The 58,720-nt window shown below is 37.9% G+C and overlaps 2 protein-coding genes across 2 annotated transcripts; one reads left to right on the top strand and one right to left on the bottom strand.

Moving 5' to 3' along the window:
* Window positions 1-9,690: 9,690 nt before the first annotated feature.
* On the bottom strand, window positions 9,691-43,624 carry LOC138325048 (uncharacterized). Its single transcript, XM_069270407.1, has 5 exons — window positions 43,469-43,624; window positions 37,044-37,142; window positions 31,268-31,327; window positions 18,616-18,681; window positions 9,691-10,993 (listed from the first exon to the last, which is right to left on the bottom strand). Exons 1-5 carry the CDS (start codon window positions 43,493-43,495, stop codon window positions 10,931-10,933), a joined length of 315 nt encoding a protein of 104 aa, XP_069126508.1. The 5' UTR covers window positions 43,496-43,624; the 3' UTR covers window positions 9,691-10,930.
* Window positions 43,625-43,955: 331 nt separating this feature from the next.
* LOC138325047 (peroxiredoxin-like) lies at window positions 43,956-53,725 on the top strand. Its single transcript, XM_069270406.1, has 6 exons — window positions 43,956-44,113; window positions 48,963-49,108; window positions 50,098-50,214; window positions 51,283-51,405; window positions 52,067-52,197; window positions 52,871-53,725. The coding sequence occupies exons 2-6, from the start codon at window positions 48,975-48,977 to the stop codon at window positions 52,954-52,956; spliced, it is 591 nt and encodes a 196-aa protein (XP_069126507.1). The 5' UTR covers window positions 43,956-44,113; window positions 48,963-48,974; the 3' UTR covers window positions 52,957-53,725.
* Window positions 53,726-58,720: the final 4,995 nt, after the last annotated feature.

Genomic DNA, 58,720 nt, shown 5'->3' with positions numbered 1-58,720 from the left:
AAAAGTTGAATCAACTACATATTAAATCGCAAAACGTCTTATTAGTTTGACCTACGCACTTAATACATGTTAGACCGCCATATTGAATCGACCATTACAGATCAGGTATAAGATCGAGTTGTCTCTCACACCTTTATGTATACTTCTGGTTTATCCCATATAATATACGCATGTCGTCCGAGGTTGTATTACATGCAATATAACCTCGTGACGTCACGGCGTCAACAAAAAGTATGATGTATCGGTACAATTTGAATGTCAGTTTCAGAAGTCATACCGATATTATTACATAGGGGATGCAAACATAACATTTACGTTTAAAATGTCGTACATTTGTTATGTTCGGATAATTGGTTTGTAGTTGTAGTTTTCCTAGAACTTCTTACCGAAAAAAAATCAAGATGACGGAAAATCTGTAATATTTACATTTCCGTTTTCTCTTTGCTATATAACCTTACCAAACGTGAAATCGTTTACGCTTGCGTAAACGCAATGGTTGTCGCGCAAGAATACACACACCGGAACACTGACTTCCGCAAGTAGTGTGAATACGCATCCGATTAGGCCTTTTGTATCTGTATGACAAATCTTCAATATACTGCATCTATGAATGTAATGTTAATCTTTAATTATAAATCAGCAAATAAAATATTTAACAAATACTGTATAAATGGGATGAAAAAAGATAAAGTTAATGTGGAACTATATTTTGTGTACTCTCTGAATGTGACAACATTTCCCGCCAAATTGAAGCCAGCTGTTCCGGGATTCCATCAATTGACCGGCTATTCCAACAATCGTATATAACATTGAAAAACAGAGTTTAATTTTATTTGAACACTTAATTTTTAATGAAATGGTCGGTCGAAATGTAAATATAAGGAATGTTTTTTATTGTTTGTTGTTTACTGGTGTGTAAACTGTATTTTTTTTTGTACAGATATTTCGACATGACGTTAGCGCGTCATTTAAAATATCTACAAAAATGCAGTTTACACACCAGTAAACGAACGCGCGTGATTTAAAATATCCGTGCAAAAAATGCAGTTTACACATCAGTAAACAACAAACAATAAAAAGCATTCCTTAAATAAATACGTCAAGGTATGAGCGAAACGTGGATAGGAAGGATACGACCCGATATCCGATGATTTCGTCAGTGTAATATGTCTGCATATGTCACAAGTGTAGTGTAACTTTGATCGAATTTGTATTTGTCTCAAAGTATTTTTAATTTTTGCGAGCCTAAAAAATTGCTTCATAAAATCCCATATGACACTAAGAATTTAAGGAAATGCAATGTGCTGTTTATAGTGCATTTATTGTCTTAGTGGCATACGCATTGAGTTATTTAAACTTAAATAGTTCTCAAAATATATATCTGGCCTAGGTTTACCTTTATTTCGCCTTGTTTGTTTTTTGTGTAGTTTTAAAACTTTCAAGATATTTGAGGTGTTTCCTTTCTTTATGGACATATTTCATGGATCTACGCCCAACATTTTTGTTTCAATACTGCTTTGCAGGGGAGATTTATGTCTCCTGCTTGGGGGGTTCAAACTAAAGCATGACCTCCGAAAACCTAGTTTGACGTTGGTAGTAAGGTCAAATGGAACTCTGGTTATTTGCTTCCGAATATAGAAAGACATACTTGTACAAGTTTTAGCTTGTAGAACATACTTAACTCTCCAAACCGCTCTTCGTGCCTCGTTCTTTCTAAAATTAAAAACTTAAACGTTGGCCTACATTGAGTTTGGTGGGTTGGACACTTGATATTCTATTTGGGGAGATATAATTGATGGTAGTATTGACATGAAAAAGGATAGTACAATTGGTGACCAGTATCTCCTGTCAGGGCTTTGAATTTAACACGAACACACAATATTACACATAAATCGTACTGGTGTGGTAGGCGGGTATCATATACCCTACCGCTAACATTGTGTCAACACCGTGTCCACACAATAATGAGCAAATAATGATATATCTATATATATTATGGATCAGTATCGACAAGTGAATTCACGACATTCTAACACTTCCCAAAATTGCATTATAGGCTAGTTCATTTTTTTTTCATAAAAAGAAAACTTGGTATGTTCGAATTATGAAAACGACCAAATAGTGTTTAATAATTTTAAACTTTCAAACATTTCAACAAGGCCCTTTTGAATATATATATATAATATATATTAACACATATCAATAAAACATGTATAAGAAGCAGGCAAGGAAAAGTAATAGAAGTAAACTAGCTGGTATGGGATGTCTCATCGTTTTACGTTTCTGATACACATCACCTGTATCACGTCCTATCAACACCTGGATGTCACCCGACTCTATACAATAGCTTAGTTGATCTGAGGATATCCCTAGCTTTTTGAAGTTATATTTAAAAAATAAATTCATCAGAGGATATCCCTAGCTTTTTGAAGTATTATTAACAAATAAGTTCATCTCAGGATACCCCCACTTTTAGAATTAATATTTACAAATAAGTTCATCAGAGGACACCCCTCGCTTTTTGAAGTTATTTTAACAAATAAGTTCATCAGAGGATATCCCTAGCTTTTTGAAGTTATGTTTAACAAATAAGTTAATCTGAGGATATCTCTAGCTTTTTGAAGTTATATTTAACAAATAAGTTCATCTCAAGATACTCCCGCTTTTAGAATTTATATTTACAAATAAGTTCATCTCAGGATACCCCCGCTTTTTGAAGTTATTTTAACAAATAAGTTCATCTCAGGATACCCCCCGCTTTTTGAAGTATTATTAACAAAAAAGTTCATCTCAGGATACCCCCCGATTTTTGAAGTATTATTAACAAAAAAGTTCATCTGAGGATACCCCCCGATTTTTGAAGTATTATTAACAAAAAAGTTCATCTGAGGATACCCCTCGCTTTTTGAAGTATTATTAACAAAAAAAGTTCATCTGAGGACACCCCCCGCTTTTTGAAGTATTATTAACAAAAAAGTTCATCTGAGGATACCCCCCGCTTTTTGAAGTATTATTAACAAAAAAGTTCATCTGAGGACACCCCCCGCTTTTTGAAGTATTATTAACAAAAAAGTTCATCTGAGGATACCCCCCGATTTTTGAAGTATTATTAACAAAAAAGTTCATCTGAGGATACCCCCCGATTTTTGAAGTATTATTAACAAAAAAAAGTTCATCTGAGGATACCCCTCGCTTTTTGAAGTATTATTAACAAAAAAGTTCATCTGAGGACACCCCCCGCTTTTTGAAGTATTATTAACAAAAAAGTTCATCTGAGGATACCCCCCGATTTTTGAAGTATTATTAACAAAAAAGTTCATCTGAGGATACCCCCCGATTTTTGAAGTATTATTAACAAAAAAGTTCATCTGAGGATACCCCCCGATTTTTGAAGTATTATTAACAAAAAAGTTCATCTGAGGATACCCCCCGATTTTTGAAGTATTATTAACAAAAAAGTTCATCTGAGGATACCCCCCGATTTTTGAAGTATTAACAAAAAAGTTCATCTGAGGATACCCCCCGATTTTTGAAGTATTATTAACAAAAAAAGTTCATCTGAGGATACCCCCCGATTTTTGAAGTATTATTAAAAAAAAAGTTCATCTGAGGATACCCCCCGATTTTTGAAGTATTATTAACAAAAAAGTTCATCTGAGGATACCCCCCGATTTTTGAAGTATTATTAACAAAAAAGTTCATCTGAGGATACCCTCACTTTTGAAGTCATATTAACAAATAAGTTAACAAATATTTCAATTCTTACTGAAGTTTACGAAAGCCGATTGGGCTCATTTTGGTAGAAAAAAATCGCGTTATTACGCGAAACTTTTATGTCATTTCGCGAAACTTTGACGTTATAACGCGAAACCTTTGGCATTATTACGCGAAACGTTCGCGTTATTACGCGAAAATACTATACATGTATATACTTACATTGTTTGAGCCCTCGGAAGCCACATTCAATATGGACGAGCAAGAACTTTGTCATCTATACACATGAACTTGTCCGGAATGCTGAAGTTCACTCAAAACAAACGTTGAAACATCGTTTAAATCTGAAAACTGTTTACATCTTGTTAATTCCAATTGATTTAGATACCGCTTTATAGCTGATTTGCTTTTAATAACTTTCAGGCGTTAGGCTACAATATACTCCCGTACTCACGTGCATCCACATAATTTTCATGTTCATTTTAGAATCAGGTTCTGATTTCCATTTTAAACACCATTTATAAGAAGCAAATTTTCTCTTTGCTTCTATCACTAACAAGCACCTCAAATAATCATATTGACATTTTTCTGAGAAAATTCTTATCTAATACAAATTAGAGGCCTTTGATTCGCTAATGTGCATATAGGTGTTATACTGCCCCGGTAAAATATAAAATAAAGACTTCCGATTATGTAAATTGGGGAGGTATAACATCATAAAAAAAATCTTCTACCAAAATTAGCCCAATCGGCTTTCGTACAACACAACCAACAATTGAAGGGGAGTAACTCCAACAAAGATCTATTCTTGACAATGACCAGCCACAAAATTATGGATGGTTTGTTGTCGATGACGTTTTCTCCATATTGATGTATTGATATCATCTTTACCCAACTATTTAAACCTTTATTGGAGAGTCTTGACTGTCTTAGTATTTCCAGAATATCCTCGTCGCCTTGTCAACTAGAAACGAGGCAATGAGTCGAGGTACACTATTCAACCGACTAGGACAAGATACATGGTTTTGGAAAGGTTAGGGTGTACCCTACTCCCATAACATGAGAGTCGACTGGTCAGCCGTTTTTTTTATCGGACGTTATTTTGCTGACTGTCGAGACAAGACGCAATGTTCCAAAAGTGTCTCGTCGTGCTATACCTCTAACATTGTTGGAGTAGGGTGTACCCGACTAAAACTACACAATGGACAGGACGTATTATTGTCTTGTATTCTCTTGCTTTCGATGATATTGAAATAGGAAAAATTGCTGTTGAAGCTTACTGCAGATTAAGAGGCTTCCTGCCAGACAAATGTTTAGATGATAAAATTTACTTCTTTGAATATATGACAAAACTTTACAGTAAAAATTGTTTTACACTACCGCCCTTTTATTTTGTGTCTGTATATATAAAGTCATATAGTTTCTCTTTGAAAATTGCTCAGCAGCTTTTCCATTTGGTATGAAACAATTTGCTTGCATGTCATTAGAAGTTTTGACTTTAATTTACTCTACGAGTGTATTTTTTGTGTGTATAATTTTGAGTTTGGAAAGTAACCATGACTAATACGGCATCAGATCAATCTCTACGAGTGTATTTTTTGTGTGTATAATTTTGACTCAAGATGGTTTGGTAATATTCTATGATAGGAATTCTTATGTTGCCAATCTGCGAAATTTTTGTGAAGTTAAATAGAACTGACCTGACAAGTTGTATAAAACTGACCATATATGGAGTCCCTAACATCACTGACGAGTTGTATAAAACTGATCATGTATGGAGTCCCTAACATCACTGACGAGTTGTATAAAACTGATCATGTATGGAGTCCCTAACATCACTGACGAGTTGTATAAAACTGATCATGTATGGAGTCCCTAACATCACTGACGAGTTGTATAAAACTGATCATGTATGGAGTCCCTAACATCACTGACGAGTTGTATAAAACTGATCATGTATGGAGTTCCTAACATCACTGACGAGTTGTATAAAACTGATCATGTATGGAGACCCTAACGTCACTGACGAGTTGTATAAAACTGATCATGTATGGAGTCCCTAACGTCACTGACGAGTTGTATAAAACTGATCATGTATGGAGTCCCTAACGTCACTGACGAGTTGTATAAAACTGATCATGTATGGAGTCCCTAACATCACTGACGAGTTGTATAAAAACTGATCATGTATGGAGTCCCTAACATCACTGACGAGTTGTATAAAACTGATCATGTATGGAGTCCCTAACATCACTGACGAGTTGTATAAAACTGATCATGTATGGAGTCCCTAACGTCACTGACGAGTTGTATAAAACTGATCATGTATGGAGTCCCTAACATCACTGACGAGTTGTATAAAACTGATCATGTATGGAGTCCCTAACGTCACTGACGAGTTGTATAAAACTGATCATGTATGGAGTCCCTAACATCACTGACGAGTTGTATAAAACTGATCATGTATGGAGTCCCTAACGTCACTGACGAGTTGTATAAAACATCATGTATGGAGTCCCTAACATCACTGACGAGTTGTATAAAACTGATCATGTATGGAGTCCCTAACATCACTGACGAGTTGTATAAAACTGATCATGTATGGAGTCCCTAACATCACTGACGAGTTGTATAAAACTGATCATGTATGGAGTTCCTAACATCAATGACAAGTCTAAAAAAATAAAACGGCATTGTTGAAGTTAAAATCCTTCAGTGTTTTTTTTATAGTTGGCGTGTGTTTTGTTCGGTACCTTGAGATTTAGATTTAACTGTGCCAACACTACCATGGGTAAGTCTATTCATGTGTACATGTAATTGTTGCTTATTATCGAGTATTCCTTTCTGAGTAACTCAAAACGGTCCATTTGAGCTACATGTATATACCCAAACATTGCATGACACTCATACCTAGGACTCAGCGGTAACAAACTTCAACTATCAAAATCCAAGATGTCGGCCATCTTGGTCACCGTTCGGTCCCAAAATGCGATATGCAAAACTAGGGCCTTAGGGGAACCTACATATGAAATTCGAGACAGATCTCTTCAGAACTTTCTGAACAAGAGATCCCAGAGGGATCTTGGCGCCCACCAAAGAAAGATCTATGTCTGACAATGGAAAGAGGGGTCTTTTCCCTGCTTTTCAAACTTTTTCAAACACATGACATATAAAATTTGAGACAGATCGCTATAGTACTTTCTAAGAAATAGTGGTAACAAACTTCAACAATGAAATCTAAGATGGCAGCCGGTTGGCCATCTTGTTTACCGATCAGTCCCGAAAGGCATTATGCATCAGTCCTGAAAGGTACTATACACAACTAGGGTACAAGGGGAACCTACACATAAAATTTGAGAAAGATCCCTTCAGTACTTTCTGAGAAATAGCCGTAACAAACTTTAACAATCAAAATCCAATATGGCCGTCGGTCGGCCATCTTGTTTACCGATCGGTCCCAATTAACAATATGCACAACTAGGGTCCTTGGGGAACCTTCATATGAAATTTGTAAACGATACCTTCAGTACTTTTTGAGATATAGCGGTAGCAAACTTTAACTATCAAAATCCAAGCCATCTTGTTGACCGATCGGTTCCAAAATGCAATATGCACAACTAGGGCCCTAGGGAAACCTATATATGAAATTTGAGAAAGATCCCTTCAGTACTTTTTGAGTAATAGCGGTAACAAACTTTAACTGTCAAAATCCAAGATGGCCACCTGTCGGCCATCTTGTTCACCGATCGGTCCCAAAATGTAATATGCACAACTAGGGTCCTAGGGGAACCTGTATATGAAATTTGAGAAAGATCCCTTCAGCACTTTTTGAGAAATAGCGGTAACAAACTTTAACTATCAAAATCCAAGATGGCCACCTGTCGGCCATCTTGTTGACCGATCGGTCCCAAAATGCAATATGCACAACTAGAGTCCTAGGGAAACCTGTACATAAAATTTGAGAAAGATCCCTTCAGCACTTTTTGAGAAATAGCGGTAACAAACTTTAACTATCAAAATCCAAGATGGCCACCTGTCGGCCATCTTGTTGACCGATCGGTCCCAAAATGCAATATGCACAACAAGGGTCCTAGGGGAACCTACATATGAAATTTGAGAAAGATCCCTTCAGTACTTTCTGAGAAATAGCGGTAACAAACTTTAACTATCAAAATCCAAGATGGCCGCCTGTCGGCCATCTTGTTGACCGATCGGTCCCAAAATGCAATATGCACAACTAGGGCCCTAGGGGAACCTATATATGAAATTTGAGAAAGATCCCTGCAGTACTTTTTGAGAAATAGCGGTAACAAACTTTAACTATCAAAATCCAAGATGGCTGCCTGTCGGCCATCTTGTTGACCGATCAGTCCCAAAATGCAATATGCACAACTAGAGTCCTAGGGAAACCTGTACATAAAATTTGAGAAAGATCCCTTCAGCACTTTTTGAGAAATAGCGGTAACAAACTTTAACTATCAAAATCCAAGATGGCCGCCTGTCGGCCATCTTGTTGACCGATCGGTCCCAAAATGCAATATGCACAACTAGAGTCCTAGGGGAACCTACATATGAAATTTGAGAAAGATCCCTTCAGCACTTTCTGAGAATTAGCGGTAACAAGAATTGTTAACGGACGGACGGACGGACGACGGACCACGGACGAAAGGCGATTTGAATAGCCCACCATCTGATGATGGTGGGCTAAAAATATCGGTAACAAACTTCAACCACAGGCGTCTGCTTCTGGTTTGATAAAAAAATATAAAAATCTACCCCTACTATATGAATAAGGTGAGATACTTCAACTGTGGAACGGAATTGGAACTCTTCAAGCAAGTAGTTGCAAGAAGCATTTTGATTGGTCAATTAATTTGATAACCAATCAGATTGCAACTTGCAAAACTGCTTGCTTGAAAGATCAACTTCCGTTCCATAGTTGATGCATCGTCCGCTACTTGGATACTTTGTGTCCTGTTTCATATTAAAAAACCAGTAACTTCATATAGTAGGGTTAGGACATTGTATTTTTCCAAAACCAGATGCAGACGCCTGTGCTTCAACTACATATGTATCTATATCCAAGATGGCGGCCTGTTGGCCATCTTGTTGACCGATCAGTCCCGAAACGCAATATGCACATCTAGGGCACTAGTAGCACCTACATATGAAATTTGAGAATGATCTCTTCAGATTACTTTCTGAGAAATAGCGATAACAAGAATTGTTAATGGACGGATGAAAAGTGGGCTAAAAATTGAAATAGCAAATTTAATAGCCGTGAAATTTAGTTGTTTCCGAGTAATACTTAATGAATCATACTCAACCATGACAGAGAGTTTTTTTTCAAGCTGATCATTATGGCCGGTACGTAGTCATATGTAATTTGAATTTAAGACATTTTTCTACGAGATTAACAATAAAATATATATATTTTGATATAATCCAAATGCAATAGTTCAATTTACTTTTCATCAGATGCAGAGAAAACTTGGAAATACGCCACACATGTTATCAAAAATACGCGGGAAACAGTGCCGTCATCTTTGGCGTCAGGTTTTGTGACGTCACTGCTGACGGTGCCGTGCGCTTGAGAACATACAGAGTACCCTATTATTATATTTGACCAATCAATTGTTGCGTTGTTCTTGTATATGTGTAAGTTAAAGTAATTTTAAAGCGTATCCCGATGACACGTTTCGTCTAGTATAGAAAATCACAAATCTCGCCGTGCTGATAACGAGAATTAAAACATGGCTGCCTGCATGGAGGCGCGAGACTTTTCCCGCGGGACACGATTTCAAAGTCCAAGGGGTACTGGAATGTATTGGAATCTATATGCTCACACACGTGTTATGGTTAGTAGAGCTTCGCTCTACGCGGCCTTCGGCCGCGCAGAGAGCTGCGTAGTCATATGTATAATTTGTGAATTTCTTTAAAAAATTTTATTGCTGTGAAAAAGAAAGAGAAATCAAATCATTTTCAAAAGTAGATTTTATTAGTAAAGTTGTACGATACAAGATAAACTTAATGAATTCAAGTGTATAATTATGTGAAAAAATTGTATTTATTCATATTTATACCATAATGTGATGGAGTTAATCTTTGGATAATCAATTTGACTTCTGATAAAAAAACAGTATAGTTTTTTTAATTTTCTCATTGTTTGTAAAAAACTTATAGGGAAACCAAACAATCATACCAGTAATGAAGGATTAGATTTTTCTACTATGATTTTGCTTTACTACCGTTACGTTTGCTTCCCATTGCTTTAGCTATTAAGAAACAACAAGTATAAATCTTATAAAATCAAACAAAGTACAACCTAAACAAATGAAAATATTCTCAAAAACATTTTTGCTTCAGTATCTCTACACTGTATGTGCAAACAAACCATCATTTTCATTCACATAAATGTACAAAGAAAATAGAAATAGCCTTGATGTTTCAACCAATTTGAATTTGACAAATCCATATAAATACTAAAATGATACAACTCAAAGTTCTACTGAAAAGTATATTGCTAAATTATGTCGATTGTATGGAATCTGAGTAAAAGGAAATTGAGCTTTTATAGAGAGATCTTTCCAACCACAAACCCTTCACACCTTTCTATCATTCTAGGATAATTGATAAAAAAAAACCTTTCTTCCATCATTTTCAAAGAGTTTTCCCCTATATATATCGTTACAGTATACACAGCATGATCAAAACAAACCAACTTAGATGGAGAAAGTAGCTTTTGTTGTTAGTCCATTAGTATATGTGCTTCAATACTGAGTAAAAAATTTCGAAAATGTGGGCACAAATTTCAGTTCAATTTATCTGTTACTTTCGAGAAGACAAATTTACCCATTAGTGTTTTAAGGTTATTCGCAACTTGGAATTCCTTTGTAAAAATCCTTTTCATTAAGCACACATAAATTACAGGCCAGGATTTCTCTGATGTAGGAGAAAACGTGAGGAGCAAAAATGTCCATTCACAACAGATGATCTTGAAAGTTTTGATAAAACAATCCAACATTTTAAAATAAATTACAGGCCATGATCTCAAAAATGTACATTCATGATAGTTATAAATCTTACAAGTTTTTGATAGACCAATCCAATATTATAAATTAAGTCCTTGGACAAATTTTAGATATGTGAATTAAGTAAGAATATATATAGACATATAATGTGTTTGACAGTGGTAAAAATTGACGTTAGGGCAATTTTACTGTTTTGATACAATTAACTCCCTGATCTTCGCTTCACTGGCTCCAACAACTTCACCAACCTGAAAAAGATAACATGGTTCTATAGAGATAATACCATGTATATTGAATATTTACAGGGATATGATTGATCCTCTCCCGAAATATCTCAACTAATAAAAGGAAACACCCTACCTAGTGTTTAAAGGGAACCTAAATAAACCATGTAAATTTGAGTAAAATTACATCCTTCTTTATTTTGAACAGCCTGGTCAAGATTTGTTAACCCAGTGCGATAAAAATAGTAATAAAATCTTCAATAATCATCAGAAAATCATATCTAAGCATACAGAACAACTGAATTTGGGTTCATGTCCCTTTAAAAGTTTTTTTATAACATTTTCATGTTTTCAATTGTTACCCAATAGAAGAACTATTAACAAAATCTTGACAAAAAGCAAAAATACAATAATACATTTTTTTTTGATAACATTGACTTTTAAAATTCAATATGAGTGATACAATTATATAATATTGCATAAAATCAATTATTGGGACAATACTTATTGTATTTATCTTCATTGAAGGAGGATATCCCTACATATGTAGATCAATGATTTGTATTGATTTTCATTGAAGGAGGATATCCCTCCATATGTAGACCAATGATTTGTATTGATTTTCATTGAAGGTGGACATATCCCTCCATATGTAGACCAATGATTTGTATTGATTTTCATTGAAGGTGGACATATCCCTCCATATGTAGACCAATGATTTGTATTGATTTTCATTGAAGGTGGACATATCCCTCCATATGTAGACCAATGATTTGTATTGATTTTCATTGAAGGAGGATATCCCTCCATATGTAGACCAATGATTTGTATTGATTTTCATTGAAGGTGGACATATCCCTCCATATGTAGACCAATGATTTGTATTGATTTTCATTGAAGGAGGATATCCCTCCATATGTAGACCAATGATTTGTATTGATTTTCATTGAAGGAGGACATATCCCACCATATGTAGACCAATGATTTGTATTGATGTTCATTGAAGGTGGACATATCCCACCATATGTAGACTAATGATTTGTATTGATGTTCATTGAATAGGGACATATCCCACCATATGTAGACTAATGATTTGTATTGATTTTCATTGAAGGTGGACATCCCTCCATATGTAGACCAATGATTTGTATTGATGTTCATTGAATAGGGACATATCCCACCATATGTAGACCAATGATTTGTATTGATTTTCATTGAAGTGGACATCCCTCCATATGTAGACCAATGATTGACCAATGATTTGTATTGATGTTCATCGAATAGGGACATATCCCACCATATGGAGACCAATGATTTGTATTGATTTTCATTGAAGGTGGACATATCCCTCCATATGTAGACCAATGATTTGTATTGATTTTCATTGAAGGTGGACATATCCCACCATATGTAGACCAATGATTTGTATTGATTTTCATTGAAGGTGGACATATCCCACCATATGTAGACCAATGATTTGTATTGATTTTCATTGAAGGTGGACATATCCCTCCATATGTAGACCAATGATTTGTATTGATTTTCATTGAAGGTGGACATATCCCTCCATATGTAGACCAATGATTTGTATATGATTTTGGTTTGTATTGATTTTTCATTGAAGGTGGACATATCCTCCATATGTAGACCAATGATTTGTATTGATTTTCATTGAAGGTGGACATATCCCTCCATATGTAGACCAATGATTTGTATTGATTTTCATTGAAGGTGGACATATCCCTCCATATGTAGACCAATGATTTGTATTGATTTTCATTGAAGGTGGACATATCCCACCATATGTAGACCAATGATTTGTATTGATTTTCATTGAAGGTGGACATATCCCTCCATATGTAGACCAATGATTTGTATTGATTTTCATTGAAGGAGGACATATCCCTCCATATGTAGACCAATGATTTGTATTGATTTTCATTGAAGGTGGACATATCCCTCCATATGTAGACCAATGATTTGTATTGATTTTCATTGAAGGTGGACATATCCCTCCATATGTAGACCAATGATTTGTATTGATTTTCATTGAAGGTGGACATCCCTCCATATGTAGACCAATGATTTGTATTGATTTTCATTGAAGGTGGACATATCCCTCCATATGTAGACCAATGGTTTGTATTGATTTTCATTGAAGGTGGACATATCCCTCCATATGTAGACCAATGATTTGTATTGATTTTCATTGAAGGTGGACATATCCCTCCATGAAGTGGACATATCCCTCCATATGTAGACCAATGATTTGTATTGATTTTCATTGAAGGTGGACATATCCCTCCATATGTAGACCAATGATTTGTATTGATTTTCATTGAAGTGGACATCCCTCCATATGTAGACCAATGATTTGTATTGATTTTCATTGAAGGAGGACATATCCCACCATATGTAGACCAATGGTTTGTATTGATTTTCATTGAAGGAGGACATATCCCTCCATATGTAGACCAATGATTTGTATTGATTTTCATTGAAGGTGGATATCCCTCCATATGTAGACCAATGATTTGTATTGATTTTCATTGAAGGTGGATATCCCTCCATATGTAGACCAATGATTTGTATTGATTTTCATTGAAGGAGGACATATCCCTCCATATGTAGACCAATGATTTGTATTGATTTTCATTGAAGTGGACATCCCTCCATATGTAGACCAATGATTTGTATTGATTTTCATTGAAGGAGGACATATCCCTCCATATGTAGACCAATGATTTGTATTGATTTTCATTGAAGGTGGACATATCCCTCCATATATAGACCAATGATTTGTATTGATTTTCATTGAAGGAGGACATATCCCTCCATATGTAGACCAATGATTTGTATTGATTTTCATTGAAGGTGGACATATCCCTCCATATGTAGACCAATGATTTGTATTGATTTTCATTGAAGGTGGACATATCCCTCCATATGTAGACCAATGATTTGTATTGATTTTCATTGAAGGAGGACATATCCCTCCATATGTATAGACTAATGATTTGTATTGATTTTCATTGAAGGTGGACATATCCCACCATATGTAGACCAATGATTTGTATTGATTTTCATTGAAGGTGGACATCCCTCCATATGTATAGACCAATGATTTGTATTGATTTTCATTGAAGGAGGACATCCCTCCATATGTAGACCAATGATTTGTATTGATTTTCATTGAAGGTGGACATATCCCTCCATATGTAGACCAATGATTTGTATTGATTTTCATTGAAGGTGGACATATCCCTCCATATGTAGACCAATGATTTGTATTGATTTTCATTGAAGTGGACATCCCTCCATATGTAGACCAATGGTTTGTATTGATGTTCATTGAAGGAGGACATCCCTCCATATGTAGACCAATGGTTTGTATTGATTTTCATTGAAGGTGGACATATCCCTCCATATGTAGACCAATGATTTGTATTGATTTTCATTGAAGGTGGACATATCCCTCCATATGTAGACCAATGATTTGTATTGATTTTCATTGAAGGTGGACATATCCCTCCATATGTAGACCAATGATTTGTATTGATTTTCATTGAAGGAGGACATCCCACCATATGTAGACCAATGATTTGTATTGATGTTCATTGAAGGAGGACATCCCACCATATGTAGACCAATGATTTGTATTAATTTTCGTTGAAGGAGGACATATCCCTCCATATGTAGACCAATAATTTGTATTGATTTTCATTGAAGGAGGATATCCCTCTTTATGTAGAACAATGATTTGTATTAATGTTCCTTAAATTAGCTAATTTATACAAGAGATCCCAGAGGGATCTTGGCGCCCACCAAAGAATGATATATATCTGACAAAGGAAAGATGGATCTTTTCTCTACTTTTTAAACTTTTTCAAACATACTACATATAAAATTTGAGACAGATCGCTTCAGTACCTTTTGTGAAATAGCGGTAACAAACTTCAACTAAGCGGTAACAAACTTCAACTATCAAAATCCAAGATGACTCCTTGGCGGCCATCTTGTAGATCAATCGGTCCCAAATCAAAATATGCACAACTAGGGCCCTAGGGGAACCTACATGTGAAATTTGAGAAAGATCCATTCAATACTTTCTGAGAAATAGCGATAACAAACTTTGAATATAACAAGAGGCCCATGGGCCTTAACGGTCATCTGACTCATGGCACAAAACAACAAAGTCACAGTATAAAGTATTGGTTAACGATTAATATAAACAATACAAGGAACTCCTTAGTTGAATAAGTAAGTTTCTGAAATAGGTAAATGTCATTTGTTGAACAAACTTGGTAGCCCTTCATCCAAATATGGTCGAAACCCATTCAAGGATTAATATAAGGAGGAGTCAGATTTTAAAGCCAAATTTCAGCAAAGCTCCCATTTTGGACCTCGGTCATACTATCCCCATGGGTCTTACCTCGGTCCTTTATAAAATATGATTGTCCTTACTAAAAGTTCCCCCTTCTGAATCAATTAAAACCACTATAGACCAATTTTCATTGAGATCGGAGACTGAAACCTTAAAACAGGAAGTGGGCCAGCGGCCATCTTGGAATACCAAAATCTTTAAGAAAATGTTTGCATGTTGTTTGACATCAATTAAAACCCCTATAGACCAATTTTCATTGAGATCGGAGACTGAAACCTTAAAACAGGAAGTGGGCCAGCGGCCATCTTGGAATACCAAAATCTTTACGAAAATGTTTGCATGTTGTTCGGCATCAATTAAAACCCCTATAGACCAATTTTCATTGAGATCAGAGACTGAAACCTTAAAAACAGGAAGTGAGCCAGCTAAAATTAAGAAAATTTGCCCTTTTGGGGCCCCACCCCTCAGTTCCTAGGGTTCAAACCAGACTTATTTATATAAAATATAATTGTGTTTCCCCAATGATGTTTCACACCAAATATGGATAAAATTCATCCAAGGATGGAGGAGGAGTAGGATTTTTTAAAGCTAAAATTAAGAAAATTTCCCCATTTCGGGCCCCACCCCTCAGCCCCTAGGGGTCGGACCAGGCTCATTTATAATATGTTTGTCCTTCCCCAATGATGTTTCACAACAAATATGGATGAAATCCATCCAAGGATGAAGGAGGAGAAAGATTTTAAAGCTAAAATTAAGAAAATTTCCCCATTTGGGGCCCCACCTCTCAGCCCCTAGGGGTCGGACCAGGCTCATTTATATCAAATTTGATTGTCCGTCCCCAATGATGTATCACATCAAATATGGATGAAATCCATCCAAGGATGAAGGAGGAGTAGGATTTTAAAGCTAAAATTAAGAAAATTTGCCCATTTGGGGCTCCACCCCTCAGCCCCTAGGGGTTGGACCACGCTCATTTACATCAAATATGATAATCCTTCCCCAATAATGTTTTACACTAAATATAGATGAAATCCATCCAAGGATGAAGGAGGAGTAGGATTTTAAAGCTAAAATTAAGAAAATTTGCCCTTTGGGGGCCCCACCCCTCAGCCCCTAGGAGTTGGACCACGCTCATTTATATAAAATATGATTGTCCGTCCCAAATAATGTTTCACACCAAATATAGATGAAATCCATCCAAGATGAAGGAGAAGTAGGATTTTTAAACTAAAATTAAGAAAATTTGCCTTTTTGGGGCCCCACCCCTCAGCCCCTAGGGGTCGGACCAGGCTCATTTATACAAAATATGATTGTCCATCCCAAATGATGTTTCACACCAAATATGGATGAAATCCATCCAAGGATGAAGGAGGAGTAGGTTTTTAAAGCTAAAATTAAGAAAATTAACCCTTTGGGGGCCCCACCATTCAGCTCCTAGGGGTCGGACCAAGCTCATTTATATAAAATATGATTGTCCTTCATCAATAATGTTTCACATCAAATATGGATGAAATCCATCCAATGATGAAGGAGGAGTAGGATTTTAAAGCTTAAAATAAGAAAATTCGCCCTTTTGGGGCCCCACCCCTCAGCCCCTAGGGGTCAGACCTATCTCAAATATATAAAATATGATTGTCCTTCCCCAATGATGTTTCAAACCAAATATGGATGAAATCCATCCAAGGATGGAGGAGGAGTAGGTTTTTAAAGCTAAAATTAAGAAAATTTGCGCTTTTGGTGCCCCACCCCTCAGCCCCTAGGGGTCGGACCAGGCTCATTTATATAAAATATGATTGTCCTTCCCTAATGATGCTTCAAACCAAATATGGATGAAATCCATCCAAGGATGAAGGAGGAGTAGGCTTTTGTATAAATAGTCTTACGCACGACGCACGGCGGACGGCGCACAGCGCACGGCGACGGACGAAACACGATGACAATAGGTCATCCTGACCTTCGGTCAGATGACCTAAAAATCCAAGATGGCTGCCTGGCAGCAATTTTCTTGACCGATCGGTCCCAAATCACAATATGCACAACTAGGGCCCTAGGGGAACCTACATATAAATTTTGAGACAGATCCCTTCAGTACTTTCTGAGAAATAGCGATAACAAACTTTGAATAACAATATCCAAGATGGCTGCCTGGCGGCCATCTTGTTAACCGATCGGTCCCAAAATGCAATATGCACAACTAGGTCCCTAGGGGAACCTACATATGAAATTTGAGACAGATCCCTTCAGCACTTTTTGAGAAATGGGGATATCAAACCTTAACTATCAAAATCCAAGATGGCCGCCAGGCGGCCATCTTGTTTTTCCTATCAGCCTCAAAATCTGTATGGCACAACTAGGGACCAAGGGTAACCGTCATGTGAAGTTTGAACAAAATTCCTTCAAAAGTTCTCAAGAAATATCGATAACAAACTTCAACTGCCAAAATCAAAGATGGCTGCCTGGCGGCCATCTTGTTTTTTCCGATTAGCCTCAAAATCTGTATGGCACAACTAGGGACCAAGGGTAACCTCCATGTGAAGTTTGAACAAAAACCCTTCAGTAGTTCTCAAGAAATATCGATAACAAACTTCAACTGCCAAAATCAAAGATGGCTGCCTGGCGGCCATCTTGTTTTTCCGATCAGCCGCAAAATCTGTATGGCACAAATATGGACCAAGGGGACCCTCCATGTGAAGTTTGAACAAAATCCCTTCAGTAGTTCTCAAGAAATATCAATAACAAACTTCAACTGCCAAAATCAAAGATGGCTGCCTGGCGGCCATCTTGTTTTTCCGATCAGCCTCAAAATCTGTATGGCACAACAAGGGACCAAGGGTAACCTCCATGTGAAGTTTGAACAAAATCCCTTCAGTAGTTCTTAAGAAATATCGATAACAAACTTCAACTGCCAAAATCAAAGATGACTGCCTGGCGGCCATCTTGTTTTCCCCATCAGCCTCAAAATCTGTATGGCACAAATATGGACCAAGGGGACCCTCCATGTGAAGTTTAAACAAAATCCCTGCAGCAGTTTTTAAGAAATAGTGATAACAAGCATTGTTTACGGACGGATGACGGACGACGGACGCAGGGCGATTTGAATAGCCCACCATCTGATGATGGTGGGCTAAAAACTGGGTTCTGGTGTAAAATACAGAGACTAGCAACAATACGAATCCTGAAACAAAAAGTATCAGATTTTGCAATTGAATATTTGTTAAAACTGTTTATGCACATGTAGTGACATGTGGTATGCTGAACATACCTTTTCTCCTTTTCTAAAAAGTTGGAACGTTGGCATTGCAGATATTCCACACTTTGCAGCAACATCCTGAAAAACAGTAACAAAGGATAGGATAAGTGTTAGTGTAATAGTGAGGCAACTTATGCTTTACCTATCATTCATTCATTCAGTGAATTTTATCGGTCAAATGAAAGGTGCCCCTTATTTTGGTGAATATTTACTCAAGTTATAATGTACACAATGAAGATCCAATAATAATTAGAAGTGCAAAGGGTAATAACTCCGTAAGTTACGGGCCAAATCAAGCCGATCTTCAAACTTGTACCAGATCTTTCCAATGCTAGTATACATACAAAGTTTCATGAAGCTCGGTGCATAAATTATTGTGTTCACAAGGTCCAATAATAATTATTACTGTGAAGGGCAATAACTCCATCAGTAGCAGTCAAGTCAAGCCGATTTTCGAACTCGCCCAAGATCTTTCCGATGTTAGTCTTGTAACGTTTTTCCGTGTGTGCCTATTTTGTAAAACCTTATCTGATTATCTTTAATCAGAATAAGAAGCACAGAATGGTTTTAGAAGATTCGTCTAAGACTAAGCGTTTCTACCAATGGCAAAACCAGACTCAAGATGTTTCTGTTTAAAGATATTTTATAAATCTAAAGACGTTTATCCAAATGATGAATTCACCATATTCTACTTCATTAATCAAATTACTGCCAGGGAGAATTTGTCTCATCTTTCATTAGCATATTAGGACTTTTCCCGGAACTTTTCCTATTCTGGTAAATTAATAAATTTAGATACCACTTATTTTTGGTAAATATATATTAACAACAAGAGATCCCAGAGGGATCTTGGTGCCCACCAAAGAATGATCTATGTCTGACAGTGGAAAGAGGGATCTTTTCTCTGCTTTTTAAACTGTAACTACCAAAATGGCCCTGGCAGCCACGTTGATGACCGATCAGTCCCAAAATGCAATATACACATGTACAAGAAGGACCCTAGAGGAACCTACATATGAAATTTTGGACAGCTCCCTTCAGTACTTTCTGAGAAATAGCAATTACAAACTTCAACAAGAGGCCCAGAGGGCCTGTATCGCTCACCTGGTTTTTTGTTAGTAATTATCACAATACTCTGACAATTAGAAAAATAAGCAAAATTGACTCCCAAAGTTTAATTTTGAATCACAACCATACAATGATGCTATCCAATACATAGTTCAGAGACAAAGAAATTTATATGAAAATAGTAGCCTAATTGACCTTTTTGACCTCGCATCTATTGCCGTTTAAGGCCCCGGGGGTCAGCCCTATCATTTGTACAATTTCAAATCCCAACCCTATTAGGATGCTACCATTGCATTATAAGTGCTCTTCCATTCTTAGTTGCAGAGAAGAAGTCGTTTATATGGAAATAGCCAAATTGACCCCTTTTGACCCCACCCTTCAGGCCCCTGGGGGTCCCCATCATTTGCAAAATTTTGAATCCAAACCCTATAAGGATGTAACCATTGCATTATGAGCGCAATCCCATGTTAAGTTGCAGAGAAAAAGTCATTTATATGGAAATTGACCACTTTTGACCCCGCCCCTCAGGCCCCCAGGGGGTCAGCCCTATCATTTGCTCAATTTGGAATCCCCACCTACAAGGATGCTACCATTGCATTATGGGTGCTATACCATGCTTAGTTGCAGAGAAGAAGTCGTTTATACGGAAATAGCCAAATTGGCCCCTTTTGACCCCGCCCCTCAGGCCCCCCGGGGGTTAGCCCCATCATTTGTACAATTTTGAATCCCCACCCTATAACGATACTACAATTGCATTATGAGTGCTATCTCATGCTCAGTTTCAGAGAAGAAGTCGTTTATATGGAAATAGCCAAACTGACCCCATTTGACCCCGCCCCTCAGGCCCCCGGGGGGTCAGCCCCATCATTTGTACAATTTTCAGTTAGTAGCCCATAAGGATGCTACCAGTCAAATTTTGTTGAAATCTGACCAGCGGTTATGGAGAAGAAGTCGATTGTTGACGGACGCCGGACGCCGGACGCTGCGGTATCCCATAAGCTCACCTCGGTCCTTTGGACCAGGTGAGCTAACAATCAAAATCCAAGATGGCTGCCTGTCGGCCATCTTGTTGATTAATTGGTTCTAAAATGCAATATGCACAACTAAGGGTCTACGCAAATTTACATGTGAAATTGGAGACAGATCCCTTCAGTACTTCCTGAACAAGAAGCCCATAGGGCCTGTATCACTCACCTGGTTTGCAATGCCAAGTAATGTTCTGAATACAGGTTCATTGTTTCTTTTCCAAGGGAATTTGAATATTTACCTCTAATTCCCCTATTGGGCCCCATCCTTTCTGCTCCAGGGGGTCAAAGCCAAAATTGATAAATTTTTTGTTATCCTTCCCCTAAGGATATTTCTGGGCCAAATTTGGTTGTACAATCCATGCAGAACTCTAGGACTAGTAGTAATTTAAAGGATTTACCTATATATTTTATACCCTATTGAGCCACGACCCTCCTGCCTGGGGGATCAGAGCCAAAATTTATACAAACTCTGTTCCTTTTCCCCAAAGAATATTTTTGGGCCAAATTTGGTTTCAATCTATGCAGACGTCTAGGACTAGTAGTGATTTAAATGAAATGTTGACAGACAGAATATGGACGGATGGAAGGACAGACCATGGATAAAATGTGATTTTGTCATTTGGATAAAAACCATATATAACCAATATTTGTAAAATTTTAGTTATACCTGTTTTGGTTTTATTACCAGTACTGGTTCTGTAACCAATATCATTTTCAAGTCTTTTCAAGGAATTTTCACAAAGTAGATTTATTATATTAATTTCATTATATGGCAATGAAACAAATACTGGTTATCTGGTTAATACCAGTAATACCAGAGTTCTTGTGGAGAACTTAATTCTCCAAGACTGTTATTTGTCATATGTACCCGCCAAAATGTTACATCAGTCAAATATTTTGATTCATTCACAATTTGCCGACTTGGTCTTTTTATTATGGAAGTCTAATATTCGTAACAGTCTACATACAATGGAACTTTCCTAAACCAATCATGATCAGTGCATAGAATTTTGGATGGTTTAGAGAGGGTTCGATTTGGAGAAGTGAACTGAATATCGATCATCACGATCCGGACTGGATTTAATTGACAAGAACTTGTTTTCTACACTATATATATCATATAACCATTCAAGAGGCCCAGAGAGCCTGTATTGCTCACCTGGTTTGTAATGCCAAGTAATGTTCTGAATACAGGATCATTGTTTCTTTTCTGAAGGAATTTAAAGATTAACCTCTAAATTCCCTGTTGGGCCCTACTCTTTCTGCTCCAGGAGTCAGAGCCAAAATCTATACATATTCTGTTCCCCTTCCACAGGAGATGTAACGGACCAAATTGGGTTACAATCCATGCAGAACTCTATGACTATATAGTAGAGATTTAAAGGAGTTACCACTATTTCCCCCGTGGGGTCAGAGCCAAAATTTATAAAACTCTGTTCCCCTTCCACCAAGGATGTTTCTAGCCAAATTTGTTAACATTCCATGCAGAACTCTATGACAAGTAGCAATTTAAACAATTTACTTCTATTTCCCCTATTGGGCCCCGCCCATCTTACTACTGGTGGTCAGAGCCCAAACTCTGTTCCCTATGGTGGCCGGTTAGGAGGACCGTGCAATCTCTCAACCTCGACTTCCAAGTCGAGGTTGTGAGATCGCGAAGCGAGGCAGCGAGCTAGGTGGAGAGGCAAGATCAGGATCTAGATTGCCAACCTTGCTTTGCAATCTCGCTACCTCGCCTCGTGATCTCACAAATATCTACACACCTAACTTTTTTGGACCCATATTCTAAATTACAATAAATCATTTTCAGCTGTTTTGGGGGTCTAGAAAGTCCTGCATGTACTACGATCATTCCATAAAATAATTCAAACACCAGTGAAGCATCCACCAGTATTTGTTTTGGAACATGTACCATAATTATGCTCAAGTCTCATTTACTGTGATGTTGATATGGTATGGACAATAAGGACTATCAAAGAATGGCCTCATGGGTCAGTCGAGTGCCTTTTGGCCAAAATATTTAATTTCCATTCCATACTTAAATTTCCAAACACATTGGACTTTAAGTCTAATTTCTTACGAAAATTAAATACCTGCAAATAATGATAAACAAATGTGTTTTTCCTATATCATTTACAGCGCCGTTACAGCATGTGTTCCTGTTTACATTCATTCACTCGAGAGACACGTTGGCTGGTAGCTGATGTAGTAGGCTGGTAACTGAGGCAGTAGGTTAGTTTTTAGATGGCATGTTACGAAGGCACTGATTGGCTGAAGCATTGGCAGCCCGGCTGATTGCCCCCTGACTGACAAGATCGCCGACAACATTGAGAAGTAGGCGGAGCCAGCGGATCTTTGATGTTCAAACACGACTCTATGGTACAATATGTTTGATCATGTTGTGTACTATTTGATTTTTTACAATGTATACATTCAATCACTGTATTAAAAATTTGTTGTTGCTTTGTTTCACTTATTAAGCAAAAGTTTTGAGGATGTTTTGTTCATAAGTTATTGGCCATTTCTATCGACTTACGGGGAGTTCATACTGTACAGTAGCGTTATATGTATCTAACAACGTAATTTTTCGTCGTGTTTGTTCATGTGTTTGGGTTAAGATCTATGGTATCCATTGTAATGTACTGGTGTACATTTTGACCGACTTTTCCTGGGGTCATTCAGGACCTATATGGATATGGTGTTAAAATGCTAATTCAGGCTAATAATTCTAACCCAGTTTGACTCAGTTTCTATTACAAGAGGCCCAGAGGGCCTGTATCACTCACCTGGTTTGTAATGCCAAGTAATGTTCTGAATACAGGGTCATTGTTTCTTTTCTGAAGGAATTTTAATATTAACCTCTAAATCCCCTATTGGGCCCCACCCCTCCTGCCCCCAGGGGGTCAGAGCCAAAATTTATACAAGTTCTGTTCCCCTTCCCCCAAGGATGTTTGTGGCGAAATTTGGTTACATTCCATTCAGAACTCTATGACTAGTAGCCATTTAAAGGATTTACCTCTATTTCCCCTATTGGGCCCCGCCCCTCTTGTCCCCTGGGGGTCAGAGCCAAAATTTATACAAGTTTTGTTCCCCTTCCCCCAAGAATGTTTGTGGCTAAATTTGGTTACATTCCATTCTGAACTCTATGACTAGTAGCGATTTAAAGGATTTACCTCTAATTCCGCTATTGGGCCCTGCCCCTCCTGCCCCCAGGAGGCCAGAGCCAAAATTTATACAAGTTCTGTTCCCCTTCCCCCAAGGATGTTTGTGGCCAAATTTGGTAAGAATCCATGTAGAACTGTATGACTAGTAGCGATTTAAAGGATTTACCTCTATTTCCCTATTGGGCCCCGCCCCTCCTGCCCCTGGGGGATCAGAACCAAAATTTATACAAATTCTGTTACCCTTCCCCCAAGGATGTTTGTGGCTAAATTTGGTTACATTCCATTCAGAACTCTATGACTAGTAGCAATATAAAGGATTTACCTCTATTTCCCCTATTGGGCCCCGCCCCTCCTGCCCCTGGGGGATCAGAACCAAAATTTATACAAGTTCTGTTACCCTTCCCCCAAGGATGTTTGTGGCTAATTTTGAATACAATCCATGCAGAACTCTAAGACAAGTAGCGATTTATAGAATTTACCTCTATTTCCCCTATTGGGCCCGACCCCTACAGCCCCCGGGGGGCAAGAGCCAAAATTTATACAAGTTCTGTTCCCCTTCCCCTACGAATGTTTGTGGCCAAATTTGGTTACAATCCATGTAGAACTGTATGACTAGTAGCGATTTAAAGGATTTACCTCTATTTCCCCTAGTGGGCCCCCCCCCTCCTGCCCCCAGGGGACCAGAGCCAAAATTTATACAAGTTCTGTTCCCCTTCCCCAAAGGATGTTTGTGGCTAAATTTGGTTACATTCCATTCAGAACTCAATGACTAGTAGCGATTTAAAGGATTTACCTCTATTTCCCCTATTGGGTCCCGCCCTTCCTGCCCCCAGGGGACCAGAGCCAAAATCGATACAAGTTCTGTTCCCCTTCCCCAAAGAATGTTTGTGGCCAAATTTGGTTACAATCCATGCAGAACTCTAGGACAAGTAGCGATTTAAAGGATTTACCTCTATTTCCCATATTGGGCCCCGCTCCTCCTGCCCCCGGGGGGCCAGAGCCAAAATTTACACAAGTTCTGTTCCCCTTCCCCCAAGAATGTTTGTGGCTAAATTTGGTACATACATTCAGAACTCTATGACTAGTAGCGATTTAAAGGATTTACCTCTATTTCCCCTATTGGGCCCCGCCCCTCCTGCCCCGGGGGCCAGAGCCAAAATTTATACAAGTTCTGTTCCCCTTCCCCTAAGGATGTTTGTGGCCAAATTTGGTTACAATCCATGTAGTACTGTATGACTAGTAGCGATTTAAAGGATTTACCTCTATTTCCCCTATTGGGCCCCCGCCCCTCCTGCCCCCAGGGGGATCAGAGCCAAAATTTATACAAGTTCTGTAACCCTTCCCCCAAGGATGTTTGTGGCTAATTTTGAATACAATCCATGCAGAACTCTAAGACAAGTAGCGATTTATAGAATTTACCTCTATTTCCCCTATTGGGCCCCACCCCTCCAGCCCCCGGGGGGGCCAGAGCCAAAATTTATACAAGTTCTGTTTCCCTTCCCCTACGGATGTTTGTGGCCAAATTTGGTTACAATCAATGTAGAACTGTATGACTAGTAGCGATTTAAAGGATTTACCTCTATTTCCCCTATTGGGCCCCGCCCCTCCTGCCCCCGGGGGACCAGAGCCAAAATTTATACAAGTTCTGTTCCCCTTCCCCAAAGGATGTTTGTGGCCAAATTTGGTTACATTCCATTTAGAACTCAATGACAAGTAGCGATTTAAAGGATTTACCTCTATTTCCCCTATTGGGCCCCGCCCTTCCTGCCCCCGGGGGACCAGAGCCAAAATTTATACAAGTTTTGTTCCCCTTCCCCAAAGGATGTTTGTAGCCAAATTTGGTTAGAATCCATGCAGAACTCTATGACTAGTAGCGATTTAAAGGATTTACCTCCATTTCCAATATTGGGCCCCGCCCCTCCTGCCCCCGGGGGACCAGACCAAAATTTATACAAGTTCTGTTCCCCTTCCCCCAAGAATGTTTGTGGCCAAATTTGGTAAGAATCCATGTAGAACTGTATGACTAGTAGCGATTTAAAGGATTTACCTCTATTTCCCCTATTGGGCCCCGCCCCTCCTGCCCCCGGGGGGCCAGAGCCAAAATTTATACAAGTTCTGTTCCCCTTCCCCCAAGAATGTTTGTGGCCAAATTTGGTAAGAATCCATGTAGAACTGTATGACTAGTAGCGATTTAAAGGATTTACCTCTATTTCCCCTATTGGGCCCCGCCCCTCTTGCCCCCGGGGGGTCAGAGCCAAAATTTATACAAGTTTGTTTCCCCTTCCCCCAAGGATGTTTGTGGCCAAATTAGGTTACAATTCATGTAGAACTCTATGACTAGTAGAGATTTAAAGGATTTACCTCTATTTCCCCTATTGGGCCCCGCCCCTCCGGCCCTGGGGGACCAGAGGCAAAATTTATACAAGTTCTGTTCCCCTTCCAATAAGGATGTTTGTGGCTAATTTTGGTTACAATCCATGCAGAACTCTAGGACAAGTACCGATTTAAAGGATTTACCTCTATTTTCCCTATTGGGCCCCGCCCCTCCTGCCCCCGGGGGGTCAGAGCCAAAATTTATACAAGTTCTGTTCCCCCTCCCCCAAGGATGTTTGTGGCCAAATTTGGTTACAATCCATGCGCAGAACTCTTTGACTAGTAGCGATTTAAAGGAAATGTTGACGGACAGACGGACGACGACGACGGACAGACGCCGCGCCATGACATAAGCTCACCTGGCCCAAATGAGCTAAAAACTAAGCAAATAATGTTCATAAATGTGTTTTTTTTTCTATATAAACTATAGTAAATTTGACTACCTCCCGAGGGGAAAATCTAAGATCCCAGGGCCATGAAATTCACACATTTTGTAAAGGGCCTTAATACCTTCCAATTTATGAAGAGTATCTGGTTCCATCAAATCTGTGAATTCAGAAGAAGATTTTTGAAGTTTTGGCCTATTTGGCCCCGCCCCTAACACCCCTGAGAGTCCGCCAGGACCAATATGGATATGACGATAAAATGCTATCTCAGGCTAAAAATTCTAAACCAGTTTGACTAATTTCCTATGAAAAATAAGCAAATAACATTCATAAATGTGTTTTTCCTATATAAAACTATAGTAAACGTGACCCTCTCCCGGGGAAACATGAGACCCCGGGTCATATAATTCACATTTTGTAACAGACCTTAAGACCTCTCCATCTATGAAGAGTATTTGATTCTACCAGTTTCAGAATTTCAGAAAAGAAGATTTTTGAAGTTTTAGCCTATTTGACCCCTTTTGGTCCCGCCCCTAAGACTCCTGGGAGTCAGTCATGGAAAGTGTGTTAAAAGGATTCAATGGCCATCTCATAGGGATAATTCTGACAACATTTGACTAATTTTCTATTATAAATATACAAAATTACAAATAATGCTCCAAAATGTGTTTTCACTATATAAACTATAGTTAACTTAACCCCCTCCCCAGGGGGGAAACCTGAAACTCCAGGGTCATATAATTCATAAAAATAATTCATAAAACTATGAAGAGTATTTCATTTTACCACATCTGTGAGTGGAGAAGATTTTTGAAATTTAGTCAATTTTACCCCCTTTGGCCCCTCCCACAGCCCCCTGGGGGGGAAGGGGCTTATATGCCTTAGAAGGTTTGTGCAAAATTTCATTGAAATTGCTTCTGCAGTTTTTGAGAAAAAGTCGAAAATGTAAATTGTTTAAGAACGATTAGGCGATTAGAATAGAAGTCTCAAGTGACCTAAAAATGTAAAATGTATATAGCAAGCATTATTACCCCCTCCAAAAATGCACAGATTTTTATAAGGCCCAAGACTATTATTTTCAATGTCACACAAAGGTTTGTATCTAAGGCCCAACATTATACACATTAACTTTAGTTACAAACATTTGACGGACTCCAGAATCTTATTGAATGATAACGAAACTTTTGAAGCGATGCATGACTTCATACAATTGGAAAGGAAAATAAATAGAACTGCCTGGTTGTTTGTTTACATGACATTTTAATTATATCAAATTAATTAATTATGATACTAAAATGATGGAAAAAATATTGTAAAAAAAAAACCCTCTACAGTTTGACATTATCATATGGTACAACACTGATATACCGGTTAAGCGCGGTAGACCAAATGTACGTCCAAAACAAGAGGCCCAGAGGGCCTGTATCGCTCACCTGGTTTGTAATGCCAAATAATTTTCTGAATACAGGTTCATTGTTTCTTTTCTGAAGGAATTTTAATATTTACCTCTATTTCCCCTATTGGGCCCCACCTCTCCTACCCCCGGGGGATCAGAGCCAAAATTTATACAAGTTCTGTTCCCCTTCCCCCAAGGATATTTCTGGCCAAATTTGGTTACAATCCATGCAAAACTCTATGAGAAGAAGTGATTTAAAGGATTTACCTCTATTTCCCCTATTGGGCCCTACCCCTCCAGCCCCCGGGGGATCAGAGCCAAAATTTATACAAGTTCTGTTCTCCTACCCCCAAGGATGTTTGTGGCCAAATTTAGTTACAATCCATACAAAACTCTTGGACAATTAAGTAGCAATTTAAAGAATTTACCTATAATTCCCCTATTGGGCCCCGCCCCTCCTGCCCCGGGGACCAGAGCCAAAATTTATACAAACTCAGTTTTTATTCTCCCAAGGATATTTCTGGCCAAATTTGGTTACATTCCATGCAGAACTCTATGACTAGTAGCGAATTAAAGGATTTACCTCTATTTCCCCTATTGGGCCCCACCCCTCCTGCCCCCGGGGGGCCAGAGCCAAAATTTATACAAGTTCTGTTCCCCTTCCCCCACGGATGTTTGTGGCCAAATTTGGTTACAATCCATGTAGAACTCTATGACAAGTAGCGATTTAAAGGATTTACCTCTATTTCCCCTATTGGGCCCCGCCCCTCCTGCCCCCGGGGGGTCAGAGCCAAAATGTATACAAGTTCTGTTCCCCTTCCCCCAAGGATGTTTGTGGCAAAATTTAGTTACAATCGATGTAGAACTCTATGACTAATAGCGAATTAAAGGATTTACCTCTATTTCCCATATTGGGCCCCGCCCCTCCTGCCCCCGGGGGGTCAGAGCCAAAATTTATACAAGTTCTGTTCCCCTTCCCCCACGGATGTTTGTGGCCAAATTTGGTTACAATCCATGTAGAACTCTATGACAAGTAGCGATTTAAAGGATTTACCTCTATTTCCCATATTGGGCCCCGCCCCTCCTGCCCCCGGGGGGTCAGAGCCAAAATTTATACAAGTTCTGTTCCCCTTCCCCCAAGGATGTTTCTGGCCAAATTTGGTTACAATCCATGCAGAACTCTATGAGAAGAAGTGATTTAAAGGATTTACCTCTATTTCCCCTATTGGGCCCCGCCCCTCCTGCCCCCGGGGGGTCAGAGCCAAAATTTATACAAGTTCTGTTCCCCTACCCCCACGGATGTTTGTGGCCAAATTTGGTTACAATCCATGTAGAACTCTAGGACAAGTAGCGATTGATAGAATTTACCTCTATTTCCCCTATTGGGCCCTGCCCCTCCTGCCCCCTGGGGGTCAGAGCCAAAATTTATACAAGTTCTGTTCTCCTACCCCCAAGGATGTTTGTGGCCAAATTTGGTTACATTCCATTCAGAACTCTATGACAAGTAGCGATTTAAAGGATTTACCTCTATTTCCCCTATTGGGCCCCGCCCCTCCAGCCCCCGGGGGGTCAGAGCCAAAATTTATACAAGTTCTGTTCCCCTTCCCCCAAGGATGTTTCTGGCCAAATTTGGTTACAATCCATGTAGAACTCTATGACAAGTAGCGATTTAAAGGATTTACCTCTATTTCCCCTATTGGGCCCCGCCCCTCCTGCCCCCGGGGGGTCAGAGCCAAAATTTATACAAGTTCTGTTCCCCTTCCCCCAAGGATGTTTGTGGCCAAATTTGGTTACAATCCATGTAGAACTCTATGACTAGTAGCGATTTAAAGGATTTACCTCTATTTCCCCTATTGGGCCCCGCCCCTCCTTCCCCCGAGGGGTCAGAGCCAAAATTTATACAAGTTCTGTTCCCCTTCCCCCAAGGATGTTTGTGGCCAAATTTTGTTACATTCCATTCAGAACTCTATGACAAGTAGCGATTTAAAGGATTTACCTATATTTCCCCTATTGGGCCCCGCCCCTCCTGCCCCCGGGGTGTCAGAGCCAAAATTTATACAAGTTCTGTTCCCCTCCCCCCAAGGATGTTTGTGGCCAAATTTGGTTACAATCCATGTAGAACTCCATGACTAGTAGCGATTTAAAGGATTTACCTCTATTTCCCCTATTGGGCTCAGCCCCTCCTGCCCCCGTTGGGGCCAGAGCCAAAATTTATACAAGTTCTGTTCCCCTTCCCCCAAGGATTTTCGTGGCAAAATTTGGTTACATTCCATGCAGAACTCTATGACTAGTAGCGATTTAAAGGATTTACCTCTATTTCGCCTATTGGGCCCCGCCCCTCCTGCCCCCGGGGGACCAGAGCCAAAATTTATACAAGTTCTGTTCCTCTTCCCCCAAGGATGTTTGTGGCCAAATTTGGTTACATTCCATACAGAACTCTATGACTAGTAGCGATTTAAAGGATTTACCTCTAATTCCCCTATTGGGCCCCGCCCCTCCTGCCCCCGGGGGGTCAGAGCCAAAATTTATACAAGTTCTGTTCCCCTTCCCCCAAGGATGTTTGTGGCCAAATTTGGTTACATTCCATTTAGAACTCTATGACTAGTAGCGATTTAAAGGATTTACCTCTATTTCCCCTATTGGGCCCCGCCCCTCCTGCCCCCGAGGGACCAGAGCCAAAATTTATACAAGTTCTGTTCCCCTTCCCCCAAGGATGTTTGTGGCTAAATTTGGTTACATTCCATGCAGAACTCTAGGACAAGTAGCGATTTATAGGATTTACCTCTAATTCCCCTATTGGGCCCCGCCCCTCCTGCCCCCGGGGGGTCAGAGCCAAAATTTATACAAGTTCTGTTCCCCCTCCCCTAAGGATGTTTGTGGCCAAATTTGGTTACAATCCATGCAGAACTCTATGACTAGTAGCGATTTATAGGATTTACCTCTAATTCCCCTATTGGGCCCCGCCCCTCCTGCCCCCGGGGGGTCAGAGCCAAAATTTATACAAGTTCTGTTCCCCCTCCCCTAAGGATGGTTGTGGCCAAATTTGGTTACAATCCATGGAGAACTCTAGGACAAGTAGCGATTTAAAGGAAATGTTGACGGACAGACAGACGGACGGACGGACGACGGACGACAGACGACGGACGCCGCGCCATGATATAAGCTCACCGGCCCTTCGGGCCAGGTGAGCTAAAAAGCTGAAATCCCTGCACCACAATCATTTAGTAGTGTGCAGATATATATACTTACTTCTACAACGTCCACATCAACTTTCAAAAATGTAATATCTTTAAACTCATCCGCCATTGCCTGAAAAAAAGTATCACTAGAAATCATATTATTGAATTACTAAACATCAGAATTTCTTTTCATGACAAACCAAATAGCAGAACAGCAGAATCAAACAAAAACCAAAATTTCTTGAAATCCCCTTTCAAGCACAAGATTTCAAAGAGAGGTTAATGTTTTGGAGCCAGCTGATTAGGTATTAATGGTGCATCACTTACATGTCAGCTGGCTCCAAAACATTAACCTCTCTTTGAAATCTTGTGCTCGAAAAGGGATTTCCAGAAATTTTATTTTTGTTTGATTCTGATGTATATATGTATATATTAAATCTGTAAGGAACTTTTGGAATTTGTTAAGGTAGCAAACCAGAGAAGAACAGCCTGGCCACGGTCTATATTTTTATTAAGTGGGGAGCCCCTGTTTTGAGCCATGCATAAACAATTAAAAATCAAATATATTCTGAAATTGGTACATCCAATATGGAGGGTTTGATATAAGTTTCATTTTTTTCAAAAATAAACATAACAAAAATGGGTTAGAGATTACAATTCTGGGCTCCTCCGGAAGTGCGTCTTGACCGGAAATGCTAGCTTTACTTGAAGGAAAATCCATGGCGCGGGTTTAGGCAAAAATATTGAAAAATCCACCTAATCGACCTATGAAATAAATTGGCTTATTTTGCCATTGTAATAGAAGTGCTCAATTTAAGGTAGGTCTTAAGAAAAAAATTGAGTACAATTTTCTGCAATTTTGGGCTAAAAATCATGATATTTTGCAATTTTTCAGGTATTTTTTTTGTTGTTACCATGGAATTCACATGCATGAATAAGCACAGAATATGGCCAAATCTGTATCAAAATATCAAATTGTAATTGCAAAAGTTGTGCTAGTTAATTATATATATACTTTTGTACAGGTATTTTTTACAGTTAAATGACTATATCTATATTTCTAAGGCATGCACCTTAATTTCATAGATTGTCCAAATCTACTGTTTTCTGCTACCTAAGTCTGTTTCTGACAGGGGAGATAACCAAGAGAGAAATTTTATGAAAGTTTTGGTCAAATTTTAGTGCGGAATTCAACAACAGATGGAACCCCCCACATAAATGTTTGAAGCAAAATCGTACTTCTTTACTGTCAACGCAATTATAGTGTGAACAGTTTCAGTTGATCACTACATCAGCCATCTGTCGCTATTGCCTGGCAGGCTGTCGCTACACTCTCGATAACTTGGTCTCAGGTGTTGGTCATGTTCGACGGTGCCGGCACGTGGCGCTGTTACGCCACACGCACGTGTTGTGGGAAACACGCTTGTCAGTAGCTGAGCTACTGTCAAAATGGACGACTTTGTTGAGTGTGTTAACCCGGTACTGTTGTTAAATACAATGAGGAGTTAGCCGTTGTTGTGCCCACTTATTCATATTTACGACCTGACACCAGTACAACAACTTGATTTGATTGCTTTTGTCATATTTATTTGATTAATCAAGTGATCGAGGCAACATATTAGCTACAGTAGAATAATAAGCATCTGGCGTTCGTAACACGAACTGTACAATACGTCCTTGCTTAAGATAACTTTTAAAATATGTTATCATTATCTGATAAGAGTGTTAACATTGAATAGTTTGATATTTGAGATTTTGATGTCATACAAGTGTTCTTTTCCGTAATAAAGACTACGATACAGTTGTTATGGCATATTAGGCCTACTCCTTTTCCGGCAGTTCCAGTATCAAAGTTAACAGTAATATAACGCTGTAGACAAGTCACAGAAAACTGAAGAAAGAGGTTTAAAATGGATACTAACATCAAGATCATTACTTGTAATACATATTATGTCTAAATTGGCAACAAGTAAGCACTGACATTGACTGTACATTGTCATTTGAATATTGTTGGTTCGGTTAATTTTTATTACAGCCGGAGATCACTTTTAGAAAGTTGTCTGCAGCACGATCTAGTTAATGTTACACGTGTTTCATCTCGGAAGTGTGGTTTGGAAGTACAATGTGTTGCAAACAATACAGACAGTCGTACTCTGACAAAACAGTAATAATGAGTATGCAGACCAACTCCTGTAGATAAATGAGCATGGTTTTCAAAAAAAACCACCAATATTTCATTTGTTTAAAAAATCACCGAAAGCCAACTCACAGAATGGTAAAAGTACTTTTAGCTTCTGTACGTGTAGTCTGGTTTCCTAATTCATACGTTTAATATTTTTTGGGTTACATTTCAGTCTCCTATATCTCGATGGTAATGTTTCAACGCTTGCCAAAAACTAATCCACACTGATGTCCGATTTGACTACGGTAATTACTGAAGATACTTAATGTATTTTTACAATATGTAAACTACTTCAGTAATATTGCTAGGAGTCTTGTAATGTACGGTACGTTTCGTTAAAAAGATGTGTTATCGTTGTCGCTTGTCGCTGCAGCTATCATGAAATACCTGTGTAGACTTACACATATGTGTTTGACATAACAGCGCCACCTACCGGCACTGTCGAGGTAACATGACCAACACCTGAGACCAAGTTATCGAGAGTGTAGCGTCAGCCTGCCAGGAAATAGTGACAGATGGCTGATGTAGTGATCAACCGAAACCGTTCACACTATTATTGCGTTGACAGTAAGAATTTTCATTCACAGTTGTGAGATGAATGACAGGACTTGAAAACTTCATTTAACCTGGACAGTGGGAAATGTAAACATTGTCGTTGTATGAAAGGGTGGGTGTAAATGTGTAGGAGACTGTCATATTTGTATGAAAGATTAGAGGGTGGGTGTAAATGTGTAGGGGACTGTCATATTTGTATGAAAGATTAGAGGGTGGGTGTAAATGTGTAGGGGACTGTCATATTTGTATGAAAGATTAGAGGGTGGGTGTAAATGTGTAGGGGACTGTCATATTTGTATGAAAGATTAGAGGGTGGGTGTAAATGTGTAGGGGACTGTCATATTTGTATGAAAGATTAGAGGGTGGGTGTAAATGTGTAGGGGACTGTCATATTTGAATGCAAGATTAGAGGGTGGGTGTAAATGTGTAGGAGACTGTCATATTTATATGTGTAGGAGACTGTCACATTTGTATGAAAGATTAGAGAGAATGAGTGAGTGATATATAATTAATACTGATCAAATGAATACCGGTGTAGTATGGTATTTTGACCCCCATTGTAGAATGACCTCGGGGTCAAAATACCATTATGGTGAAATGAACCCCCCCCCCATGGTAAAGTGAACCCCCCTTCTAAAACTTACAACAACAGCTTGAACACATGTTTTTTTTAACTCATTTATGATCAACTCCAAATTGGGATTAAGTTAAGACCTATGGCTAACAGTGGAAGACATTTTTTTGAGGAGGGGGGTGTGTGTGTGTGTGTGTCAAAATACCATGCCCATGCCGGTGAAATGACCCCCCTCTCCACACCAATTATTTCTTTTCTTTATTATATGATATTATGATTTCAGTTAATATCAAGTGTTATTTACAAGACTTTGAGTATACTAACTTCATTTTAGAAGGGGGGGGGGGGGTGTCAAAATACCATGGCAATGGGGACATGATCCCCCCCACCACCCCTGAACCCATCCTTCTTACAACACTTGAATACAATTTTTTTTCTTATTTATGATAAAATTCCCAATTTAGTTAAGACTTATGCCTAGCAGTGGAAGGCCTTATTTTTTTATAACTATTGTTATATTGGTTTTTTTTTTGTAATAGACAACTGACATGTATAGTATAGGGAAGTGTTATAGTGTAATAGACAACTGACATGTATAGTATAGGGAAGTGTTATAGTGTAATAGACAACTGACATGTATAGTATAGCCTATAGGGAAGTGTTATAGTGTAATAGACAACTGACATGTATAGTATAGGGAAGTGTTATAGTGTAATAGACAACTGACATGTATAGTATAGGGAGGTGTTGTAGTGTAATAGACAACTGACATGTATAGTATAGGAAATTGTTATAGTGTAATAGACAACTGACATGTATAGTATAGGGAAGTGTTATAGTGTAATAGACAACTGACATGTATAGTATAGGGAGGTTTTGAAGTGTAATAGACAACTGACATGTATAGTATAGGGAAGTGTTATAGTGTAATAGACAACTGACATGTATAGTATAGGGAAGTGTTGTAGTGTAATAGACAACTGACATGTATAGTATAGGGAAGTGTTATAGTGTAATAGACAACTGACATGTATAGTATAGGGAAGTGTTGTAGTGTAATAGACAACTGACATGTATAGTATAGGGAAGTGTTATAGTGTAATAGACAACTGACATGTATAGTATAGGGAAGTGTTGTAGTGTAATAATAGACAACTGACATGTATAGTATAGGGAAGTGTTGTAGTGTAATAGTGTAATAGACAACTGACATGTATAGTATAGGGAAGTGTTATAGTGTAATAGACACAACTGACATGTATAGTATAGGGAAGTGTTGTAGTGTAATAGACAACTGACATGTATAATATAGGGAAGTGTTGTAGTGTAATAGACAACTGACATGTATAGTATAGGGAAGTGTTTTATAGTGTAATAGACAACTGACATGTATAGTATAGGGAAGTGTTATAGTGTAATAGACAACTGACATGTATAGTATAGGGAAGTGTTTATAATAGTGTGTAAGTATAGATGAATGAATTATTTGGTTCCATCAAATCTGTGAAATCTGAGACCCTGTGGGTCCGATGCTCCTGGACCAATATGGATGACTAATAATTCTTAACCCAGTTTGACTAATTTCCTATGAAAAATATGCAAATAATAAATGTTCATAAATGTGGTTTTTTCCTATATATAACTATCCCCAGAATACAGGAAATTGGGTAATGGGGACCCCAGTCGCCAGGGTCCATGAAAATTCACAATTTTTGTAAAGACTTTAAGACCTTTCAATCTACTGGCAGAGTATTTGATTCTACCAGTTCCAGAATTTCAGAAGAAGATTTTTGAAGTTTTAGTAGCCTATTTGGAAGTGTCATGCTGTAAATAAAACTTACCCCTCGCCCCCAGGGGGAAACCTGTAGGACCTGCCCTTTTTATGACCGATTACTTTGATTCACTACCATTTCCAGTATTTAATGAAGAAGATTTTAAAGTTTAAGCCTGTGTGTGATTAAGTTCAAAAAATGCCATGGCCCCCTACCCATGGTATTTAATTCTGACAATATTTTGACATCATCTTCCTATTACAAAATGATCAAATAATACTCAAAAAATGTGTTTTCCTAACCCACTCGCCCTTTGAAGAGTATGTTGATTCTAGCTGAAGTTATAGCCTATTTGATAGAAGCATATGGTTTTTAGGAAATTCAATGGCCATCTCATACTAACTGACATTAACATTATTACAAATGATCAAATTACTCAAAAACTAAAAATATAGTAAATTTGACATAGATATATTTGATCTTCCAATCTATGAAGAGTTATTCCATCAAATCTGGTGAATATTGTAAGGCAGTTAACCAAGTCAGCTGAAAATTCACTAACCCAGACTTTAATTTCCTATGAAAAATAAGCAAAAAAATAAATGTTTTTTTCGATTGTATTTTCTGAAAAGATATGACATTGATGATGTGAGCTTTATAAAGATTTTGTTTGTGAATTTCTTACTTTTAATTAGCAGTTAATTATAAGTGACATTGTTTAAGGGTGCCTTTGGAAGAGAGAGAAACTTCAGATAGGACTTACCGCAACTTTAGGTGCAATCATCTTACATGGTCCACACCATGTGGCATGAAAGTCTACAAGTGTTAACTTATCTTCTGCAATAGCTGCATTGAACTGCTCCTGTAGAAATGAGAAAAAAAAACTCTCAAAGAAACTATTACTAAGTATTACTAAGTGCCTAGAAATATGTCTGTTAGACATTAAGTGCTTGCCAACTACTTTCTAAAACCAGTACAATATGCATAGATCTATAAGGCCTTGGAGATATTTTGCATGTACAACAAGAGATCCCAGAGGGATCTTGGCGCCCACCAAAGAATGATTTATGTCTGACAATGGAAAGAGGATCTTTTCCCTGCTTTTCAAACTTTTTCAAACACACTACATATAAAATTTGAGACAGATCGCTATAGTACTTTCTAAGAAAAAGTGGTAACAAACTTCAACAATGAAATCTAAGATGGCGGCCGGTTGGCCATCTTTTTTACCGATCAGTCCCAAAAAGCATTATGGAGCAGTCCTTAAAGGTACTATGCACAACTAGGGTACAAGGGGAAACTATGCTTGGAATTTGAGAAAGATCCCTTCAGTACTTTCTGAGAAATAGCGATAACAAACTTTAACTATCAAAATCCAAGATGGCCGTCGGTCGGTCATCTTGTTCACCGATCGGTCCCAAAATGCAATATGCACAACTAGGGTTCTAGGGGAACCTACATATGAAATTTGAGAAAGATCCCTTCAGTACTTTTTGAGAAATAGCGGTAACAAACTAAAACTATCAAAATCCAAGATGGCCGCCTGTCGGCCATTTTGTTCACCGATCGGTCCCAAAATGCAACATACACAACTAGGGTTCTAGGGGAACCTACATATGAAATTTGAGAAAGATCCCTTCAGTACTTTTTGAGAAATAGCGGTAACAAACTAAAACTATCAAAATCCAAGATGGCCGCCTGTCGGCCATTTTGTTCACCGATCGGTCCCAAAATGCAACATACACAACTAGGGCCCTAGGGAACCTATATATGAAATTTGAGAAAGATCTCTTCAGTACTTTTTGAGAAATAGCGGTAACAAACTTTAACTATCAAAATCCAAGATGGCCGCCTGTCGGCCATCTTGTTGACCGATCGGTCCCAAAATGCAATATGCACAACTAGGGTCCTAGGGGAACCTACATATGAAATTTGAGAAAGATCCCTTCAGTACTTTCTGAGAAATAGCGGTAACAAGAATTGTTAACGGACGGAAGGATGGACGGAAGGACGGACGGACGACGGACCACGGACGGAAGGCGATTTGAATAGCCCACCATCTGATGATGGTGGGCTAAAAATGTAACATATTTAATAAATAACCCGTAGATATATACCCACAAGCCTATATGAAATATCATCCTCGGCAACAGGTGTACATAGCACTATCTATCGCTCATTACCCTTGGGACTATTGCAAGGAGATGGTTTACGTTTTTGATGTATTGTAATAAATAATTTCCTTTACTTAATCAGAACTTTAAATGTGAAATTACTTTGGACTTTGTTAATTGTGTTCTGTGTGTTTGTTTATGATTTTATTGATATTGATACGATAGACTTGTTTCGCTGTTCAAAATATTCGTCCACTACGTACAGCACTGTCCAGTCTCTGTGAACGTGGTGACTCACATGTGTCATGCTTGAATGTCTTTCTGGGGTACATCAGATCTAAAGCTCAGGCACCCAGACTGATATTGTATAATTTTATTCTGTTTCTCTTACGCAAGGCTGGCTTATTTTATAAATGTTTATTTGAAACGCAGCAAATGCGGTCTATGGTCACGGGTTTATAAGCAATAGTGCAAGATACACCTAGGACCTAGAATGATGTAAAATAAATTAAATATAATCTGCTAAATAACGCTGTAAATGTCTTTGGTAGGTACTACAGTAAAAGTTATTCTTTTCGTCACTTTTTATTGACTATATAAACCTGATTTATATTGTATTGCTCCGGAAGTTTCCATAGTCACTCAGATGCTTAGAATATCGTGACCGATGCAAGAGTTTGTATGATATGCCGCTTGAAGTTTACACAAAACGAATGTGTTTTACACTGTCTAATGTCACTGTTGTTAATTTATAGTAGAACATCGCTGGCAGGTATCTCTTAGTATAAGCTTTTGCATGTAAAAGGTTGCAGCTAGGTGTCACTAAATCACAGCGAAATCTATCAAACCAGAAACATATATGAGACGGTATAAGAGAGTGACTTCCGGTATCGCGTGTGTAGTTGGAATCTGCACATAGTGGATGTACACAGACTCCACACCCGACAAAGACAAGGAAAAAAAATAGTGCGAGAGTACGCTTGCATTAAAAATGTTTGAATTCATTTTAAGAAAGTTAAAACATTTTTTAGTTAATTCAAATGACATATCTATCAAAAATATTCCAAGTAAGAAAGTTGTAGGTCCCCTCCAATTTACTTTGAAATTAGACAAAATTTTACGAAAACAGTGTCCCCTCACATAATCAATATACAAATGTACCTCAATTAAGAATCCTATTTTTGCAATGCATGCCAGGTTTTTGTCAGGAAGTTATGTTTTTTTTTAAAATATGAACCAGGACACGAAGTGGACGATGAATCAACTCTGGAACGGAAGTTGATCTTTCAAGCAAGCAATTTTGCAAGGAGCAATCTGATGGGTTAATTAAATTAATTGACCAATCAGATTGCTTCTTCCAAAACTCAGTGCTCTAATTTTACATTTTTCGTCAATAGCTAAAAATAGCAAGTGAACTAAATTTTTACTTGTAATTAAATTTCCGTATTTAAATTACTGTTTTGAAATATAAAATCATTTATTTTTGCATGATGATGCGAGATGTATATAGATACATCAACAACATTATAGTAAGGACTGTGTCCCCATATTTCTATTAAAACAATTTTTCATGATCATTTTGTCATTTTTACAGTTGTCCCTGATAAAAACCACTTGCTAAAACAAGAGATCCCAGAGGGATCTTGGCGCCCACCAAAGAATGATCTATATCTGACAAAAACTTTTTCAAACATACTACATATAAAATTTGAGACAGATCGCTTCAGTACCTTTTGAGAAATAGCGGTAACAAACTTCAACTATCAAAATCCAAGATGACTCCTTGGCGGCTATCTTGTTGATCAATCGGTCCAAAATCACAATATGCACAACTAGGGCCCTAGGGGAACCTACATGTGAAATTTGAGAAAGATCCATTCAATACTTTCTGAGAAATAGCGATAACAAACTTTGAATATAAAAATCCAAGATGGCTGTCTGGCGGCCATCTTGTTTTTCCGATCAGCCTCAAAATCTGTATGGCACAACTAGGGACCAAGGGTAACCTCCATGTGAAGTTTGAACAAAATCCCTTCGGTAGTTCTCAAGAAATATCGATAACAAACTTCAACTGCCAAAATCAAAGATGGCTGCCTGGCGGCCATCTTGTTTTTTCCGATCAGCCTCAAAATCTGTATGGCACAAATATGGACCAAGGGGACCCTCCATGTGAAGTTTGAACAAAATCCCTGCAGCAGTTTTTAAGAAATAGTGATAACAAGCATTGTTTACGGACGGACGACGGACCACGGATGGCGGACGACGGACCACGGACGCAGGGCGATTTGAATAGCCCACCATCTGATGATGGTGGGCTAATAAGCAAGTCAGTGCATAGTTTTTTCACTTGCTATTCTGTTATAAGCTTACTTGCAAAAAGCAAGGACGTATATGAGAAGGATAAGTCACACTGGGTTTTGGGCAAGTACGATGCAGGAGCTTTTGTGTTTGTGCACTGATCGCGACGTTGGGCAACGACTGATTTTCCTTTGATATCCACCGGCACAGCCTTTGATGTAGCTTGTGGGTACGAGGGTTACTGTCTTACTTTCTGAAGCGTGCTGTCATTTCATGAGCTGTCATATTTTTTTAACGAAAATTTAAGACATTTCTTCTAAATCTTCCGTCCTTATAGCAAGTACTAAAAGTTGTGAAATTTAATTAACTTTACATCAGTGTTTCGTTTGACTCGATAAGACAAGTATCTGTTGAGGAGAATGTTTTTTATTCCTGGTTCATAGGCGTCTTGTGTGGTGTTTAGTAGTGTAAACAGACAGTGACGAATCCTTCTCACTTAAAAATCCTTCCAAACGCAAGTAAAACTGCCTGAAATTCGAGCCCTGAAAATGGCTCGCTTGAAGAGTCAACTTCCGTTCAAGAGTTGATGTATCGGCGTGTCTCACCTTGTTCAATAATAGTAGGTTTATGAAAAAAATCTGTGTTAAGGCCTATTAGTTCGACATCTACTGAGGATACCAGCATTTTATTTATTTGTGTATAACAGGTTGAGGACACTCCCGTATATGCAGTATAGTCCTGCATTTGAGTAACAGTCCTGTATATGAGGGATAATTTTGTTACACAGATGCAGGATTCTGTGAAATGAAAACGGATAAAGTTGTTTTAAACATGTGTATCTAAAAAGGGCATCAGAACTTTTACATGGCAACATCACTAATACAACTTTCCACATTATTGCTCAAATGGAAACAAATTCGATCATCTAAATTTTTGTAAAAGTCACACACTAAATCAACTCTAATTGCTTACTATGGGGCTAAAAATAGAACCATCAATCAACCATGACATTTGCACTAAATTTCCCTGATGGCTATACACTGTAATCTAAGGACAGCACCTAAATTTTTACTTTATGACAAAGTGAGATAATAGAAATCAATAGTTCAGACACAAAAATATGGTCTCAATCAGTTATGTGGCTATCTAAAAAACAAGAGGCCCAGAGGGCCTGTATCGCTCACCTGGTTTGTAATGCCAAGTAATGTTTTGAATACAAGTTCATTGTTACATTTCTGATGGAATTTGAATTATTTACCTTAAATTCCCCTATTGGGCCCACTCTTTCTGCTCCAGAGGGTCAAAGCCAAAATTTATACAAATTCTGTTAACCCCAAGGATGTTTCTGGCCAAATTTGGGTGGTACAATCCATGCAGAACTCTAGGACAAGTAGCGATTTATAGGATTTATCTCTGTTTCAGCTATTGGGCCCCGCCCCTCCTGCCCCCGGGGCCCCCCGGGGTCAGAGCCAAAATTTAAAAAGTTCTGTTCCCCTTCCCCCAAGGATGTTTCTGGCCAAATTTGGTTACAATCCATGCAGAACTCTAGGACAAGTAGCGATTTATAGGATTTACCTCTATTTCAGCTATTGGGCCCCGCCCTTCTGCCCCCGGGGGGTCAGAGCCAAAATTTATACAAGTTCTGTTCCCCTTTCCCCAAGGATGTTTCTGGCCAAATTTGGTTACAATCCATGCAGAACTCTAGGACAAGTAGCGATTTATAGGATTTACCTCTATTTCCCCTATTGGGCCCCGCCCCTCCTGCCCCCGGGGGGTCAGAGAACTCTAGGACAAGTAGCGATTTATAGGATTAACCTCTATTTCCCATATTGGGCAGCGCCCTTCCTGCCCCTGGGGGGGTCAGAGCCTAGGGTTATAAGCATATAGGGAAATTTTCTGGATGTGTTTAATTCCGCATCAATAGAGGATTAAATTCTTTTCATATTTATTGGGTGGGATTTTTTTTCATAATTTGGATTAAAAAAATAATAGGAAATTCCGGCAGGTTGTGTGTTGTGTGTGAACATAATTATGGAATTATGCTCGGAGACATATATACTCACCCGTATTGTTTAACTCTCCCATATGCTACCTTTTACTGTCTTATAAGTGACTGTCTTATATTAGAGTCACTTATAAGACAGTAAAAGGTAACTTATAAGGAGTTAGGACAGCTACAGATAATGGTCTGATAATTCGGAAGTTAAAGTACAGAAACAACAATAGATGTCATCACAACTATGTTTTAACCCTCAAATACAGGACCGTTTTCGATTATGCGGTTTGACTGGTTGGACCTAGTTGTTCGTTTTTGAAGTAAGACGGACCTGGTGATTTTATATTGTTTTCAGGCGAGCCTTGACAAAGCCCTCACAAGCCTGTATAAAAACTGCAGGTCCGTAAAGATTTATACTTGAAATAATTACTTTTACAAATGGTCGAACCGGTTGTTCCTAATAAACGAAAACGGCCCAGGACTGTTACTCAAATGCAGGACTATCCTGCATAACACGTTAGTCTATAGGCCAACGGGGCGCCCCAACCTGTATATAGAAAACATGCAGTCAAATGGACAAATACTTCCGGGGACGGCGGGGTGAATAACCAGATCATACATTGTATGTTTCTGGAATAACTACATAACTACGGTACGATTGGCATATTGTTAGGGCTAGGCCTACAACTGTCGTCCCGGAAGTTAACAGTTGTGTTATGAGGGCTACTGTAAGCTTCCGAAATAAAAGTAACTGTAACGTTATATGTCAACCACGCTTACCGTAGTTGTAACCTCAATAACTGACATCTTTCTTCTTTATCGGACAGAGACGTCGGTGAAAAACTGAAACTATGTTGTAACCTCGAGGGGAATCGGCGTCGTTATGAGCACGCACTGTAAACTGTGATTAAACTTTGACACGCGGTTTGACTGGAACATTCAACACACAATTATAAACCCTAATCTAAGGCATTTGACTCTATATATTTTTACTTTTCAAAATTTATATTATTAACACATCATAACGTTAGAGTACAGAAGGCATATTATATAGGGTCCTAACCAGCAAGAAACCAATCCAGTGGTTACACTTTCACGCCCGTGATTACGGTTTTACATCGGGACTACAATAGTTAAAAAAAATTTCTGTCGTCTAGAATATATATATAATAGATCTACAAATAAAAAAAATAAAAAAATTCTCAAAATTACATTTTCTTACATCCATCTAGAAATATCAATGAATATATCCATATATTATATAAATATATTTATATAACTAGGATTGCGTCGAATGTCACGTGACTTTCTGTTTGACCACCACGTGATTTTCATCCGGCAGCAGCTGAAAGAGACAGTTAGAAGACTATCGGTTGTTCTCGAAATCGCTCGAAGTTAAATTCTTCTCCGTAAAAATCAACGTTTGTAAGTAATGCCATTCTTGATATAATACATTGATTGCCATTCATAATTTACGATTTATGTATGCACAGCCACTCCAGACAGTTACCCTCTAACACCGTTATGTAACAACGGGTTACCGGCTTTGTTAACTTTCATGTGTTTATTTGGTAAATGATGGAGCGTTCGATCGAACCAAATATAGAAATTAAAGACACCTCGCTCGCTAATTAAACAAAACATAATGGTCTAGATTTTCTAAATAAGTGTTAAAAGAACATTTGCATCTGCATGGGCATGCTTTGTTTGTTTGTAGAAATCCTTGTTACATCGCTACTAGGCTGATCACTGCATGTCTTTTTAATGTGTGGCCTTTAATTAAGGCAGCCGTTGATCATCTAAACATGCTAGTATTTTAGAAGGGAAAGGCCTATATATTTGCACTTTCATCATATTTACTTTTAAAGGGAAATATACTTTTACACATGTGTTGAAGAACAAGGAAAAATATGATAGGCATTCCTGTCGAATGCCCCGACCAGAAATCGAACACAAGTCTCAAATATGAAAATCCATGACTCTACATATTATATATATGTAACGGTTATGGATCGAGTTTGTCGCCATGTGGCGACCTGAGGTTACGTCCCGGTCTGGCTGTGCATTCTTACGCTTCGGATCTGTATACATTTGGTGCCTGTGACTTTATATTCAAACCTTAACATTGTTTCAAGCATTGGTGGTACAATTAAAAGAGGGATACCCAACCCTGGGGTTGTAATGGCGGGTCTCAATTGACTTTTTTTGGGGGGGGGAGGACTAAATCAGGTTCTCGAGGGAAGAGTGACTGGATCGGGTTGATATATAGGCTATCCTATATAGGTATAGCGTTTGGAGGGTCCCGGGTTTAATACTTGTGTACAAGCCACACTGACCCACTCCTTTTACATTTGTATTACAAGCTGTTGAGAGTAGAAAATATGTTAATGTACAGTAGCTCTGCTTAAGCAGGGCTTGAACTCCTGACCTTGGAGCACGAGCCATATGCTCTTAAACAACCCAAGTGCAATTGTATTACCTCCGAGGGTAGTATATTATATGTGCATATGAAAGATAGGGATATTTTACCTGAGGGTCACAAAGTGTTGCATACCAGAGGCTTATTGAGGGTTTTACAACATTTTGTGGTCCCAAGGGTAGAATATCTTTATAATCCTTCATATCCTCATGTGAAAGAGTATTTTTCTCTCATACCTCAACATTTTAATACAATTTTGAGAAATAAGTTCGAAGAAAATCCAAACTGCAGATCAATGGGAATACAATGTAATTCATGTACCATGTGATACCCGATAACATCTGTGCAGGACTTTTGGTGATGGAATGGCATCAGAAGATGATCCCGCGTTAACGTCATTTCAGCGGAAACATTTCAAATACATGGAATTAACTAGTGTCTGTGACTGGATATACTAGTCCCATACAAGCGTTATTAGGTTTTACATGAATTAGTCCCATTCTCCATACATAAAATTAAAATTGTGTGATATTTTTAATGCAAATCCCACTGTTTTCTTTCTTCATTCTTCAATTTTAGTAAAACTAGCATACCTGGTTTCTGAAATTAAAAACCTGGTTCTGAAAATAAAACCTGAAAAAATTTAACTGAGAAAGTTTTAATTTTGTTTACGCAGTGGCGTCACAAAGTTGTACTGTCAGTGTGCATTTGTATTGGATAAACCAGTTTTACACCCGTAATAGTAGGTATGAGAGAAATATGTACATGTATATCATATTTCTCATACAATTCCAACAGAGTTTATAACAAGCTGACAGGCGTACTGGATTTATTACACAATCTCTGTACAGCTCACCTGTGCTTCAGATAATTTTTGGAGGGGTGGGTAATTTTTGTACACACACTTAAGTAAAGGAAGGGATACAACTCTGGCTTCAATTTGAATCCGAAACCATCCTCTTTAGGGGTTCCGAGCACTTACAATCTCTACACTCCTGGACTATCTCATAGTAAAACTTGAGGCAACAGAAAAGAACATGTAATTTAGTCCTTTGATCAAAAGAGCCGCGTAACGGTTCACTGTGTTTGAGTAGTATGTGGTTTTGAAATTGGGCACCGCTCTCTCTGTAGTCTTCAAAGGAAATCTTTGCAGGCCTGTGATCGGTTCAGATTTTTTCCGATGAGCTGCCTCAAGTTTAACTATCAGATAGTCCAGAGATGTAAAGATCGTAAGTGATCGGAACCCCTTGAGTATCAAGGATGACCCAAAACTTCACAGAGACATGTCGATTAGAAAAAGTTATGTGGTTGCAGTATTAATGAAGTAATCAATGACAAGCTGGCAATTAACAAATATCTGTCTGAAATCAGAGTCCAATTAATACAAACTCTTGAGCATGACCAGATTTTTCTGATGTTATGAAATTCTTTGATTTGATTTCTGAATTGTGTAATACAAATATTGTAGGGGTAATTAGTACACATTCATACTATTTTTAGCCTAAATTTTAGGGGTATAATTGACAAATTTTAGTGGGTGTTTTACCTATGTATGCATCTTCACTGGAGCACTGGCACAATATGATTTCACACATATCGGTATAAAAGCATACTCACCGTTATTCCAAAATCTAAATTTCCAATGAAACACATAAACCGATAGATTCAACAAATTTGAAGTTATACTTGAACACGTCAGTCATTAATTAGAAAGAAGGAAAAGTATATCCGAAGTCTGTGACATAAACCCTGTTATATCACCACCTATGATACTGCCAAAACTGCTTGTTGCCACAAATTTATTTCGAACAGATTTTTATCCATATAGATATACCGCCAAACTCACCTACTGTCATCCGCATGATTTATATTGAGTGTTGGGATTAATCTTTTAGAGTTACTTCCCTTTATCTGCTAACGTTGGTAGCAATTTAAACATTAACAGTCACAATCAAAACAATATCTCTGTTGGTTTTTTATTTAACTGGAAAAAGTAACATTTTATTGTGCGTGTGACTTACTATCCTCTTCAGTTTAAACTATAGAAATGTATTTGACTAACTGGTAAATTGAAACTTTTGATTTCTTCGCATACTATTTTGTATTGACTTGTAGAATAAATTACATTTTTTATATGTCAATGAATTGAGAGACCTACAATGATATATTGATAGGCTGATGTGTTATATGACTATGTATATAGCCACTTCACTTGAACATGAATATAATGTACTTAGAACACATGAATACCTACCTTTATAACATATGCATTAAAACTGCAGGGCTCTTTCCATCTCGTTCATTCGTCCTGTCATCACTCACCTGTACCATCAGGATCCGTATTGACAACTTAGAGAACTTACCTGTCTGTTTATTGATTATTCTCTGTACAATCTTTAAGTCAGTTTATCACCTGTACAGCCAAGGTCTGTTTGCCTCTCCATCTGTGGTCAGTTATATTGTTTAAGGGGTTTGACACTCTCCATCTGTGGTCATGATTAAGGGGTATGACCCTCTCCATCTGTGGTCAGTTATTGATTAAGGGGTTTGACACTCTCCGTCTGTGGTCAGTCATATTGATTAAGGAGTTTGACCTTCTTCATCTTTGGTCATTAATATATTGATTAAGGGGTTTGACACTCTCCATATGTGATCAGTGATTAATTTAAGGGGTATGGCCCTTTCCATCTGTGGTCAGTTATATTGATTAAGGGGTTTGACACTCTCCATCTGTGGTCAGTTATTGGTTAAGGGGTATGACCCTCTACATCTGTGGTCAGTTATTGATTAAGGGGTTTGACCCTCTACACCTGTGGTCAGTTATTGATAAAGGGGTTTGACCCTCTACATCTGTGGCCAATTATTGATTAAGGGATATGGTACATCTGTGGTCAATTATTGATTAAGGGTTTGACCCTCTACATCCCTGGCCATGGTCAGTTATTGATTAAAGTGTTTGACACTCTCCGTCTGTGGTCAGTTATTGATTAAGGGTTTGACCCTCTACATCCCTGGCCATGGTCAGTTATATTGATTAAGGGGTACGATACTCTTTGATTCTCTAGATCCATTTTAAATGGCTTTCATTAACTGGTTTGTCAGCTATAAGTTCTAACCTTTATTTACGATGTCATGGAATTAAATCAATAAATCATGGCCTAATTGGTATCTACTAATTGAATGTTACCATCGTCATTAGCTGGTTTTCCTAATTGTACACTGTATCTTTGGATGTATTAAATGGTAACTTTTATAGTTCATTAGCTAAAAGGTCTCCAGCTCATCCAAATATTGATTTATTGACATCAGTTTTTTCCTTGAAAAAACACAACCTTCGTTGCCATGGTTACTTGCCGTTGTTATTGATCACCTGTGCAGAGATTAACTAGGGTATGATATGTGTGTAGTAGGTAAGACGGACGTCCCTGTGAGGCTGTTAACATGGGATGTATAGAGCGTACTTAGAAAGCTTACGATTACAGCTAGTTTGTGTAGGTTCTGACACCACTGATAGGGCACCTGTAACTGTCCAGAGTCAGATCAACAAACAAAAATTGCATTGTGAGGCACTTAACATTAATACAAACATGAACGGCTACAAGGTATGGTGTATTACTGTATTTGTTATATTACCATGGAAATTATTTTCATTTGATTTAAAATTGAGATTTTGTTAATATTAACTTATGCCTTCTACAGGTTTGTATGAATTCTCTTGTGTTGTAAAATAATCTAGCTGCAGGTCACATTTTCCTGTGACCTTTGTAATCTGTTGGATAGCAGTGGTCACTGGTCACATAATAAAATTTGACAACAGAAATTTATTCGAGCAAAATATTTTCTTGTCTTTTGTAGAAACCAGCAATAATGGCCGAATTGAGACTACAGAAGCCTGCTCCAGAGTTCCGAGGAACAGCCGTGGTTGATGGTGAAATAAAGGACATCTCACTGGCAGATTACCGGGGAAAATATGTTGTATTTTTCTTTTACCCAATGGATTTGTAAGTCCCTGTTTCTTTGTATTGTCTTAGTTGATTAAATGATTAAGATCTTTCTCAACATTGCCATCAATAGAACTTGGTATTGTACTTTAAATGAGAAAACAATATAATTTCACTTTGTCTGGTCCATATATTTATATTCTACCACAGTAGTCAGTGTAAACGATGCAGCTGTTGATTAACAATTTGTTTATACCACACGTGTAACACGTATTCTGATAGGCTGACACTGTGAACTTTGACTGAACTACGTCTTTCTGAGTGTCGTGCCATCATTTGTCAACGTCATCAATAATCGCTAAAGCTAAAGCTCGTGTCTTTTGTAACTTTTAAAAAATAACTCACTCGTGTGGAATAAATTCCATATCCAACAGCCACTCATTGTGTAACCTCTATTTATACCATTGGACTGACAAAATCAAACTAATGAGGAAGATGCAATACCGCTGACAAATGGCATGTTTTCCCTTTCAAAGACAGGAGCAGACAAAAAAGTATTTTCCTTCTGTTACAGAAGAAGTTACTTACTTTACACCATTATCACTATTGAAAAGTTTGAGCTTCTTATACATATTGAAAACAATTAATTGCATCCCGAAAAAACTCTGTGGCACTATACCCAATATGGAATGAAGTACTGATTGCGTATGTACCAAAAGCAAAATAAACTATTTTATATGTATTTTTGTGTTAATTATATACATGATTAAACATCAGTTATTGTTGAACTGATGGGCATTGTTTATGCTGTCGGCGGTGGAGCATCTTCAAGTAGTAATTACCTAGATGAAATCTCTGATTCTGAAAACCTAATTATTGACAAAAGCCTGTTGTGTGTTGTTAATGAAGCCTTAATACGTGTTTAAAAGGACAATGTACTTCTTTAATATTATTGAAGTTTTTGATATTTAAAGATGCCTGTTTTCTGAAGATAACTTAAATGTTATGTGATATTAAATTCTATGAAAAAGTTTTGTTTTTATTTTCAGCACATTTGTATGCCCTACAGAGATTATTGCCTTCAGTGATCGGGTAGAAGAGTTCCGAGCCATTGATTGTGAAGTTATTGCATGTTCTTGTGACAGCCAATTCTCCCATTTAGCATGGTAAATATTTTATCTAAAAGTTATTACCATATCTCTAAAACAATATCAAATATACACAACGTGGATAAGGATTGTCATTACAATTAATATGACGATATAATTTGTGACCATAGAAACTAAAGTTATTGAACCATAAAAAATCATACAAGATGTTTCAATGTGATAAAAAGTTGATTATTATGTCCCATATATAGGTGTTTCTAAGGGTAAGTTGGTAATGTGAAGTTTAATAGCAAGTTAATGTATGTAACTAGCCCGAGATACACTTGCCCTGACACCAGACTTAGACATTATGACAGATATATGTCTGGTGAGGGCCAGAGTGCAGTGCTATATCTTAAGTTGGAACTCGCCGACACTGTTTGGTATCAGCCCAGGTCATCTCCGATTGAGCTGCCTACAAAACAGCAATCCATTTTATCATGCATGCATGTTAATTCATGTCAATACAGTTGTTTCCTTTACGCAACTATAAATCCTCCTCCTTGTCATCGCCATTTTCTCATACATGTAGTATGCAAATCGCTTCTAATCTCGATGGATTGCTATATTTGGTTAGATAAATTATTCATTTGTTGAAAAGACCAAGGTTGGTGGAGCTCCTCGGAGGTCAGTCTGAAATGGAGATGAACTGGGTCAATACCAAACGGTGTCAGCGAGTTCCACCTTTTGATAAAGCACTGGGCTCTGGCCCTCATCACCAGACATCTATCTTTCATAATGTCCAAGTCTGGTGTGAGGGCCAGAGTATCTCGGGCTAGTATGTAACTAGCCTGTCGCTAGGCTATACATATTACGTACTCAATTTCAACTAAGAGTAGTTTATTTACTGCATAAATTCAATAGTATTTGAAAGAGAAATGGGAAAATTTTCAATTTTGTTTCTTGTATAAGAATGAGGAATTCTATTGAAAAGGTTAATCTAAAGTACATGTGGTATAAAGTTCACCAGCGTGTGACCCCCTAATGGGATGTTGTCAGATCCTCTATAAATGGAGTAATTTTAAGGATTTGGAGAATTCTAATTTTAAAATGTTTCTTAAATGATCATGATGGTTGTATTTATAGGATTAATACTCCTAGGAAGCAGGGCGGACTTGGAAACATGAAGATTCCACTTTTAGCCGATAAAACATTAGAAATCTCTAAGGCTTATGGATGTCTGAAGGAAGATGAAGGTATTTCTTTCAGGTGAGATGAACATTCGCTGATTTAGAATTTTTAGGTCACCTGACCATAGGTCATGGCGACCTATTGCAATAGTCTTTTGTTCGTCGTCGTGCGTCGTCCGTTTACATTTCCTTGTGAATGATAACTTGAGTAAATATAAACCGAGCTTTATGTAACTTTGTATGTAGACTAATTTTGGAAAATGAGCTTGATTCAACAGTAATTTAAAGAGTTATTACACTTTGCACTAATAATTATTATTGAACCTTGTGAATACGATAACTTAGGTAAATATGCACCCAGCTTAATTGAAACTTTGTATGTAGACTAACATTAGAAAGATCTCGTGACAGTTCAAAATCAGCTTGATTCGACTCTAACTTAATTACGCAGTTATTTCCCTTTGTGATTATTGAACCTTGTGAACACGATAATGTGAGTTATTATGCACCAATCTCAATTAAACTTTGTATGTGGACCTATTAGATCTATGTTCCTATTTCATGAACAAAAGACATCAGTTGGTTAGTTAATGACATAACTAATTTTCATCAAACATCCAGCCAATGAAATATGCTCCAGGTTATATAGCACTAGTGACATGTACAAAAACATCACATGGGTGAAGTGACTGGATATCATGTCGATGATAAAACTGTATAGTTGATGTTGTTATCCACAGAGCCCTATACATCATCGATGGTAAAGGAAACCTCCGTCAGATCACCATGAATGACTTGCCTGTTGGACGCTCCGTCGACGAAACTCTCCGACTGGTACAGGCTTTCAAATTCACAGATGAACATGGTGAAGGTATGTGTCTCTCATTGATAAGGTCTTATGGTTATCTGTCACACTAGTTGCAGATTATATAGCCATTATATTGCCAGATTTTTAGCAGGCAGATAATTTCTTAATTTAGTCTTAAAATGAGACAATTTAACTTTTAACGAATTAGAATTTCTTATATGACCTATTGTCCATATAATTTTTTATCTGGTGTGTTAAATTTTTTTTTGTCGTACAATGAAAAAGTTCATCCCTCCAAAAATTACAATCTATGTAGTATACTACTTTTGCTCATTTACTTTAGTTAGTTAGTATTTCCTATATTTCCAGTTAGTATAATTCAGTTGAAATTTAGTTCAGATACTATATCTGAAAGTTGAGATTGTGTTATGCTTTCAAAAGATTTTTTAGATTTGATTAGACTCCAGCCATGTCATATATTCCTGTCATAAATATTGTAGTGTAATAGCAAAATTGTAATGAAATTTCTTGTAATAATGATGTCACACGACTGATTAAACTCCTGAAATAAGATTCATATTACAAGGCAGGCATATCATATTATTCAATGAGTTTAACTTATTATGTAGCCACAAGATCCTCTATATCTAGGGTAGAATGAAAAAGTTTAAAAGTTTTACTTGTCTACGGTAATGTCAGTCTTACCTTCATCCTTGTATTGTGTTTTTTCTCGCAGTGTGTCCTGCTGGTTGGAAGCCAGGGAAGGATACCATTAAACCAGATGTGAAAGGAAAGATGGCCTACTTTCAGAAACAGAACTGACACTGCCTTTTCAGAGCTGTTTAATATGTTGACCATGGACATTTGGTGTCTGTTTAACTCGGAACAAAACATTGCTGTATTAAATGTGTACTGTGGAAAGTGCGTTATTAATAGGACCTCAAGTAGAATTCTGGCTCAGAATCACCTATTCTGTGACCTCAAGATTATGTGACCAATTAACATGTTACTATATATAGCACTTCATTGTCAGAGTTTTGTTTTATACTCGGTTCATGTTGTTGTTTACAGGCTTTTTCTTAAGTTTTTACGTGATTTACCGGTCTGTTAGTTGTTTCCTCAGCGGCATAATGTCTCGATAAAAAATGTGTTTGAGAAACGTGTTGTACATTAACGATTCGGTTGTGTTTGTAATTGTATTGTGTACAATTTTGTATATCGGTATGTTGATGTACAAGGATGAATCTCCTATTACTTTTGCCATCAAAATAATGAACAACAATTGATTTATATCAATTTTTGTTAATACATGTTAATAATGAACAACAGGTCAACATTATTCGTTAATTCATTTACATCTAGTCGTTTTTATTGGGGGACGGAGAACTAGTATTATTTACCTAGCAGCAATATCACATCTGTCATTGATTATTTCAATACTTGTTTCCATGTATACTAATAATGAGATCAGTTAGGTGTATTCTCCACAACTCTAAGTCTATTTCTTTTCATTATTTGTCGGTAGTGTCGTCAAATGCCTTTATTGTTTTGTGTGAACTGTTATTAGGAATAAAGGAATTATTGACAGTAATGCATTGTGTGAATTATGTATTGAGGCGATTCATAGTGCTTTGTCCGTCGTTGATAAATTAAACTTTATACATTTCAATCTTCTTTCAAGTTCTATCTGTGCGATTGAATTATATGATTCTCTTGGACATGTATCATTTTCTGGGTTGGTACAAAATCCAGGACGGCTGTACAAAAAACTTTGTCTTCTGTGGGTGTGGGACACACTTTGTCTTCTCTAGTTCCCCTGGTATCACTGAGCTATCCTGGGGGTGTGGGACACACTTTGTCTTCTCTAGTTCCCCTGGTATCACTGAGCTATCCTGGGGGTGTGGGACACACTTTGTCTTCTCTAGTTCCCCTGGTATCACTGAGCTATCCTGGGGGTGTGGGACACATCGTCTTCTCTAGTTCCCCTGGTATCACTGAGCTATCCTGGGGGTGTGGGACACACTTTGTCTTCTCTAGTTCCCCTGGTATCACTGAGCTATCCTGGGGGTGTGGGACACACTTTGTCTTCTCTAGTTCCCCTGGTATCACTGAGCTATCCTGGGGGTGTGGGACACACTCGTCTTCTCTAGTTCCCCTGGTATCACTGAGCTATCCTGGGGGTGTGGGACACACTTTGTCTTCTCTAGTTCCCCTGGTATCACTGAGCTATCCTGGGGGTGTGGGACACATCGTCTTCTCTAGTTCCCCTGGTATCACTGAGCTATCCTGGGGGTGTGGGACACATCGTCTTCTCTAGTTCCCCTGGTATCACTGAGCTATCCTGGGGGTGTGGGACACACTTTGTCTTTTCTAGTTTCCCTGGTATCACTGAGCCATCCTGGGGGCGAGGGACACTTTGTCTTTTCTAGTTTCCCTAGTATCACTGAGCCATCCTGGGGGCGAGGGACACATCTTATTCTCTAGTTCCCCTGGTATCACTGAGCTATCTTGGGGGTGTGGGACACTTTGTTTTCTCTAGTTCCCCTGGTATCACTGAGCTATCCTGGGGGTATGGAAATCCCAAATTCATCAATATGCATCATAAAACTCATCTCAGCCATTCTAAATCATACAATTCCACCAAACACCAAAATTAGCTCGCGCATTCTAAATCGTAATATTTTCGCATGGGATCCTCTGGACCCCCCAAACTCGCACGCTGATTTACGTATTCATTAATTCCTATCCTGGGATATTTTGCTACGGAACATTAATAATTTCTACATTTACGAAATAAAAATTAAATGCAATCGGTAATCAATAATCTAATTTAGTTCATTTCGCTTTGTCATGTAGTGTACTATATGTATAGTGATAATCAACACAGGGACATGGCACGAATTTTTGTAAGCAACAGTATGTATATCAGTATAATACACACACACATGTATATACGTATACTGTTGGTTAAAAAAATCGTGCCAAGTCCCTGTGATAATCAGCTACGTGTACACTACGCGGTATTTTGCGCGACGTCGGGAATCATAAGACAACGCGCGTAATGAAAATTAACATTTGAATTATTTTACTTAAATTGTGCAGAAGGTGATGGTTAAGCTTATGACTTTTTGGCTTCTGCAAAATTATAAAACTTGTTATGTACAAGGAAATACAAGCGTATATGTACCTTTAACACACTGGTAAATATTTTAGCTCGGGCTCTCGCATCAAAGCAGGGCGATCGTTTTTTTTTTACCATGACCATTATGTGTATGTAACAGTGAACATAACTCCGAGTATATAAGTACACTAGTTTAGATGCATAAAACGAACACTTCAAAGTATTTACGCATACATTACATTTGTGTTTACAAAATAATTTTTAATTATATGATAACAAATATAAAAGTAGTAAAGATAATCAAGATATTGCACGTACATGTGCATGTACGTGTGTCGCCTTAAAATATATTCGCCTTTACAAAAAGCTTAGGCCTAATAGTGACAAGAAATTAATTTCAATTAAAATTTTTGTAAACTATACTGTATATGATATATTTAAAAGTTCTACTATTCATGAGATTAAAGGCACATTACCTTACCGAATTTGACTGGCCGTCATTTCATGAGCTGTCGTATTTTTTAACGCAAATTTAAGACATATCCTCCAAATATTCCGTTCTATAAACGTTGTGAAATTTAATAAACTTTACATTGATGTTTCGTTTTCCTCGATAAGACAAGTATTTGTTGGGAAAAACGGTTTTTATTCCCGGTTTATAGGCGTCTCGTGTGGTGTTTAGTAATGTAAAGAGACAGTCATGAATCCTTCTCACTTATAAATCCATGACTTACCGTTATATTTTACTGCGTTTATTGTAGCAGGGTCTACTTGGTGGTTTTAAAGTAATGAAGCACTCCACGCAGAAAGTAATCCAATGATGAAGTTTATTACTCCATAAAACACCCTAAAATAACAAATAACAATTTATTGTACAATATAGATCTATGGCGTAGCTTACATATATGAATACTACGATGGCCGACAGCGGCCTCCTACAAAACGTTTTTCGTACTTAAAGGTGATAAAAACAGATTTTAAATATGCTATTTTTGTGTTGATATTTGTTTATTGTGGTGCACTTTATGATTTCCAACGAAAAATACAGGTTGTATTTGACGTAATTTCCATAAAATGTGCTTGAAACGAAGTCCACAACGACCCTTGTCTAGAACGATCGCATCGCTTATCTCGCCCCTGCTCACTCACAACCAGATGATTTTTTTGATGGTCAATCTACATACCGGTTCCGTAGATTCGCACGTGACGTCATCTTACTGAGACCAAATAGCTGTGACAAGTGAGCCGGGAAAACTCAATGGGGCAGTGTTGCGGTATTGGCGATTATAGATATTCCCACTCAAAACTCGCTACCGGGTCTCAGTGAAGCGTACGCAAGGGAGGTAACTGAGCGGAACCAGTCAATAGTCGCGCTACTGTGTAGTTGCTATATTGAATAAGTGGAAATGAATCCGTAGTATAAATAAAAATCTATAACATACAATGATATATAATAAAAACGATAGCTTACTCATTCTTATCGTCATATTCTGGGCTATAAAATTGTTATGTTCAGCATGTTAAAGATGCTCCGCCGCTGACAAATGGTAAATTTTAACTATCAAAACCAGGAGCAGACGATTTAGTATTTTTCTTCAGTTACAAAAGTTACTTACTTTACACCATTACCACCATTGAACATTTTGTGAGCTTCTAATTTTACTTCAAGTTAAAAACATGAAATATAATTAATTGCATCCCGAAAAAAATCCGTGTTACTATATCCGATATGGAATAAAGTACTGATTGCGCATGCACCAAAGGCGAAATAAATTATTCTATATTATTGTTTGTGTTAATTAGACATATATATACACGATTAAACACCAATTATTGTTCAAATGGTGAATATCATTTATGTTCTGTCGGCGGTGGAGCATCTTTAAAAGCCATTTGACACCGTGTACGTGTGCCACTGACTCAGGTTCAAGGGGGTTGCGCTTGACTTTTGTCTGTAACTTAAAACTCAAAACATAGACTTTAAAGTTAAACCAACAAGAAGAAATATAACTTTACAAGAAAATGGTCCCAAATTACAATGAGACTACATGCTACATGCACATACATGTACATATAATGCATATTTAAAAAAAAAAACCGCCATCCTTCATACCCTATCCAAAACCCTATCATACCGCGATAAACGTGCCCCTTTCCCGCCTTATGTACGTACTGCACACCTCTATATTTCCTATTTGAAGCTTAATCCTTCAGAACACCGCACAGAAAGGGCTAGACTTATTTATTTTCTTAAAGTTCTATAATGAGTTTTACGGATGTGTACGAAATAGAATAACATGTACATTAGTAACAATACACTCACGCACGGCCGATAAAAAAGACGGGACACAAAACACAGAAACTAGATACAATGACCTAATATGGATGACATGTACTCGTGGACAAGATACACATGTAATAGTTCAACTAACACAGGACCATGAAACAACATATATTTCTTATGAAACACAAATCATTTACAAGACCGCTTCATTATATTTTCTAACCGTGCGGAGTTTTGGAAATGAGAAACCTGTCGACCTTAGTAAATTTTAAAAGTATACGCACAGACCACAGCGCACTCGATAGCCTATTGACCATTATGAGACGATCTAGGGGTCTAAATAAAAAAAAAAATCGGTAAAATTCGCATTCTACATATATATACGCAAGTGTACTATGTAGAATATAACAGGAAATTAATGAGTACTAAAATTGGCCAAATTTGCGAGCATTGTGGTGTTTTGGGGGTTCGGGGGAGACCCTGATAAAGATATTACAATTTAGAATGACTGAGATATGAGTTTCACGATGTATTTTGATGATTTTGCGAGGGCTTAAGGCGAGAGATTTTGTTTTTTGGGGGTCCTAAGGTCTCCCCCGAGAAGGAAAAATATTACTAAATGTATTTACGATTGCTGAGATGAGTTTTACGATGTATTTTGATGACTTTAGAGCGTTCTTAACATGGTAATTTTTCGAATTTAAATTCCTGCAATTAAATAATGATAACTGTGAATGTCGTCATATCATTATGCAACCCTGCTCGATCTGAACTAGTCCGCTAAACCTGCCTATATTATTAGGCTTTTCCCCCCTATATATTAGGCAAAAAAATTAATTAAAAAAAGTCTAATAATATGAGCAGGTTTAGCGGACTAGATCTGAACATACCGGCACATTGTTTGTAACCCAAAATAAATATGAAAATCCCTAAAATGAAGTATGAAAAATGTGCAGAAGGACCTCTTTTATTTCTAATGCGCATTTTGAGAACATTTCAGTCGACGAAAATGGGGGGCAAAAAGACACAACTTATAAATTATTGATTTTTTTTCTTTTAATCTGCAAGTATTTTTCATGTCTCCGTATGTTTGTAACAAATGATTTTTCTATTAAAACGTAGGTCTAAAGAGGTGGGCCCCAATAATTGTCCATTTTCGCTACGATCTTATTTCGCACATA

This window comes from Argopecten irradians, chromosome 6 (genome assembly GCF_041381155.1).
Source record: "Argopecten irradians isolate NY chromosome 6, Ai_NY, whole genome shotgun sequence".
In the NCBI taxonomy this organism is placed as follows: domain Eukaryota; kingdom Metazoa; phylum Mollusca; class Bivalvia; order Pectinida; family Pectinidae; genus Argopecten; species Argopecten irradians.
The sequence above is the reverse complement of the archived record's forward strand: the minus strand, read 5'-3'. Positions and strand labels throughout refer to the sequence as shown.

Coding starts and splice junctions, on each gene's coding strand:
- LOC138325048 (XM_069270407.1), bottom strand. CDS start 43,495: ATGTCAGTTATTGAGGTTACAACTACG. Junction 37,143..43,468: donor TTATTGAGGTTACAACTACG/GTAAGCGTGGTT, acceptor TCATTTCTACAG/GAGCAGTTCAATGCAGCTAT. Junction 10,994..18,615: donor TTTTTAGAAAAGGAGAAAAG/GTATGTTCAGCA, acceptor TATCTTTTTCAG/GTTGGTGAAGTTGTTGGAGC.
- LOC138325047 (XM_069270406.1), top strand. CDS start 48,975: ATGGCCGAATTGAGACTACAGAAGCCTGCTCCAGAGTTCCGAGGAACA. Junction 49,109..50,097: donor TTCTTTTACCCAATGGATTT/GTAAGTCCCTGT, acceptor TTTTATTTTCAG/CACATTTGTATGCCCTACAG. Junction 52,198..52,870: donor CACAGATGAACATGGTGAAG/GTATGTGTCTCT, acceptor TTTTTCTCGCAG/TGTGTCCTGCTGGTTGGAAG.